The sequence below is a fragment of the Sinohyriopsis cumingii genome, chromosome 14 (assembly GCF_028554795.1).
Source record: "Sinohyriopsis cumingii isolate HCF-2022 chromosome 14, ASM2855479v2, whole genome shotgun sequence".
NCBI lineage: Eukaryota > Metazoa > Mollusca > Bivalvia > Unionida > Unionidae > Sinohyriopsis > Sinohyriopsis cumingii.
In genome coordinates this window covers 47543321-47615409 of record NC_142974.1, presented here as the reverse complement: position 1 = coordinate 47615409, position 72089 = coordinate 47543321, and the positions used below count along the sequence as shown (strand labels likewise).

General features: G+C 34.7%; 1 protein-coding gene and 1 long non-coding RNA gene across 7 annotated transcripts; both read right to left on the bottom strand.

The window, feature by feature from the left end:
* Positions 1-29622: 29622 nt before the first annotated feature.
* Positions 29623-54617, bottom strand: LOC149783715 (uncharacterized). Of its 6 annotated transcripts, XM_089931964.1 has the most exons (7): positions 54462-54617; positions 48911-49119; positions 38781-38837; positions 37582-37641; positions 36967-36990; positions 32269-32325; positions 29623-31084 (listed from the first exon to the last, which is right to left on the bottom strand). In XM_089931964.1, exons 1-7 carry the CDS (start codon positions 54515-54517, stop codon positions 30792-30794), a joined length of 756 nt encoding a protein of 251 aa, XP_089788090.1. In that variant the 5' UTR covers positions 54518-54617; the 3' UTR covers positions 29623-30791. The 6 variants fall into 6 exon arrangements, with proteins under 6 accessions (XP_089788090.1, XP_089788085.1, XP_089788088.1 ...); XM_089931959.1 differs by lacking the exon at positions 54462-54617 and having other exon boundaries at positions 48911-49617; XM_089931962.1 differs by lacking the exons at positions 38781-38837; positions 54462-54617 and having other exon boundaries at positions 48911-49618.
* A 5016-nt stretch (positions 54618-59633) lies between these two features.
* LOC149783714 (uncharacterized) lies at positions 59634-71259 on the bottom strand. Its single transcript, XR_016414055.1, has 3 exons — positions 70697-71259; positions 64782-64838; positions 59634-60427 (listed from the first exon to the last, which is right to left on the bottom strand). It is a non-coding gene; the product is annotated as an uncharacterized LOC149783714 (long non-coding RNA).
* Between the last annotated feature and the right edge of the window lie 830 nt (positions 71260-72089).

Genomic DNA, 72089 nt, shown 5'->3' with positions numbered 1-72089 from the left:
TAGATCGCGTCAAGGCGTGAAGATTATAGATTTTGGAACAAATACTAGTCATTTTGAGACACCTATACTTGAAATCAATGTAGAAAAGGCACCCAGTGATAAAACACACCGGGACAGCATTCAGTTATTGTTGGTGTAGGCGAGGCATGCATGTTCTTCTTATGATACGTTTAGCTGGCTAAAATTGTCTCAGTCGCAATTCGCAGGTGTAATGTTTTGGTTCTGTAATGAGAGAGGAAAAGACCCGTTTCTAAAAACCCATGTTTATTCCATAGCATACAAACTATAACTGACTTGATTGTCAGACCTACAAATAGCACCCTATTTGTCAACCTTATCTCAGATCTCTGAGATGCTGATTCAGCAGTGGGAAAATCTATATTACCGTATATCACTCCTTCTAGTAAACTACATCCCTCCTTTTCTTTCAGATTAAACTTTTATGTTTTTAAATTGAGATTCAGTTCAGCATATTTCGAACGACTCATAATGATAATAATAACAACACATTTCATAACAACATAAATTCACATAATAGAAATTCATGAGTGCAATACAATTTACTTATTGGTTTATTTTTTTTTATTTTTTTTTTATAATGTACAAAATGGTAAACTTAGAACTGGGTAAAGTAGGTTTACAGTTCTCCTGGTTATGTCCTAATACTGTTCTGGGTTTTATTGATGGTAGAGTTCAAATTCACTACGATAAACTAAATTGCCATTTGATGAGACACACATGTTATTGTTAATTACCTATATCTACAGAACAGTTTACAGTTTTAACAAACTACACTATAAGAAAAAAGATCGTACAACACAAGGTATGTGGTAAAGCCTCTAAAAGGTTTTATATTATTTTGTATTCACATAATCCTTTAGGTAATATGGTGTTTTTCTGATTCGGGATGACCTTCTTAATGCTAGGTCGGATTTTGGATATTTGTCACATCTCTGTCTTTCTTTAGATTTATTGTGCCATATGTCTGATCATCGGATGGTGGAATATGGGGTTAATTCTTTACGGTCTTAAAAAATGACGAATTTTTAGTTATCTGCTGGTCTTCTCTTCTCGCTGTTATCATTGATCTTTTTTGACAACTTCATTTGGTTTGGGGTCGAATGTAGTTGAGAACTTGTCTCGCTTTTCTTGGTTAACTGAGAACACTGTCTCCAACTTTGAAATTTGACCTTTTAGCTTTTCTAGTTTGATCTGTATAGCTCTACATCTTTTCCTTTTTCTCAGTATCTGTTTTCCAAGGTCTTTTGTCGTTTGATTTGATTTGTTTACTTGGGGGTTTTGTTCTCATTTTTCGTCCACATAGCATTTCGGCAGGAGATTTGTTGAGGTGTGGCTCTGTAATTGCGTAAAATGTTGTACATTTCTTGTTTTCAGCTATTATGTTCTCCATTAACTGTTTTGACTGTTTTTCCAATTGTCCTCATAAACTTTTCTGCTTCGCCATTAGCTTGAGCTCATAAAGGTGTGATTTTCCTTCACTTGAATCCAATGTATTCTGCAAACTTTGTAAACACTTGTCCATTGAATTGAGGTCCATTATCAGTTTATACAACTTCTGCTATTCCGAACATTGAAAATATTTTGTCAATTTGTGGAATGGCTGTTCTTGCCGATGTTGAGTTAATAATTTCAACTACTGGATACCTTGAGTAGTCATCAACAAATACCATTAAGAAGACTTCTGACGGAAGAGGACCACTGAAGTCCATGCTAATTTGACTGGTAGAACTGTCATTTTTAGCGGCTCAGTTGTTTGCTTTGGCGTTGATGCAAGGCATGGTATACAACTTTGACAGAAATCCTCTTCTTGTTTGTCAATACCAGGAAACCATACTTTCTCATGAAGAAGTTTTTTGTCTTGACAATGCCTTGGTGGCCTTCTTGTGCTAGCTCTATCACTCTGTTTTGTAGCCCTTTTGGTATTACTAGTTTCCTGTCGCACAGTATGACAAAACCATTTGTAGCTGGAACGATCATGAGTTCATGTACGAGTCTTGAAAATGTTTCCAAGGTTTTGTTTTGTTTGTAAAAATGTTTCCAATTTCCAGGTTATATTGTTTTGATAGCATGTTCATGGTCATGGTACACTTAAGTACCATCCGAAATTCTTCAACGGTCATGGTTTTGGGTACAACATTGACGAATATGAATTGAACATAAGCTTCTGCAACTTCATAATGTTTACAGCATTCAGTTCCTGTCTTGGGATGTCGTGAAATATAATCTGCTGCATTTGTTTTACCTAGCTTGTATACTACTTTGAAATTGTATGGTCGTAATCTCAATCCCCATCTCTCTTTTCTTGCAGGCGGTCGTGATTTTGGATTCTTGAAAAGGACTTCCAGGGGATTGTGGTCACTAATTAGCTTAATGGTATGACCAAACAGGTAATAGGGAAGTCCTCAAAACTCCATACTATTACTAGTGCTTCACGTTCCGACTGTGAATATCGTTTTTCCACATCTGAAAGTGTTCTACTACCGTAGGCAATAACCTTTCCATTCTAAGTTAACAACAAGCCTAAACCGACAGGACTTGCACCTACAATTAATTGTGTTTCTTTATCAGGATCGAAATACGCTATTATTATGTCACTAGCTAGGTCTTCGTTGACATTTTCAGACGCCTTTTGTGTATTCAAACCATTCCCATGGTTTAATTTGCTTGGTTAAGGATCGAAGAGGCTCATTGATTTTTGCGTAATTTGGGATAATTCGTCCCACGTAGTTTGTCATTCCTAGAACACTGCGTGCTTGAGATGTGTTTAATGGAATACTGGCACTTTTGATTGCTTCCACTTTCTTTGGATCTGGACTTTGCTGTAAATGTATCCAACGAACTCAATTTTGTCTTTGTTGAATTCACACTCGTGTTTATTTAATGTCAAACCCTTTTTCTTTAAGCGAATGAATGTATACTCTGGATTTTTGTCATGTTCTTCCTGAGTGAGACCAAATACTAGAATGTCATCGCTGATATTCATTGTGCCATTTCAGTTCATCCAGTGCTGTAAAGAATGTGTTTTAAAATACTTCCGCCGCGGATGATGTACTGAAAATGAGACGTATATACCCTTCATAGTCTTATATGAGTTGAGAATGTTGTAATATTTCTTGATTATTAGTCCAATTCCAGTTGATGGTAGCCCAAATTTAGGTCAAGCTTGGAGACCATGGTTGCACCGTTCCGATCTACTATAAGGTCATCTTGTGTTGGTGTAATGTGTCTCTCGCGAAGTACTGCTACAATGGGCAAACGCATATCAACGCAGATCCTGATTTCGTCGGGGTTTGGGTTTTTTAGAGCAACCACAATTGGAGATACCCACGGAGTTGGTCCGTCTACCTTTTCGATAATGTCTGATCCTACAAGTCTTGTCAATCTTTTTCAACTTTTATCTGAATATGAGATGGAATACGCCGATGGGGTTGAGTTACGGGGATTACAGTATCATCAGTGTGAAGGTGTATCTGTATTTCTTTTAGTTTTCCAATTCCGTTGAAGGTATATGGGTACTTTTTACACAGCTCTTCAGACATACTCTTTACTGTAACACAGATTCTTGGAATTATTTGCAACTGTATGCTTGTTTCATAACTCAGTAGGTTTCCAAAATTTGCACTGGTTTCATTTGTGCTCGTTTTATGCAATTTAGACTTAGGTTTCAGCTTTGCAAGCGTGTGTTCGTTCCTAACATTATTGCTTGATTTTTTATCAATCAGCACCTATATTTTTGTTCCATCCACTTACACATATGTGTGAGGTTGTTTTGGTTTTAGAGTATCGACTTTATCTCGAGTTCGCCAGCGAAAGGTGCATTCTTCAACTGAGGTCTCAGATGTACTACCTATATCTTGCTGGCTTTCTACTTAATTAACTTTGCTTTCTGCCTTGAGTTTTGATCTACAAATTTTAGCCGAAATTGCATTGTGTCCCATTGTGTCCCTTTTGCAGGACACTGTCTTTATGTAGATATTGGCCACCACAATATCTGCACGTTTGGTTTCTGTATTGCTGTTTGTTGCTTGATTTGGCTTTCTCCGTGAAATGCATCTTGTTTCTGCGACGACCCGGTGTCCTTCGTTTTTTATGGCATTAGCACTCTCTCTTTCGGATTCTTCTATTTCTATTGATTGTCATTCAGAGAGTTCAAAAGCACGAGTAAGTGTAAGAAGATGTGTTAAGTCCATCTCTTCACGAAGTGCACCACGTCTAAGACGTGTTGTCAAACATACTTGAATTATTTGTGAATTTACTTCTTTGTCATTGAAATCGCACGTTGCTGAAAGCGACCTTAGCTTGGTGTGGAAATCATCACTCCATTGTCCATTTTGTTGCTTTTCCTGCCGAACTTTGCAGATTTCAAATCCGTGGTTCTTCTCTGGTGCGAAATAGTTTGTCAACTTTTCTAAAGCAGGTTAGATAATCTTCTCCTGTCTCTTGGAGGGTTTCAAAAATGTCGTTTACTCCCTCTTGCATCGTGTAAAAGCAATGCACGTCGACGTTTTGTACCTCTGATGTCCATTCCAAACAGAAGTTATCAATTCGTTTCGTCCACTTCTCATTCGAAAATCAGGTGCGTTTTCATGGACTTACAATGGTGGAAAATATTGCAAACTTGTTGCAATTATGAGAGATATAGATTTTCACTACAAGTGAACAACAGGTTTGTAATAATTATCTTAGTAGAATGACACAACTGTCTTTATTCTTCCCTTGTTATCCTCAGCTTTTTCAGTATATCCTCATCGCCATTGTAATGTTTGGGTTTTGATAGGAGAGAGGAAACGACCTGTTTCTACAAACATATGTTTATTCCAGAACAAACAATCAATAACGAACTTGCTTGTCAGACCTACATCTAGTACCCTATCTGTCAGCCTTATCTCAGATCTCTGAGATGCTGATTCAGCAGTAGGAAAGTCTATATTAATGGACAGCACTGCTTCTAGAACAATACAGGTGGAAATTTTAATTGTTACGTGAGTATTTTAGTACACAGCAGTAAGGATGATATGCTGGCGAGGGTATTAAAAAATATATTTTGTCACTCATTAATGAGGGCTATAGGAAGCATAATAATTTACCAAAGGCCCAAGCATTTTCAAAGAAATTGACTACATGGAAAAGGTTTAATTATAGAGGAAATCTATTTTGTACAATGATATTTGATGATATAGGAATTCCCTAAGTCCTTAAAAGGCCAATTACTTTCAATATCACAACACATACAAGACTCCACGTTAACGTTATTTCACGCCTGCTGAACATGACAATAACATTCCTGTATAACTAACCTTCTTAACATTGAGATGAAAGTATGGACTAGATTTGCAATTGATTTTTAGCTTGTAATGGTCAACTTCACTTGCTTGTAAGCATGCGTGAATTTTAATTAGAATACGCTCGGACCACTGTGAGACAGATATATTCATGCAAGGTCAAGCAGCAAACGACGAGTTGAGACAAGCCAGAGAGAAATTTTGGGAAATCTACGACCATTTGCAATAGGTGTCATAAAATGATATTTTCCAGAATAGTTATTAATAAAGGCAAGAGAAATAATCTGATTTCGATGGGAATGTTAAAATTGTGGCGGTTAGAGAATGTTAAACCTGATTGGCTAATCTAAACAATAGAGTGTTCCATACGAGATTTAATATTTTAAGTAAACTCCCTTTCGAAATTAGCCAGTCCAAATTGTTATGCCGAATCTTCTTTTGTTTGCAAAAAGTAACGTTTTGTCATAAGTCCTTGTAAATGCAAAATGTTGGCCATCGACTGAGAATGTATTATATGAGTCCACCTGTACATATATATTTAGCTTGTTTTGTTTATTTTCGAAATGCCTTATCATGTAACTGTTTTTGGACGAATATGCAAATTAAATTAGTATAATTATTTAATATTCAATTAGAACGTCATTGTGGGTTGTTGTTTTATTTTCCCCATTGCCCCGTGATATATACCACTTCAACGTTACTTATATTGCTTTGATTTGTCAGATATTGCATTGGATGCTGTACTTCATTATCACCTTTGTTCCAAGATTGGTCATATTTAGAAAAAACTTATATAAATTCCTCATTTATATCCATACATGTAATTTATGTATTATGTCATATAAATCAATATAGTTTAGTAAATTGTAAGTATGAAATATACGACAGATATATGAACATACTGCATATCAATCACATAATTTATTTCACCCAAAATAAATATTCATGTGAGGAATGCATTGTAAAAACAAATACAATCTCGACTGTATAATGTCAAGCTAATCACTATAAAGTACAGAAATTTCTCATTATAAGGTTACTTAGATGACAAGATACTCAAATGTTTGACCAATTATTTTGAGTTATAACAATCAAGAACTGATATGATTCACTTCCAGGAGGAAAATGTACACTGTACTGTCAATAGATTGTTTGTAATTAATCGTTTCGATGCCTTGCAAAACATGCCATATATGAAACGTATCGAAAACCGATTCAATTAATATACATGTTTAGTTTTTCAGTCACTTATCTCGCGTGATGGTTTTTCTGTTTGGTTTGAAAGATTCAGAGGATTATGTGATCTTCTCCACTACTGCATGACTACCAGGGAACGGAATATGCCATTTGAATTATTCAATTCACGAGGATAAACAGAACACGTAAATTATTCTTTTCAGGAATCTTATTATCTATATATCCTAAAATGTTTTGTTACATACACTGTTTAAAGATATGTTATTGTTAGCATGAAAGCTTGTTATTTGTAAATGGCGCTTTTATTCAGCATTTCCCTTGTTAGGAACGTCTACTTTGCAGCCTATCTAAGACACATCAAATGACAACATTATCAAATCAAGGGAGACCACCGCAGATAATAATCAACCTTATTTATTCTAATAGTTGAAATATTTCAATTAGAAATTGTCTACGTATTGGTCTTCAATTTAGTAGCCTTAAGCATTTTAGTCTCACATCATATCTCCTATACCCCATATCTCGATGGCGCATTATGTACAAAAAATATATAATGTTTTACAATAGTTCTTCTTATGCTGGCATTAATATCATTGTAAAATTTATATTAAACATCATTTTCATCTGATTACCTGCATGAAATTTGGTCATAAATCTTCAATTTTAGTACTAGTGGTATTCATGGACCTGCATCTCCTCGTTCATAACTGAAAATCTTCTAATGATATTTTTCAGGGAAACATATTAAAGCTTACAGGCATCTTGTTTAAACGTGTGTCAGTGTAGGCTGCAAGTCATTTAGCTATGCATGCCAAATGGTTAGAATTCAGTTAGTGAATACACTTTGATTTTAATCATGTATTTAACACTGATGTACCCTCCGCTGCTAAACATATATAGGCGTTTGAAATATTGCCGGCTTTACAATGACTGTTCGGAAAAATGATATTATCTAGATACAATTTTGTTCAACCAACCAACAAAGATAATTGATTTAGTCGAGGAGATTAGCTTTTAAATAATAATGAATAAAAAATGCCCTGTTAATCCGCTGATGAAACCATTAAACATGTTTGTATGGATTGCACAGTGTATAAGATATTGTTTTGAAAGAGCACTTAAATATGTACCAATCTAGCTATACATATTTACCTAATTAAAATATATAATCTGCATTCAATTAACTTGACGTAAATCAACTGTTCTTAATGCATAAAATTAAATAGATATATGTACATTTTCCGACAATAAATTAACCTCATTTTCAACAAGTTCACGTTTAACAATGTAAACGTGGTTTACCTTTTTACTAGATTCCAAACAGGCTCAATAGAAAGGTAATCTCTTGCGTATGCATTTGTAATTTACATATGACGGCTGAGTGGGAGTAATTCATTTTCAGTAGAAAATTGACTCTACAAATGATTCCATTTGGATTGAAATCGAAACAGATGTAACAAACAATGACATATCAGTGCTTCTCACCTAACTGATTTTACACACTTGGTCATACAACATCCATTTGAACAACACCAAAGTCGCCATCTATTCATGAGCATTTAGCCTAACTCTCAGTCTGTCGTCCAAGGTTTTGTTGTAATACTATATCAGTCTGTCTAATTATACATAACGTGGGTTTCATCTTGCGGCGGGGTGGGTGGGTGGGTGCATGGTTTCGCGCTGCAAAACTCATAATAATCCTTTATTGCTGTTTCATGACATTTTCTCTTTAATCGCATTAGAGAAAATAGATTTGATTTTGTTTCACACGTCTAATTACAGCTGTCATACAGTGTTTTAATTGTATAATTGCATGCCACTGTATTTCTTCCTGTGGTTTGGTGGTTCTTACCAGGGGTTCTCCCAGTTTCTTCTTTCACATGTAATACTGGACACCATATATAGACAATCATGAAAATAACAACTATTCAGGTGACTGCAATTGCACCATTTTTAAACGTTCTGCATACTTTACTAGTCAGACATGAGCTAGGAGAAACGCATAATAAAATATATCGATAATGCCAAAGGGACATATCCTTAATCATAACATTATGTTTTAATTTTATACAGCTTCTATTGCATCCTAGGTATTCTTGGATGGGTTTTTTAATAAAAGTGAAAAGTTGGGTCAGGCTGTACATTTTTAATGGCATAATTATAGACTGGTCTTTCAATTTCCAACATATTCTAATCTTTGGATTTATACCACCAAGATTTAAAAGGATTAATTGGAGGTAACATCAGGTAACTTATTTAATAAATGGTTAATTCAAAATATTAATAGTTCATTGTAAGATGATGATTGGAACCTGTAATAATTATGTTTATGATAGGAAGATCTAGTTTCTGACAAGTCCCAATCGTATTTGATTATTTGGCATGAAACTTTGTAACTATTACAGCCTTTGCATGAAACTGCAAATTTTGAGCAATTACTTTGCTTTTGAATATTTAGTTTACCTGGAAGTAATGCTTAGTAATCTTATACCATGTCTGTCGTCTGTCCATAATTTTACTTCACTATTTACTTGTTACTACTCTGTATGCCATGTTTGCTTTTTACTCTAAGCCATGTTTTTGTCCGATTTTGGATCTCATCAGCGGTTTCCCAGAAAATTTTTAATATGGCAGGTATCAATAAAGTCAGGTGAGATTTTGGGATGGCAGGTGTCTGCCATCCGTCCATAATTCGCCTTTTATTACTTGTTAGCAATCTGAAGGCCCCGTTTTGGATCACACTTGGGATATAGGATTGTATCTGTATCTTGGACACGTTTTAATATGACAAAGATTTTAATGAAGTGACCTTCTTGTGATTGGGTGAGTTCGTAAGCACTCTGGTGGCTACATTTTTAATCTGATTTGATTTGACTAGGACTAATTTCAAACGCTTTTCATTCCTCGAGGCTTGGGTTTATGATCGTTGCCTTAAGATAAACATTTTAACAAACTGCTTTACTCTGGAAGGTTTGGCTCATCTGCCAAATGGTCTTATATCATGGAACTGTGTCCATCGTCTATCTATAATTTGTACTTCAATATTATTTTATGCCACTCTGGAGGTCATGATTTTGTATTCAATTTAGCACATGTAATCTTGTAGACACATTATCACATGAGTGAGATATATGCATCTTCATGAGGTGATCTTTCATCTATTATTAGAGCTTCTTAGCTCTTTGGACGCCATATCTCCTATCTGACTTTGATCAAGCAAAGATTATAACATTTAGTATCAAGTTTTCTCTGATTCATTTGAATTGGAATATAAATTTATATTACAAGTGTCTCAAAAGAGTTCAAATTTGAGTGAGATTTATGCATATTAAGGACTCATTGATTTAGTGTCTTAACACCCTTTGGGCCATATTTCTGATTGGACGTTTCATGCATACTAGAATATGTACTTCAACCAAGATCAGTGCATAGTGATATTAAATGAGATCACTGAGATGAATGGAAATCCCAGTGAAATTGGGACCGACATTTTAGTGAATCTCATAGTAATGTTGCGATGTTACATCTAAATGTATAAATTTGTGGAATGTATTTTGATCCAACTCTGAGTAAACACAGTAAACTGATTCAAATCATCAAGATTTTAGATGAGGTGGATCAATGCATATTGACGAGGTGATGTTAAATCTGATTGGCTAATCCTGTCGACACTTTGGTGATTATTATCTACCAAACTGAGTAAATCGGTTAATCACCAACATCACCAATTAGTCATATTACGAATACAATAAGCACATATTATAATTGTTGTCATTATAGCTATACTTATTCTGGTAATTATGTTTTGCTTTGTTTTCTCTGTTGTATAGCTGATTCTTGCTAATGAAATTAAAGGATGCAACTTATACTGAGAGTTTGATTCTTGACAGATTTCTTTCCCTTTTAGACAAATTTTTTTCCCTTGTATTAAACACAAACTATGTATAAAATAATATGAATACTAGTTTAATATATTTGAACAAAATAATTTATGAAAGATAACAAAAATTGAACTTTGGTATTAAAATAACTCATTTGAATTTAGAAATATACACAATATGGCATGTGCCACTATCAGATGATAACATATCTGACTATAAACCTATTTAAGTTTGTATAACCACAGAATCGTTACATTCATAAAATGTCATTTTCATGATCTTTTGTAAGTGATTATAGAGACAATAACTGATGACGTTGCTCTGAAAAATGAAATGTATAGAGCATGTATAGAGTATGGTACCGGGTTCGATTTTCATGCCAGACTGGATGAGCTGCGATGATATGTCCTTATGCAAAATATTTTATTTTATTTACCCATCAAAGCTAACCTAAAACTTTACCAAGGCCATAACGCAAAACGCATTAAAGAGGGCTCAGTCTATATGTACGAACATATTCAGTACCCTGGCTCAAAAATTGTTTGAAATTAACATCGTAGTTGTAGCTTTTAATTTAGAAAAGAAACTGACCATGTCTATTTCCCTGAAGCTTCCAAATTTATTTACTAAGAATATAGAAAGCTTTGTACCTTTAAGCAGGAAAATAAACTGTTAATTATGATTTCAGTTTGTGTGAAACTCCTGCTATTCTTTAGATCCCAAATTTAATTATGATATTTACACTTAACTTTAAAAGATCTTGGATAACTATCGTTATGAGCAAAGGATAAGGCACATGTATGCTATCTTTTGGATATATTTTATCAGTCTATAGTACAATCGGCAAATTCCTGATATAATCATTTGGCGGTAGTTACTCAGACCTTCTTCACCTATGTAGCACTAAGCCAAATGCCAAAAGCTAAGAACCAGATGTTTCAGCACATAACTGTGCTGGCAGATCACTAACTGCTTGTTCTGTTTACATATCAAACAAATAGCGTATTTATGTTGGTTACATATCTAATCGGGACACCACATGGCTTTTACCGATCACTATCGTCTCACCTCTCTCTGCCTGGTTCAGGTTTCAGTCTTGGCCAAAGAGAGTATGTGAGAAAATTGTCAGTAGCTTCTTTTGGGTCGGTGATATATACCAGGGTTTTCCTTGGTTATTCCTTCACCAGTTATACTGGCCTTTATGCATACCCAATCAGACGCTGATAAATGGCGTTAAATAACAACTTGTCTAGTGTAGCACAGTGTTGTTCCAAAATTGTATTTATCCATAAAGCACGAATCAAAGCAGAAACAGCATAGACCCAGATGTGCCATCACATAGTTGTTGTTAGAGATCAGGACCTATGCTATCTTGGCTTACATTCCTAATGTGGATGAAATGATGCTCAGTTGGGTCAGGGACTGTGCTGTTTGTATAAAATCATAGGTACAACAAAGATCACATACCCAGATTTAATAATGCATGGCTGGCATATATATGTTGACATTGTTTACATATTCGCTGCTTAAATACAACAAACTATACGATTTTGTTTTGTTGTTACTCCTTTGTCAGTCTTTTTGCAGCAGTTAGAAGTATACAAAGTTGATGCCTTAGGTATCATCGTATCTATATGGGATTGTCTTCAGATCTGGCAAGCGAAATGGTGCGTAAACAATGCTGGTGTTTATTAGGACAAGTAACATAAAGTAAGTAGCTGTAGTATTGAAGGATAATTCACTATGTGTGGAGTGTTATCCCACGGCATGATATTAATAGGATCATAAAATGTTATCATTGTTCATCCATCTATCTATCAGTTACCATTTGGTTACGATTTGCGTCTAGTTTACGTTTCAGGCAGTATGAAGGCTTTGAATGCAGCCGGACATTTTTTCCGAAAGAGCAATCATCGTCAGAGTTTTAAAAAAAGATTTTGATTGCTCTGTTATTTTTTTAGATAGATAAACTGTAGTTCTAATTCTGTATATTTTCTGTGCAGATAAATACCTTGTAGGGCTACCTATGCAAATGTTGTGTTCAGATAAATAAATTGTAGTGTTACACACTAATACGATGAGGTCATATAAAAAAACCGTGTGCCATCCTATCAGATTTATGTAAGTATGAGCATTTTCCTACACTTTATATCCAGTTATATTTTAACTGCGGTTGCAATCACACCTTCATAACAAGACTCATATATCCGATTAGTGCCTTAATGGGTGGCGCTGAACTGTTGCAGTGTTCATATTCAGTAAACATGGTTTGTAGTTGACCTCAAAAACTTTATTTTCAAAAAAGTTCATTTTGACCTTAGGTACCTAAAAAGTATTAAAATCTTTGGTAGAGCCTTAAATAATATATATATATATATATATATATATATATATATATATATATATATATATATATATATATATATATATATATATATATATATATATATATATCAGAAGAAATGATGAACAACTTCAATCCGACCCCACAACAAATACTTTTTTTACACATCGTTTTACAATGGTCGAGTACACGTGTGAATTTTGTTGCACTCACAAGAGTTATTTTTTATTATTTATGAATTTTGACTTTGTTTCTTTTTTGCAAACAATCTTGAAGTATACTTTATCAAATGTAAATACTATTCTTACCATGGAGATACATTTGTAGCTGCTTTGTGTCTTGAACCCTGAAAAAGAATTTAAAGCCTTGATATAAACCTTGAAAATACGTCAAGTTTTAAAATTTAATTTGGCTTCTAATCATTGGTACCGGAATTTAGATGGGACAGTGAGTCTAAAATGATTTAGATTCTAATAGTTAATAACGTCTAGACATTAAAGTGAATAACATACACTATAATGGAATGTTGATTCCCTTCAACCCTGATATTTGAATTTCCATCTTTATATAAACACAATCATCCCTAGTTCTTTCCATAATTTTAACCGCCTCAGATAAGGTCACCACGAGCATGGCTGCAAGAGACAACGTGTCCGCCCATGATGTGGGCAGTAGGGCTATTATGGATTGATGCAGTCCTAAGTAGAAAACTAACAAATAAACACAGCTGGTAAATATGACCCTAACTTTCATGAGGATGTTGAGGCCAGAAAGTGAAAAACATCAGTCCACCTAGAGCCGCTGACAAATTATATGCAAATATGGCTAAAGTAGAGGATAAACCTTGGGCGATAAACCTTTTCACATTACTCAAACACAGAAAGAAACTATATTTACAGTCTGGATGCCTTCCAAACCCATGCAGGCAGGCAGCCAAACAGAAAGTGGAGGAGAAAATGCAAGTAATGTGTGACTGTGTGACACGGAGGAAAGGCCTTAGATATGTCGTACATAAAGCCAAGCAAACAGCTTATACCCATTTGCCAAGGACAGATGATACAATGGAATTTAGACGTTCAAATTAAATATTGATGATATTAGCAGTCTACTAAACGTGCAATACCAAACAGATGACTGACAGCAAGAGACAAGAATAATTAATATATAAAACAAAAGAATATAAGAAGAATAAAATCATTCCTAAAACAACTTTTCAAGAAATATTGATAGCATTATCGTATCGAGTCTAATAAAGCAGTGATTGTCGTCCAGCGCAAGCTAGGAGGGTTAGATAAACGGCAGTTTCAAGTGAGCACGTACTAGTCAAAGTACAAAAGATGTCAAGACGTGACCATGAATGTGACCGAGTGTGTCAGAGCTCATGTTGATGAGTTAGATTAACAACCCCGGTTTTCCCAAATGCGGGGTATCATGCCTCCAGATTCATCCCACCTAAAACATACATATTAAAGTGTTTGACGTACTCTGCAATAACGAGTATATTAACAACTGGTCAAAGGACAAGCGGCCGTTTGCGAGTCTTACAGGGCAGACAAAGACCTCTGTCTGATGGTATTATGATCGTTATCCAGGGTATTCAAAAACCCATTACCTTTCTTGTTTGTTTGCTAGACGCCATGTGGTCTCCAAAAGCCTCTTTCAGAACTGTTCTAAATGCGGTCCTAACATCTTCTAACAAATACCGGAATGTCTGCAAAAAATGGATATATTTCACATTGTTTTGGTGGATTTTCTCATTTGTCCAACCTAGTCTTAAATAGTTTTCATGTTCCCTAGGTGTTTTCTCCATAATAAGCAGCATAAATTGTGCGTGTGCTTCACTAGGACCATTCGGAGAAAGTTTCAATGAGACACTGCAATCGTTTCGTATTGATCTTTGTTTTGCAAGGTTATGGGTTCATGTCAACCTTAGGCTCGTCAATAACTCTCATTCTGCAACCTGTGCATTGCAACAACAGAAACTAATCGAAGAGAATCACTGTGACATAACCGAATTTGGCGACAAAGGGGGTACTAGCCAGATAAGTAACACGGGCATTAAAGTAAATGCGGACAACAGAATGAACAGCTTCCAGCTTCCAGCGTTTCAATGAAAAGTAATAAATCGGGTACATCGAAAGAACATTGTGGTGATAAATCTGCAGACCAATGTCAATACTTTTATGCCGGTGCACGTACGACCTGAACTAATGATATACACGTGCGACTTGATTGTATGTGAAGTTAAGCGAAATTTCTAAGTTGTTTCATGGGTACCGTTTAACCGCAGAGAAACTTCAGACACCCCTAACGTATATAATATCGTCGTACTACTAAAACGCCACAAACACGTGTTTTGGTGCTGTAGTTATTTACCATGTAAACTGTCCTTGAAAAGTAAGGTGTGCATTCGAATTTGTAGTGACCGCGCGAAGCGACACAGTTAAAGTGGTTCCTGACCAAATAAACGGTCATAGCGTCGGTGGTCAGTGAAGGGATTAATAAAGGCGTGGGTGATGTTAATGCTGACAACACAGTTTCACCAGAAGTGATGCCAACGCCATGCTAGATTGCACTGTTAGTGATACCTGTGCGTGTTAACATGACTGACCTTATCTCCGAAAATGACTATGCGTATATCTCAGTCAAATCTGAATATGACTTATGGGACTCGCACACTGAAGCAAGAACTGAGCTCCACGAAGTTGTATCGAAAGCCAAGGATTAAATTCGCCCTTGTACTTTGCATAGTGGCACTGTCAGCACCATCTCTGACACGCATAAGCAACGGTTGCATTTCCAGAAATGCGTCCTTGCGCAATTGGTGCTGGATATACGGAATCTGATCTATAGGTTCGTTTGAGTCCTTATAAAGCATCATTGACGGCACAGTCTACCTCCCAAAATTGTATATGTATCTTGCGAGTCCAGTAACCGAGCAGCAGAGGAGGCGAACAGACCTTTTGCTGAAACGTAACTTTGAAAACTAAAAACCTCATACGAAACAATTAACAAAATAAATTCACTGACGCTAAACCAAAGCCTCTAACTTTACCAAGAGTTTCTCTAATTGGGTTACTTTATTTTGTTCGATATTTGTATGTATTTTTGTTTACCCGCCTGACGTCTCATTAAGGTCGCTCCTCCTCTGCTGCTATAATTAGATCATTATTTATATATCAGTAACGACACGAGGTACGGAATCTTATAAGCTTGAGAAAGACTACAAGCAATCAAAAAGTGCTTGCCTGTTCGTAATTCTCTTAGAGAAAACTCCAAGAACGTCAAGAATCACAAGCAGAATATGCAGAAGGTGCAGAAAATTATTAAAACCTATTAAAAAGGTTTCTGAAAGAGTTGCAGAAGGTCTTCGCCCAACGTTAGAGCAGACTGCTACAGATAGTAGAAAAATAGCAGAAAGAACTGAGAAATAAAATAAAAATTAAAAACACTTTCAGCTGATATAGCTGCTGTTCACCCAACACCACCCCCACCCCCCGAAGATGAAGAAATACTTGAAGGTATTAGTGAAATAAAAAAAGTTCTTACACCAAAGCCAAAACTAAAAGAAGAAGAAGAACCAGAAGAATAACAAGTTAAGATGCCTGGAAAATTTAATGATATGGCTATTAAGGCAATATAAAAACAGGACATACACCTAAACTTGCTGCGTTTGCGGTTTCAAGATTTAGTTATAAAGATAGATATTGAAGCCTGTGCATAATAAACCTGTAAGTAGAGAAACCTGGTATAAATGGATATATCGCATAAAATCAAAGAAGATCGAATCTCAAGTGATGATGTTGTATATCAAGCGTATTGATATATAAACATATTTTAGGTTTTCAATTTCTTTTACGACAACCCTCCCTACCTCAACCTAAACCACAACCTGCCCAGCAAGAACCTTCGTTTCGACTTCCTCCACCGCAGCAACAAATATAACGACAACAAAAACAACCACAATCTCCTAGGTCACGAACTTCTCGGTCACAACAAAAACCACAATTTCCTAAACAAAATCAGTCAGAAATAATTGATATTACAAATAAATTTACAACTAAAGTTTTTAATGATATCAGTAATTCAAAATACGATGAATTAGTAAAAGTTGCCGCACGGGGGTACAATCAAACGAAAAAATATGCAAAACCTAGATATATTGTTGTTGTTGTTGTTGTTGTTGTTCTAGGGTGTAACGCCATTTTTCAGCACAAGATAGGCTATACATGGCGGCCAGTATAACTGGTGGAGGAAGAACCCTGGAAAACACAGGGAAGAACCACCGACCCACGAGAAGCTACTGGCAGGCTTTCCCACATACCCACGCTAGCCGAGCCTTGGACTCGAACCCATGCAGACAGAGGTGCGATGGCAGTGATCCGGAACGGTGAGCGCTCTAAACCACTCCGCTACTCGGGGCCCCCTAGATATACTGATTCTTGTAAAAGTGAAGAGTATTGGATTAAAGATGTATATACCACATCTGCTGATAAACCTGTCAAAGATGATGACTCGCTTTTTCTTGATTTTAAGCGTGAAGTTCGACAACAAAAAGAAAATGATGCATTTATATCACTACAACCAGCTGAAATACCTGATGAAGAAGACTAATTTTATGATGCAGAAGATCCTCCCGGTGCTACAGGAAGTAATTTTTCTACTCAAGAAAGCGGTCGCATTGCTTGCCCTAACATTGTTCTTTCTGACGTAGATAGATTAGAAGTTCTGATATAAACAAAACGTGCTGGATGTATTTGATATTTGTCGAAGATTATTTACTAGTGGTATTATGGTTCGCAATTTTTACCGTTCTCTCATTGATGAAATTGCTAATGATTATCACAGCGACTAAAAAATCAACTAATTTAACATGTAATTTAAAAATGTATCAGAGTTGGCTGGTGAAGCAGACAAAATACAGCTTCAAGTTTGATAGCAGGAAGTGATCTTCGTGTTCGACGATAACAATTATAATAAAATGTTCAAACTTTTTCCGATCCAGCGTTCGATATAGACGCACCGGTTCTTAAAGATGAATCTACACGCGATTATCACTTTTATTATTAAGACGCACGACTACCAAATCAGCGTGGGCGAGTTGAATTACAAGTTCAAGATACAAGCATATATTTCTTACCATCTGAAGCATTTATTGAGTCAGAAGGACGATGACGTTGCCACGACGATAATTGGTCTAGCAAGATATTCAGATGATTATAAAAGATCAGCCGGCCTGACAATGATGTTCGCCAAGGACGGTACTGACAGCCCTGACCACAGACCGATAATATAAGACGACCAAGAAAAGATACCGACACTAATGATGCTGCGGTGTGGCCGGTGTCTCATGCTGCTAATAGAGATTACAACTTAGGATTTTCGTCACCACGATCAATGCTGAAAGATGTTCGTAGAAGATTTTCATATCGCAATTCCACTGTCACATATTTTGGATTTTGCAGAAATGTTAGAAAAACTATCTTTGGATCTAGACATACAGTTGCACTTGTAAGAAATGCTACTGATGGTGATGTTATTTGGCGGCCTGCCGGTGATGCTGGTAAAGTAATACTAACAAAACTTTCGTTGTGGATGCCAGTAATGTCTCCAACGATTACCGAACCACAAAAATTACTTTATTTTATGGATCAGGGCGGTAAATCATTGTTGTCATGGTTTACAGTGTTCAAACTACTGTTAATGGCTTATTTACATGGCATATAGCATCACGGCAGGGTGTTTCTGCAACACGACATATAATTGTTGCTTTTCAAGATTTCACGCGAGTAAATTCACAAACACGTAGTCACATGATATTTAATAAATTTGGCGTCTCTGAAGTTTCCTTAAGGATAAACGGATATCAAAAAAACCAGCTGAGAATATATTACTAAATTTTGATCAAAATCATGTAGTGCGTGTATATCATCGATTAATGACGTTTATGGGACGTGATCAAAATGTAGATACTGGTTTACAAATATCACAATTCTATTTTAAGACGCTCTATCCCATTTATTACATTTCGCTGGAGCATCTTGATTTATCTAGACAATCTGTCGTTAATATTCACTTTCGAGCTCAAGTAACACAACCTCGTGTGGCTGTAGTTGGTCCAACAATTATTAATTGTGCTTACAGAGCAATTGCAGTTATTCTTTCAGATAAAGCAATGTTACTTGAAGGTGCTAGTGGACGAATGCGAGCTATTGACGCACCAGTAGAAAACATGTGATTAAATCACTTATCATATTATAAAAATGTTGAATAGTCACGTTAAAGTCACTCTGACTTCCGATCAGGTGAAACAATTACAATCAAAACTTGCAAGTAAATGTGGAATAAAAATTTCAATAACAAAAGATCAAATTTCTAGTGGTGGACCAAACTAATTATGTTAACCAAGACACGACTTAAACATTTTAAGAAGGCTTTAGAATCAAACCTGGAGTTCAACTTCCGTCTTTCTCCGAGCGCTTGAAGCTATACCAGCGTTAATAGTACCTGCACTTGGTGCTGTTGGAACGATTCTGGAATGGCATTAAAGATAGGAACATGACAGGGGTATAAAAAGGGAAGAGGTCTAAGATTACCGGGAAGCCCTTATCGGTACGCAAACGGTTTGAGTCTTCCAGGAACACTTCGCTAATTCTTCCAATGTCTAACTTTGATTTACTTGATGCCGCTAAAATACTTAAATATAAAAAAATTCATAGGCGTTTTTATGCGTGACCAATTCCCAAAAAAAAAATTTGAAACAGGTATTATTAATCTTGATGATAAATCAGGGCCTGGTATTCATTGGGTGGTATACGCAATTAATCCACGTGGAATTGTTTATTTCGATTCGTATGGTTGATTCCACCAACTGAATTTTTAAAATATATAAACACAATAAAAACTCCAGTCCGGTATTCAACATTACCAACACAAACACTAACTGATCCACCGATATGTGGTCGTGAAGTAATTAATGTACTTGATGCTATATCAAAAACTTTCAATGCACCTCATAAAGTCATGCATGATTATACAAGTAACCGCTTCGTTTTAAACAGATCTTAAAGTATCATGGTTGATATTTACGGAAGATATTCTCTTAGTGATACAGCTAATGGCAAGGAAAAAAAAGATGATATTGACTTGCCAAATTACGCCAGTAAGGATGAACTCGCTGATATTATGAACCTCTCTGGAGTTAACAGAGGTGAAGTTGTTATTTTTCAGGATAAATACGGTGTTTTAAAGACGAGTAATATCAAATGGAATGACATATTTCGTAGAGTTCTCGGTGCTACTACGGATAATATTCCAATATTTACCAATGACCGTAAAATCAGAGACTCGATTATATCAATCGCAACTATTAGAAATGAAATTACAAAAAGTGTTGCTAATCGTTGGCGGAATACTGGCGATACAATGAAATGCAAACTCAGGATGAACGGAAATAAGATAATGTAGATACCGTAGATGCTAAATTATCCATGTTGCTGGCCGAGTATGACGTTCACGTAAATATGTTTTTCAAAACTCATAGACATTTTCAAAATCTCAATAAAATCGCAGATGATTTCTTTGCCACCCCGTTGACTGTTAACGTGAAACTCGTTGATGTTAACACAAAACTCGGCGATATTGATACAGCTATATCAGATATTGAAACGATTAGAAAAAAACAACTAGAAAGATGTTATAAGTGGAATTCCTGATATCGTAAAAAAAATTTATTAAAAGTCCCCACAAGCATATTAGCAACATGGTATATACAGTAGCGTCGGACCAAGCATTATGGTCACTAGTCAATAAAACCATTAAACATCGCGCTGAGGTTACTGGCATATACAGGCTCTCAGTAATCTGTGTTGTAACATTTACAATATCTACCACGATTTCACGGCGTTATTCGCCAGGTGGATCCATGTTCGTGATGTTAGATCAAAACGACGAGGTAACATTCATGTGGAACCTGAGGAAAAAAACTAGGCTTGATCTATTAGTTGTGTCTTTAATTAGTAGCTAAATTCCCTCCTAATTAAAATATAATGAGTATTCAAAGTGATGTTGCAGCGCAACATTATAGATATTATCAAGCACGTGAATGACAAACACAATTGAAAAATATCATTGACGAGAATGTAGTGAAAATATAAAAAAATATCGCAGACGTGTAGACATTGTTGATATAATAGTAAATTCAGCGTCTGCTGTTATTTCTGGAACCGGCATCTTATTATCGACGATAACAATGATGGCATCCGTAGATGTATCAATTTGTGTTTCAACTGCAACAACGATTGCCGGTATTCACAACATCGTTGCAAAAACAATATGTACGTGTACAAATGCAAAATTACATGATAATATAATAAAATTACATACAGCAATTCAAGCATACTCTAAATTATCCTCGTTATTATCAACGAGCCTTAGTGATGGGAAAATATCTGATTCTGAGTTCACGGAGATGACCGAAATCTACAAAGAAGCAATGACAGTGATTGATTTAGAAAATCAGGATTGAAATAACAATTTAAACTCCATTGACATCGCCAAGCGAGCTACTACAACAAATCGTAACGAATACGACTCCGTCAAAAACAACAATGATATCGGTATGCCAACTAATTCAGATTTGAGTATTAACTTTCCAACTGCAATTTCAGTAAAAGAAATCTCACTAGCTCAATTACGAGTATTTTACATTTGGCCAAATATCAAACCAAAATCATTTGGTGGATTACAGGCGAATAGCTGGCTTGTATTTGCAAAGAGAAATAAAGATGATGGAACACCTGATTGGAATGTTGTTTCTATTCCAACAGGAACTTATCAAATCGAAAAAAATCAATGATGAATTTCAACGCATACTAAAAGCTATAGCCAGAAGAGAAGCAAAAATAGCTATTTCAGTTCACGAACCAACATTATCGGCTACGATAAATATAAAATATCCAGATTACGTTGTAGATATTTATCAATCTCAGTCAGAACTGTTTTAGGTTGGCCTGAAAATCCATCAGAGTATGAAACACTGACAGAAACTCAACGGGACGATTTCTTTATTAACGAAAAATAATTTATGAATGGGCCACAATATCGAGATGGATATCCATGGCGTCGTTATGAAGATGATCGTATTAAATTACCTGATGGTAGATTATTTCCTTAAACACCGTTTTCAATAACTTATTTTGATAGGAAAACTTGTGTATGAAAAGATTTCAGATCATTGGCTGATGAAATTAAAACCGAACATACAACTACATTCACGACATTAGTACAATTATTTAAAACTCATATTCTGGAGTATCCTAATAACGATCTAAGAAAGAAAATTAATGGAACGATATAACCTTTAAATCAAATGATCTCAGATATTGACTTTGCTAATCAAGTTATTATTGAAATAATAAATGCCAGTAGTTATGATCTAGGAGGTAACAAAATAACAAATATCAGACAACTATATATTAATCACTATAGAATAACTGAAGCAGATTTACTAAAATTTATACTTCCCGGACTTGACACTGATAAACTAAAAAGATCACATAAAGATCTTATTAAGGAAAACTTTCCTAAAATCGTCGAGTCATGGAAAAACATATCGCCATCCGCATCTCTTCTCAAACACATTAATAATCCGTATGGTGAACGTTGTCATGTTTCACCAGAAATCGTTAATATAACTTCAACGATTGCAGTTAATCTTGTAAGTGACGTAATTGATGCAGCTATCAAATAGATCTTGAAAAATCAAATCAGGCTCAACAAGGATATATTCTGTATAATTTTGCTCCGCAAGTACCTCCTGGATATTTGATTGTACAAGAACCTATTAATCCTGTTTATCTGCGATGTCATAATCAGTTATTATCAAGAATAAATTTCAATCTTACTGACCAGAGAAGACACTTAATTGATTTAAGAAATGAAAATCTGAATTTAAATTTATACGTAAGATCTTAACGAGATACTTTTGCAGAGTGTTTTACAATTAATCAAGAAGTATATTACATAATGTACCAATATATCAGAGTTTTCATACACGACAAAAGGACACTGCTGCATTAAATTTGATCAGCTTAAATAAATATTGTCTAATTCTGAATAAAAAATCATTTCATTCTTCTAAAAAATAAAAAAATAAAAAATATATTATAACAGAATAATTTTTACTGATTCTCGGTAATCGCTCTCACTACTGGCGGTGTTACTACAATCACTTTCATAAGTGAGAGTGACTTCGCTTTCACGATCTTATATTATCTTTTTCAGTTGCCTTACGAGTGTGTTGATGAATTTTTTGTTTCATATTCGTTAGATAATTTTGATGTAGTGTTCTCAATTGCGATCGAAAGAAGGACGAACTTTTCTACTTCTATATCTTTTACTGTTGACAAATCTTGTAACATAATTTGCTGGATGGTCTTGATCAGTCGATATTCTGATGATAGTGTGTATCCACCTTCAATTTTACGATTTTGCAGTGACTCAAAATCAGAAATAATTTTCTCTGGATCAAGTTGAATTTGCATGCCATCTTTTTTAATTTTTTATATTGCAGAAATAATATCATTGATATTTTAAAAATTCATTTTATTATATATATTATAAAATATATTTAAAATAAAATATATTAGGTCATCACTGACCGTTTTTGACGACGACACAACATGTAATTTTTGCTTTGAGGGCGGCACAAATACATATAGAAGCATATTTAAAGCATTATATATAAGCATATATCTCTAGCATTGTGTATATTTACAGGGAATATATACTTAATTCTAAAGACGTCAAAGTGAAGTTTTCTCGTGAGAATAGCCAAATTGATATTTTTCTAATTTCTCAAATTGATATTTGTCTAGTGAGAATAACCAAATTGATGTTTCTACTAGTAAAAATAGTCAAATTGATATTTTTTTAATTTGTCAAATTGATATTTTTCTAGTGAGAATAGCCAACTTAAGATTTGGCTATTTAAGAATAGCCAACGTGAGGTTTGTCTAATGAGATTAGTCAAAGTGACTTTTGTCTAGTGAGAATAGCCAAATTGAGATTAATCTAGTAAGCAATTTAGATATATACAATCTTAATTCTAAGGACGGCACAAATACAAATAATATTTGTTTTAAGGACAGCACAACATATACGGGAGCCTTCTCTACGTTCAACATAGTTTTGCACACACACACACCATAATCAACCCCAGGAGAGTGCAAAAGAACACCCACCACGTGGTGATATGGGGGTGTATGTTTTTTTTCTGTTGAAGTTCGAGGCGGGGCTAAGTCCCCAATTTAATATAGAAAAATCGGGAAATCATCGACAGTTGTCAGTCATAGTATTCGATCGCAAGACTTCGAGTATTAGAGTTCGATGCTTTATCAATGAGCTACGGAGACAGCTGACAGATACATTTTTCAAAATTTTTTATAAAGTTACCAATGCTACAATACTGAGTAAAATTACAGCGTGAAATTTTTTTTCTGTTAAGAAAATTGCTGTATAAAATAATTATGTATATATTTCTGCCTTGACAAAGTCAGATTTATTAGTTTTATTTCTACTTAACATATCTATTATATTGTGCATGTTCTGCCTTGATTTTGTTTGTAACTTAGAAACCCTAAATTATCCTTCTAATAATTTGAACGATTATACAGTCATGCTACTTCACATGATATTAATTATGACAGAGATGGTTAATTAATATTTTCTCGAGGTAGGCACAATAATAAAGATATATTTTATGTCACTCAACCATACACACAAATACCAAAAGTAATTAGAGATAACTGTAATATTTTACTTGTTTTTAATGGAGTTGATACGCATACTCTGAGAAATATTCATCAGACTTGGTGCAGCAGAGATATGGATATAATTAAATTTAGAAATTTCTTCTCAAAAGCACAAGCTACCCCACACGGATTTATAACAATACAATTACACTCTCCCAGAACAAGATATCGTGTAGGTCTTGATAAATATTTGGTTCATAATTATAGCAGCAGAGGAGGCGAGACCTCAATGCGACGTCAGGCGGGTAAAGGACAACATACATACTTTTTAAAAAACACAAACGACAAAAATAAAGTAATAAAAAACTAACCCCCAAGGGAGGCTCTGGGAGAGGGATTCTTGGAGAGAAACTCTAATTAAGTTAGAGGTTTCTGTTTAGAGTCAGTGACCTTATTTTTTTATTTTTTTCGTATGAGGATTTTAGTTATCAAAGTTACGTGTCAGCAAATGGTCTGTTCGACTCCTCTGCTGCTAACCGTCCTGGCAATGTCAGCATTGTCCAGAATTACTTCGATTTCCTTTCCATTGATTTAATAACGAGCGCCGCCAAAAATTTCATGTCGTCGTTATTAACAAATCTAAGCTTAATATTGGCGGGAAAAGAGGTTTTAACGGCCTCAATATTTTTCCTTGATTTCCACAAAGGCATCGCATGGAAGGAAATACCAAGACGATTTCTACAACTGTTTTTTTCCAATGGCCTCATGTCCAAGCCAGATATGAATAATACATAAAATATTTGGTGTTGCGAACTATCTTCACAGTCGCATGTATATCTCAAATGGTATCCTTGAATTTTGCAAAAAAAATTCCGTTACGCATTATTGGCTTTCTCTCATATTTATTACAAGACAACCACAATCCATTACCGAGATTTTTAATCGTTAAGTTAGCTGTACGTTGTTCACCGGCTTCATTAATAACGGTATCAACCAAAGCTTGCATTGTAGCTGCCGATGAAAGTGTAATATTCTCTGGTGGTGCTCCAGTCACTAATCTTCGTGGTCGATCTCGAATCGATTGAACTTCTAACATTCCTAGATTTTTACTAATACGCAACGATATATTTGATGCTGTCAACGACTTGCATTGCACGTTTTTTAGCAGTTACTGCAGCGGACTAGGTCGGAGCTGCTAGCACTTTTGGTTCGTCTGTAAACAATCCCCGGACAAAATGACCAATGCCATTTCCCTAGTTTGTCATTTAATCGGGCTTTCTCCCGTTCACGATTATTGCAAATCCACATACGACTGGCATTGTAATTAAATATCAAGTCGATCTCTAAGGTGCAGTTCTACTGTCAAGTTTCGCTGAGCAGATCCGGAATATTCCAGTACTGGTCCACGAATATGCCAACATAAATATGCCATAAAAGAGACACCTGCGACACAGATCAACGGTAGATCACCCGGCTGCTACGCTGAAGAGAACCCAGGCAGTATGCAACCCTGTACCAGCTCTACTTTCGTAACTGCCGCTTATCTCTGATGTTAACCCTGACAATGTATGGCGCCATATGGTATCCAGACCTTCCAGATCCTACACGCTGAATTTGTTGGTTAGTGGACATATCCGAAACATATTCGGGCCGATCAGGAATAGTTCTTCAGTTCTGAATGTATGATGTAAGCCGCCTATAGATTTCAGATGGCAGAGTTGTATGTAGGCTTTTGTATGATAATTATTGAGTCTTTGCCAGTTATTAATGAAATACTTCATTGGATTTCATCGTTGACTGATGCCATATCGTAAGCGCCAGAGAAGGTCAACATCTTGCCAGGTTGCACTTTCATTTACCGAAGGCAACAACTAGTTATTGGCGGGAACCGCAGAACAGTTGTGATCATATATTAAGCCATTTGTAAGACACTATAAAGGAACACCCCATGGCACCACAAATAATCTCATGACGTCATGAAAAGGAACACTGACTGGCGTTATCGAATGGTTTCCAAAATCATTTTTCATACACTTTTTACGGTTTTCTCGAATACAACTACCTTAGTAGTGCTATACACAGATTCAAACAGTATTTCTGATTTAAATGTACGTTTGTGAATCTTGCCAGAGGTCCCAAAAGTTTGACTTTTCTAGACTTGCTTAATAAATATAATTTTAAACGACACTCATTTAAGATCTCTATAAAAGAAAATAATTTTATATAAAGGAGACACTCTACTGATAAGTATGTCGATTTGAAGATCTGAATATATGGTACCCGTACCATCGACGTTTTACAGTAACACTTAGCAATGTTAGATACCAATATCATTGATCTAGGAAAATGTATTAGACTCATGTGAGAAATAGAATATCAAACGAGTGTGTAATTAGTATAAGACCATGGCCAAATTTTGTACGAGGGTTGTTAATAATGATAACTAAAATAACCAAACTTAGTAATTAGAAAGAAAAGGCAGGTATGATACCTGTCCACACCCGTGCTGAGGGAGAGACAGACAGGCAGACATAGAGAAAGCGAGAGACACAGAGAGAGATAGAGACAGAGAATATCAAATTCTAGGAAGGGAAGATAGTTTATCTTTCATCGCTAATTTCATGTCTATCATATTATGTTCTTATTTTAGTCATCTTTCCCAGCAAAGTCAAATAACTAACTGGAAACAAAGTATAAAATTAAAAATAAATGGTATTAAAATATCGTAAGTTTCTACATAGCTCATAATTCGTCATTTGTCAATAACAATCAAAACTGTAAATAAATACCAAAAATCAAGCTCGCATTGAAAAAGAAAAAAGAACCTTTTTTTCGTCCTATAATGCAAATGTATTTTTCTTCCGTCACGAACCTATACGCATATTCAATCGATTCCTGTTAAATAGTGTTCCTGCAAACGAATTTGTTTTTGTTGTTTGTCAGCCACAAAACAATTAGGATACATTTCATCATAAGTACTAAAACGTTTTATCGGAAATTAATAAAACACGAAGTGGTCAATGGGAATTTATGGTCGTTGGAAATTTTAGACTTCTCAATCAGCAACAACAGCATGTCACTATAAATGTTATTATTATCTTGACATGGTCATATTCGTCCTTCCTTAGCGATTATTAGCACGATGACATCAAATCCACCTGACGAAGATCGTAATTACTTTTGAGTTTATTTTTAGTATTTTTGACCATGGACCTAATATATTATGAAATCATTTTGGCCCAATAAGTAGAAGAAAACGACTCAGAATGTAAGTTTATGTGCATGGTTTATCATTTTGCCATTTAAAGAACATTTGCAAGTACTATCGCATTTGATTAATCGTAAACCTTTATATTTTTGTCTGCAGTGAAGCATATATGTTTTAGAAATATGGATATAGTTATGTTTTCCTGATAAACATGTGAACTGATCCTTGTAGGCTGAAGATGTAATTTGATGTTTGTATACATTTGTTAATATATTATTAGAAGCCTTAAATCTGTTAACTTTGAACTTTTTCTTTTCTCTTCTTTCAAGTAGTTTTTTTTTTATATAAAACAATTTGTGTACATGCATTCCTTCTTTATCCAATCCCTCTTACTTTGCCTTCGACTAAGCATTTATAATACATCTATATGAAAGCACGATCTCTATTGACTTCCTCAGAATTTTGAGCATACCGCATAATTGGCACAGCAGTATAATTGGTCCTGTAACGATCAGAAAAACTGCCATATCCAGGTATTTGCAGTTTTAATTTAAAAAAAAATAATTAAGAAGTTATTAATTTATGTTTGTAATTACAGATTGTGAATTTGTTGATATTTCTTGTTGATTATGGACATGTTGAATAATTCTGCCAAGAGCGTTAGTTAATCATTGTTAATAAAATCATAATATTATGCAATCCAAGAAAATGGATTAACTCTAATCTTTGATTTGATACCAGTGATTATGCGATATGGAAATCTCATTTCCTTTGATCATTTGTTATTTTCAGAGATGACACATAAAGTTTATTGCAAACTTATGCCCCATGTAGAAGTCACTTACTATGTTGAAAATATGTAGCTTTTACTGTAGCGAAAATTTGGAATAGATTCAATTTGTTTCATTATATTATTGATTGTTACTTTTGGCTCATGCCTTGGGAACAATAGGGTCAATTAGACCATCAATTGGAGACAGCCCCGGTGGCCTAGAGGCTAGTGCGTTCGTCCCAAATGCTGAATTTAAAAGGATTCGAACCCCGGCCGAGACATAACTAAGACTTATACAAATGGTACTTAGAGCTGATAAGCTAGGCGCTCAGCGTTAAAAGTTTAGTGTTATGACTGTTCGGCCTGGTGTCAGGAGAAAGTGTTTTGGTGGGATATGACGCTATGTGTCAATTTACCACAGGTCTGAATATCATAGACTAGCAACATGCCATGTTTCTTCGATGTTTCATGAGCTGCAAATGGTTGGTATGCTGCAAATCTATAAATTCTCCTCTAAATTAAATGTCCAAAACAACATGTTTTAGTCATATTCTATCTACATATCTATAAATGTTCTCTGTGTCCCCAAGACTCATTGAATAAATTAAAGTACGTTCATAATGTCAAACAACTTTTATTTGACTTCCATGATGGCATGTCTTGGGGACGTCCCACTATTGTGTTAAACCAGTGACCCAGTTAGCCTCCTCTCAAGCCCCAGTGGCAATGAGGAACACAGTGAACAATAATCCACATGCATGGTATATCTTAAATCAGTAAAGACCTGTACCAAAATTAAAATGGAAAGCAAACACAACCAATGCAAAATAGTATTTATTTTTGTCACGAACACGGCGCCCTTGCATCGAAGGGAAATTCTGAAACCTTACAGCAGATGTACAGTCTATAGAAAAATCTCTAGTCGAATTTGACTGCTGCATCAAAATAAACTAAAACAAAAGTTTTGCGTACAAATGAAACGTCAAGAACGGACTCATGTACGTGCGGTCGATCATATTGCTAGAAGTCAATATGCACTTTTGACACTGATTTATAGATTAGGTAGAATAAGCATCGTATTAATAAACATAACGCTTTGTCTAAGTGAATATAAAATATAATATATACAAATAGTTAAATACGCAAATAAAAAGGCACTATAAATAAGGATAAAAAATTGTTTATTTACACAGATAAGTGAACATTAACATCCTTTTGCCACAGATAGGACAAATCTTAAATATACTAAACAACACAAATTACCAATAGGCGTGTAAAGTAAATTATTATGTCTGGGCACTGCGCGGGCAAAATACAGTGAATTACACGTTATTGTGAATTTCATTCCGATGGCGAGTCAAACTATAATTGCAAGTATTTCTCCTATTGGTTTTGCAGTTCCTAAATTGACCAGTGAGGAATGTACTCCGCCCTTCGAGTTAAGAAGAATGGCGATCTGGCAGAAGGATTATAAACGTCTTAATCTCTGGGCGGTTTATAAATTTAGCTCCGTTTATATAGTTTATTAATTGTATTTGAATTCAAAATATGTTTTCCGAATAAGCATATTTCTCAAGCACACAACATACTATTACCAGAGTGTTTGTTTATTCTTTCTGCAAAGAACCCAAGCTCTTCAGAATTCGAACTAATAATTTCCTGTATTCCCCATGGGGAACCTCATTTTTACAAGAACATGTTTTACCTTTATTACTGACCACTAACGAATACAATCTGGATATATTAGGTCAGGTGGTGAGTCATCCATAATAGGCAACACAATTTGATTGGTTGGTTTTACATAGGGATATGCTCGTCCTCCAAAGAACAACTAAAGCATCCAGTACAATTAAGAATGTCCGAGATGTAAGAGGAAAATCGGAAGTCAAAGGACTGTAGCTCCAAGAAATTTTGAAGTTACAAGGCCAGTTTTATAAATTGGAGTTTAATTTAATGTTAATAAATGCGCCAAAACCTTAAAACTGTGTGATCATATAAAACTGAAATGATAATTGCACCAAATCTTGTTTCCTGGTTCGAAACCACGATATTTGGGTGTTTCAATCACATTCTATTGCGCTCAATTTGCAAATATTACTCAAAATCAAGACGAGTTTAATTATTTTGATACAGATACATAAATACATTATACTATTTCATATTGGGATCATGATTTAGAATGAATTATACGGTTAAGCTATCTAAAGAAAGTCACAACATGCAAAACCTGTGAAATTGTTACATTCGTTGGATTATCAGCTGCTTTGTTTCTATATAAGTAAAGGTGAACAGTTATCGCAGTATTCAAAACGCTATGTTTTCAACTTAAGACGCTATTGTTTAATGCACTTCTGTCCTGATCTTTTAATCGGTCCCTTCCTAGGCTGATGATACCCGTTTGTCTGTTTAACGATATTCGCAGGTGGTCTCAGTTCATGCTTTTGCCTTGGACACTTTCTAGCCTGCCTCATGATGTTTCTATATGGCTGGAAATTACGTTTTGGCATGCTACTTTTGTTAGTATTTTGCATTTTCATCTCCAGTTCCCGGTCTTGTAAAGTGATTCTCCTTTCCATTAGATTCGTATTGTGATCGGTGAAGCTTGTCGGGAAAGAGGTTGCAAACGCTGGAATTAAATTAAACCTATAAATCCCTGAGGGAAAACCGAAAATAATAATAATAATAATAATAATAATCATGATACATAAACAACAGAAACCATTGCAATAAACTGGATCTCTACAGCTCTGCGATGCTATGAGCAATGTTACAAATACTATTGACAATATGAGGTATGGTGAAAATATTTTAAAGATCTCAAACGAATTTGTACATAGTCGTATTTACTGTCAACACAATGTAGTATGGCTTTTCTATTGTACATATGTATTGTGTGTATGCTGAGTCGCTGAATATAGCGGGTCACTTAATCAAAGCAGGATGCTGAATCATGTTGTTATTTGTAATATTTGTTTTGAGAGAATTGTTCTTGCTGTAAAATAAATATACATCAATCTTTGACGTAGGGCTAGAGCCAGTGTCCAGCCAAACTACGTTTGTCACAATCATGCCAATAGATAATAACCATCAATTTTTTCTAGCGAATATCCATGTGTCTGTTCGAGGTTATTTGTGCGTGTGATTTTTTTCTATTACACAGTAATGTTTTAATCTTGATGGTAAACAACTTAAGAAAAGATGTGGAAATATGAAAATGTTACTCCTATTATGTATCAATAGAACTTAGAAAATGTATTTTTATGGAATGCCAACTAAGACGGATTCCAGTGCAACTAAATAACTCTTGTTAAAATCAATACATGCATCAGGGACTGAACAAATATAATATTATTTTTGGGCATTTAAAAACAAAGCAAATACTGTTATAATTGTATGGTTTACAATGTACATTGTATCAATACTGACATACATTGTCAGGACAAAATTGTAACAGTCAACTCTTTCAAATGTATTACTTATATTAAATTATATGGACCACTTTATAAAATAATATCGAATGTATTGAAACAATTCAAGACACACTGTAGAAAACTTATGTTATCTGAATTTTTGTTTAGCGGTCCGTTTAACCAAAATTTCAAGTGACTGTTTGTGACCTATTTTGCTATCAACTATTTTGTGTTTCATCAATTCAGGTACGATGGTTATACCACATGTGAAAAATGTCTTTTTTTTCTTTATATGTATTGCATAGGAATGTTTGTATATCTTACTTCCGACTATCACATAAGTTACATAACAATCAGGACCAATCACTATTAATATACTTAGAACTTTTAATGTACCTACCTGAAATTCGATGATGGACATGGTGATCGATAATCGGTCTGACAGAACCAATCCATACTGAATGAAAGGATAATGGGAATATACATATATATATATATATATATATATATATATATATATATATATATATATATATATATATATATATATATATAAAACACGTTTGTAATTTGTGTGCGTGATTTGGATTTTTAACGTAGCTTTAACAATTTTTCAGTCATATCGCTACGATGTCTGCAGTGTGACAGTTTATAGTGATGTCTAGCACTGGGGCATCATGCCGCAGACATGTAGCATGATGTCCCACCCAGTCACATTATCCTGACACCAGGCCGACCAGTCATAACACTAACCTCTTAATACTGAGCGCCAAGCGAGGCAGCTGTTAGTACCATTTTTGTAAGTCTTTGGTATGACTCGACCGGGGATCGATCCCACGACCTCCCGCATCCGAGGCGGACGCTATAACCACTAGGCCACCGAAGCGGTAGTTTGTAATTTACTACTACTACTAATATTTATGCTAAAAAATAAATGTCTCATGAGAGTAACTGCTAAGTCACGTTTGCAGAGTTTCAATATAGGCCATTTTTTTAATTATTATTACATCTTCCAGTTTCTGACAATACGGCATAAACGTACCACAACTTTCCAAATGTTATCTACCAGTTCAACTGTTTTGACGAATGGTATGTGGGGGTGGGAGACTTGTAGAAGAGGCATGATTGTTGATGTGGTATTTTGTCACTGTTGTTGTTGTTGTTGTTCCTCGTTGAACTTCTAAAGTAATTCGGATCTGCATTGGGTTTAACGAGGAAGTGATTGTACAACCTTATAGCATTTTAAAACTTTCCTTGTGGAAATCTGACTATTACATTTTTATTTAAACTATAATGTTGTATACCAAAGTTAAGTAGTTGTAAAAATTTATTGTGCTACATTTTCATTTATAATATTATATGGCATAATAAAAATACATCATCTCGAAAACCTTATTTCTACTTTTTTCATAACATAACTTAATAAAGATAACTCATTGCGAAACTCTTACTGTTTTTTTTTCATTTATAACATAATATGGTATGATAACTTATACCGTTACTTTTAGTACCTAAACACATAGGTACATACGATTCAAAACAAGAAATCTCCTCTTATTTTAGTCATCGAGAAAGTATAATGAAGACCCTGAATAGGATGGGTGAACTAAAGATACGACGAATACTTGTAAGGCTTATGATTTATCTAAATATCGTTTTATTAATTGGTTCGAGATATTTATATTGTTTGCAATGAAACACAAAGACTATATAGTTACAACTGAAGAATTAAATCGTCGTTGCTGCTTTATGAAAATAATTATTATTGAAAAGCATTATGAAACGTTATCACCTCTATAAACGCTATCTATGCAATTTATTATCTTTCTTGTGGAGAACTATGCTCAACAAAGTCTACCATTACAATTCAAATGGCAGATGTTGAGATAAGAAATAAAAACAATGTATATCGACTAAAATGAAATAAAAGCAACTTTTGTTGAATCTATTAAATATTTAAATTAAATTCAAAGATACAACGCATACCTAAACATACAAAATGTGAGAAGCATACCCTTATTGCATTCATCTTGATTTCAGTATCATAAGTCTAGTTTTTATCAATTGTATTTGTAAGAATAACATGATAGATGGATAGTCGCCTGAAATGCGATTACAATCTTATGGTTGTTTTAAAGTCGGGACTATATATGTGCACATTCAAGTACGTAGGATGTATCCATTTTTAAAAGAAAATCACTAAGAGAGATATCCCTCAAAAAGTAAGGAATTAAGTTTAGAATTCCAATAGGTTGTTCTTTATTGTTTGCAATCGAAACGTCTCTTTCATATAATACTGTCGTTAAGAAGAGGTCGTATTGACAAGTTACTGCATTTATATGGGAAAATATGAACGAGTTACTTTGAGCAATACTACACTACGTTAAGAGCGTAGTATAGGTAAAAACAAATGAGTTCATATTTTCCTATGCAAATATAGTAACGGTTTAGTATTTACTCATTTTGTTTTTCTACATTAAGGTGAATAATAACAGAACAATACATGAAACAAAATAACTCAATTTCTCCTTGATTCCAACATAAGTACACCAGCGTAGTTAACCAAATAAATAATAACAGTATATATGCGAACATAGTATCGTCTGGCTACCTTTGAACAAGGTAACCTATCGCTCTCCCAGTCATTTGTTTGAGAGAGGAAATCTCTTTTTGATCTACTTAAACGTCAAATTTAGAGTCGTATTGGGAATGACTACGCATGGAACCAACTTGTCCATTTGGTCTGGAATAGGAGATAGTTTTTCGGTCGATCCTACAAACGTTTGCATTTCTTGCTGTGATGGACTGATGCTATTATGTGAGTCAATTCTGTACGATTAACGTGTGAATGGACGAATTGTTCTTGATACATGCATATACATGCATGTGTTTCTGCACTGTCATTGATAAGTTTGAACCTTAAGGTGGACCAAAACATGGAATCAACACAATCTTAATTAGCAGAAATAACTATAAAAAGAACATTTTGAGTAAATTGTGAAAAAGGAAGTATATTTATTTCCATTGTTATTAGTTTATGCCCTATCACGTGCATGATCTTTGTTGCAGGGACCAAAGCAATTTACCTGACCTGTATGGCTTTTGCCACCACCAAACATCAACTGAGATCATTAATTTCACCACTAACAATCCAAACGTTTTCTCAAACGCGTAAAACTGGGAAAATTGCAAAGCAGTTGGGATGTGACAGCCCAGTGCGCCAATGTAAATAAGGCTTCTTCGAGATCATGGCTTATTGAATTTCAGAATCTTGGTATTCTGCTAACACTGACTATTTTCGGTTGTATTTTGTTTCCATTTGAGTATTTGGACTCACTTGTAAAATGGGACGTCTCTCGGGGAGAGGCGATAGACCGTGGCCTTAAAATGCCTTTCTATGCTATTTTTTAAAGACCCAAGTGAGCAGGGGTAATAGACTGAACAATTCGTTTTGCGAACTGTTATGACCATTTCTTCTAAATAGGTATTTAAATGATCATGGTGGTATTTTCAATACCGTGTGTCTCAAGATTGTTGTGGACATTGTGGATATTACGTTCGGTCGTTTGTTTGGTATAACGTTTCTTTTGTGACTCAGTGAATTCATCCACAACGACAACTTTACTATCTCTTCCTCAAACTTGATCAAAAAGCCAGTTTAATTTAATCACAGACATATCTAACAAATAAAGAATTCCACCATCGCCGTACCTTGTTTGCAATTAAAAAATTTCCTAACACATGATACTATTTTAGACACACTTGTCATGCAATATGAAGCAGTGCAGTTTGAATAAATACTGCACGACTTTGACAATACAAAGAAAATGGAGAAGAAAATGAGAAGAAAATGAGTATACAGTAATACGATGTATTTGGTATCAATGTTCCTGCTTTACGACACCATTTTTAAAGATGATGCAACACTCCAGACAACATAATATTCGTGGCTCACAACCACATCTTCGTACATCGCCATACGTTACAATACAATACAACTATGGCCTAGTTCGTACTCAAGAGACAAACGAATCAATATTTCTTATGTAAATAAATAAACCAATAAACGTTCGCTTAATTAATCCAGCCTTAATAGTCATGCATATCTGTGTCAAATGTGGTTTTGTGTGTATGTTTTGGATATGGATGTTAAGAAGGCTATATATCTGTATTGTATATTGATGTTAAGAAGTGTGCATCGAGTCCCTTTCTATTTCTTATATACATTAGCTTCAAGTTTATAATGATTAGACTATTTGCATCTTTTTCCTATTTTCAATGAGTATCACTTGATCCATTTTTCAATCAAAGCTTACCAACGATGCTGTTAAAATTATTGTATTGGGCAATTCTTTCTTTACTTTCATAATTTGTATCCATTCAAAACAAATTGCGTCATCTTCGCTAACGGAGAGTTAGAATACATACTACACCATAATATTTTGGATGCAACTATTCATTTTGTAAGATCATATAGACATCTGGGAATTAGTTTATCACCCAATGGCTTTAAAGCAACCTTATCGAATCTATACTTAATTTTGTATCCATACGAAATGGACAACTGGGTAAGTTTAAATGAGTATTATCAAAGAATAACCTTCATAAAATCAATTTAACGTGCATTCGGACAATTCTGGAATATGTATAAGAAATATGATCTTATTCTAAGGCAGATTCTGATAAACGTGAAAATTTACAGCTTGAATCAGCCAGAATAACTCTTGTACTACCAAAGGTTGCTAGCAAAGAAGCCACATTATTATAAAACGCGCTGGACTACCCGAGCAGGTAGGAGAACGATAAAATACATTGCAGGTGTTATCAAAATAATCACCAAACATGCTCCGGATTATATAACCGATTTAATCTCTGTTTGTTCAGGATATCGAGTGCCCTATAATTTGAGAAGCTCGTTTAATACCATTCATGATCAATTTAGAACGGCGTTGTTTAAAAGGTCGCATATTCCAACACTTGCTGACTGATGGAACCGCGTGCAAAATATTTGTTATTTAGCATTATTCAAGAGGCAAGCTTCTGTTCTAATAACCCTGTTAAGACACACATTCAGATTACTGAATAAAAATTTACTTACATGAAATCTTATTGCCAGTCCTTCCTGTTCCAGCGTGAGTTCCCAATTGAAAACGACTATTATTTTCCTTTTTTATACAGATTATTTAATAATGCAATAAATAAGATTGAAGCACAAATTATCTTAATGAATATTAATATTGATATTGACACATTTTTATTTCTCAATAAAGTTTAAAACAAAAATGTTCTACAAAAGTAAATGCAGACATGCATTTTTAAGCACATACACATACTAAAGCATTCGACAACGGCTTGTCCAGTTACGACTTCAAGTAAATTTCTATGTACTGGATAACATGAAACATTCCCCATCTCGTTTATCCTTCTTTCATCCCTCTCATTTCGTTACACGTAGTATGTACCTCTCTTGACCACGTCAATATATCTTGCTTGTGTGCTTGTTAATTAATCATTTTTATTTATAATGGAAAGGAACTTATAAGTTGAAACGAATGTTTTCAATCCTTATGCCCTGTATCTATATATATGAGCTTCTGAGCAACACAAGATGTTGACACTAATCGTATTAATTATAATATAACGTACATAACACTCATGACAAAGTGTGTATTTATAACTCTACTTTGATAGTTGAAACGTTTAATATACATACCTATATCTTCTAAACGGGAATGAAAGCACGTCCTTAGACAACCGAGATGAAGAGGATGAACTGTGGAATACCAGATAAGAGAATATATATATATATATATATATATATATATATATATATATATATATATATATATATATATATATATATATATATATATATATATATATATATGCAATATCTTGACAATGCACAATGCAAACCTAGTATCTAACTAGCCTAAGCTCTGTTGACTCTTAATGAGTCTTTTTCAAGTGCAAATCTAAAACATAGACAAGACAAACTAATAAAAACAAAACCCGTTGTGTTTTCTGCAGAAACAGCCATGTAAAGTTTGCGAACACAACGGTTTTTGATGTTGTTGAATTGTATATATGTTACAAATGTATACAATATTGCAAGAAAATCATTAAAACAAATATAAATAGTTATATGTTGACTTCATAGATTTTACTCATGGAACCGAGCGCAAAATATCTGCTTCAAGTTATTTAGCATTATTCAACAGGCAAGCTTCTGTTCTAATAATCCATTTAAGACCCAAATTCAGTTTATTGAGTTATAAATTGCTTACGTGACATTTTATTGCAGATCCTTCCTGTTCCAGTGGGGTTCCGTTTGAAAAACGATTCTTACTTTCCTTTTTAGTATGGAGTATTTAATAACGCCATAAATAAGCTTAATTATCTTAATGAATATTAATATTTATATTGACACCTTTTTATTTCTCAACAAACTATAAAGATCTGAAACAAAAGTGTTCCTAGGAGAGGAATGCAGATATGCATTATTTAGCACATACAGGTGCATAAGCATGTGACAACGGATTGTCCCATTATGACTATAGTTACAACTGTATGCACTGGAACACATGAAGCACTCCCCTCCGTGTATCCTTCTTTCATCTCTCTCATTTCGCGTTATGTTATATGCACATCTCTTGACCTTCTCCAGAACTCTTGCATGTGTGCTTGTTAAATAATAATTTATATTCATAATGGAAAGGAACTTGTAAGTTGAAACGAATGTTTCCAATCCCTATGCCCTGTATCTATACATATGAACTTCTGGACATCATAGTATGTTGAAACATATCTCACTATATTAATTATCATCTAACGTCCATAACACTCATGACAAATTGTGTATTTATAACTATATCTTGATAGCTGAAACGTTGAAACGTTTAATGTACATACCTATATCCCTTAAAGGGAAATAATTGTAGGTCATTAGACGATCAAGACGAGAATGAACTGTGGAATAAAAGAGTAGAGAATATATTGATATTTTAATGCATCGATATTTGTTTCCATATCGATACCTATATCGATGAAGAGGTGAAGAATCGAGGCATAACGTTACATACCCTAAACAACATATTTTAATATTCAACAGCAGTGAATTCTCGTTGGCAATTTGAGATTTTATTCTTCAAATTGAGAATACATCTGAGATAGCAGTAGCAGGCATATGCACTAACTTCTGCCAACAAAAATGAAAAGTTATTGATGACACGCACTCGCCCTCTACACATTAACACAATTCAACTAACGTACGGGGTTCATTGTCTGCCCAGTTCCCTGCATTTGCATGCTAGTTATTTTATTCCGGTATAATATTCATCTACTGATAACATATATCAAAGTAAAGACGATATTACAGATTTGTTCTCCATACACTATCTAAGCACTTTACTGATCAGTTAATAACAACTTTCGCTCAAAGTTTTTCTGTTGTTTCGTATCTTGTCTACTTGGATAAAATGTGAAGGCTACACTTGCGATATGTCTTACACACCGGGTGCATTGGCATCAAAACTCAATCCAAACAGAAACAAATAAAACACAGAATTTTCTCACAGAAAAGTTCATTAATGATCTTTAAATCACTTTAATTGTGCAAGGGGAATAAGTGTGGATTGTCTCATTTTACAATGAAATATATAATCAGTGACTGAACTTGAGGACGATATAAAGAAAGCAAATCGGCACAGAATTGCCAAAGGGATATTGTCCTAACTGCACGAAATACGAGTTATTGCCACGTTGTAAATTTGTAGACGGGATGTGGACGTTATTAGTAATTTCCTTTCTCACTGATAGAAACTAGTGCTTGTTCCCGCGACAGTTTTATTGCTTCTTCAAGAAATACAACGTGCTGGTTTTCGTTGTCAGTTATCTCCGCTCCCACATTCGTGCCCGTTCAACATAAGAAGTCCCGTGCACTATTTCTTCTGTTTCGGAAATAACACAGTAATACACTCCATCTTCAAGTGCAGACATGCAATTGGTAATAAAATGATTGCAAAACCTCATGCTGTGCAAAACAAATGTAGTGATCAAGATAAAAACCTGCGTCTGATCAAATGAACCAACCTAACGTAGCCCTAAGGTTGAATTTTTAAGTCACCGACAACTATTGGGCATCAGTTTGTTTGGAGTAACCAATATGTCAACACATTTTAAATGATACCACCCTACCACTAACAGACGTTTTAAAGATGAAAGAACATTAAGTTAATATATGTATCGATATTGTATCATTCTTAGGTAGTTCGTTGTGAAGCGTATAGATACGCGGACAGGAAGAGGAGTATTTAGGGATGGGGTATGATTGTTGTTATGTTGGTATGTTGTAAATTATGCTGGTTTTGTGTTTGAGGTTAGGATTTATCTCAATATCCATCTTTTAATTGTCTCGATGTAATTATAACCTTTTTAACGACAAAAAGTGACAACTGAAGAATCAAATTGACACTGCTCTTTATGTTAACGATTATTAATCAAAAACAGCAACAAACTTTACTGTGACTATAGTATTTACACCATGAAATTCATTAGCTTTGTTGGGAAGCTATCTGCTTAATATAGTCTACCATGAAAATGGAAACGATTGGGATAGGGCGAAAGGAACAATAACAAAATATATGCACTAAAATTAAATAAATGCGACTCTTGCAGAATCTACAAACATTAAATTAAAGCATCGAGACAAAACATAAACCAAAAACAATAAACAGACATACACTGCAATACACTTTATTTCAGTGTACTAAGTATAGTTAATGTCAAGTTTGTTGCAAAGAGCGAACGATAAACGAAAAGCTTGGATCGCAAAGAAAATCCAATTGAAAGATTTAGACTAAAGTGTACGCTTTCAATTCTGTAGAATTAAACTATCTTTAAAATAAAAGGACTAAGATGGATTGCCCGTATCAAAATCACGTAATTAGGCATATATGCCCAATGGTTAGTTCTCATTGTTCATTGCAAAATAATTCATAGTTGTTAGTGACGACCCTGCCTTACGAAAACATGGGATAGGATACAACACTCCAGACGAAAAACTCTTGTGACTCACCACCAACACCAGCAGCATCGTGACTAAAGCAACAGTTATGTAAGGAGAGTGCATGCTACAAGGATTTATTGAAATTTTCAATTGCACAACTTGACCTGCAATCGATCATTTATTTCTCGCTTTAAATCATATTAATGTCTTTATGAACTATTATCATACATTACAGTACAATACAATTTTGTCATGCTCTGCAGGCACGTGTGTCTTTATAACTTTATGCAAATAAATTAGCCACTTCCTACGTTTAAATAGATTGGAAGTCAATCAAGTTTTTTTTTTCTAATGACACAACTGACGCTTTCATGGTCCAATGAAGGCATCAAATACAGATAAGTCTGACGCTTTCGAAAGTCCATTTTTTAATAAATAGTACAACAATGTTCTTATGTCACGTATTTAGGCTCAAATAACAGTAACACAAGAAAGAGTGAAAACAACAAGCTTTAAAAAAATACAATCATTTATTTTTCCAGGAAAACTTCTGCAAAAATGAAAAAATATGAACTTTTGATTTTATATAATCAAATCCAAAAATAATCCAAAAATAATCCAAGAATAAAATTTTAGCAGTCCTAATAATAAAATATTCTACTGACTTCACGTTCGAATCTCGACGAAGAATCCAAGATGGAAGACGATGACGTATGCTGCAATATGTAGTGTTGAAGTCTACAGTTCCTTGTAGAAACAAGAAATATCACTCCGGTTTGTGATGGCTGAATATATTTTTATGTAAAAAACTGTCCTTGTTCAACAGTTTTACATGAGCACACGTACTTTCCAGAAATATAACAGAATTAATCCCTTTGAATCCACGTAAATTGAAATAACTCCAAACAGCACAACATACAACCTCAAATGTAAGAAAAGGATCTGCTACAACTGAGAATAATTTTCCAAAATAGAGATTATATTTTATCCTAAAACGGAAACAAGGGGTCACGTGATCATCATCTAGAGGATTATTGAACCATGTACCTACTGAAGGTCACGTACACCCAGTGTGACACTAACGAAAACCAATCATTTTACTCTAAAAAATCAAAATCTAAAACAAATTGTTTACATCTTAAAGACGAAGTCCTATAATAACCTCGACAACAACCAATCATTTAAAAATAAATAGAACTTGTTTACGATGGTTGCTACAAATTTTGAAGCAAGGTGTTTATAAACTAACAGTCAATGTCAAAATATTTTCTGAAAAAGTGTCATCTCTAGTGAATAAATTTACATTGCAAGATCATGTAATGAAAAATAAAAATATTTAAACTGACAGACAATTAAATTCAGATAAATATATTTTAAATCAGATACAAGTAAATCAAATATATATAACACTTCCCCCATAAAGATAAAGAAGGATTTATATATAAAGCTTTCTTTTCACCAGTCTAAATATACATGAGTTTAAAAAAATAATTTATACCTTGCACAGTGTACCTGAAATAATAGATTGTTATACACGGGAAAGTACGTCTGCTATTAAATTATATTTTACCTTGATGTGCCTGATGGCAAGCTTATATTCCTGTAATAACAAACTCTATCTTAATAGTCTTCGATTTTTATGTTTCATCTTGCCGATGAAAGTAAGGGGGATATGGTCACTAAATACAATAATCAAAAACGGAGCTGAACTACTGGATGATCAATACCATTTTCATCTTCTTGAATCCAACCCCAACATCACTTGCAAGAACAGCTTGTTTAAAAGATTTGCTGAAATTTGGAGCTGTACGAAATGGCGCGCTTTTAAGTGTGGCTTTCAACTTTTCAAAAGTCTCTAAAGATGTTCCAGTCCAAAGGAACTTGTTTTTCTTACTCAATAAATATGTCAGGGGTTCAGCAATCACAGAAAAATTGAACCAAATGTTCGATAGTAGCCGTACATATCCAAAAATCGCATCAGTTGCTTTTTGTTAACAGGTACGGGAAATTCAGAGATAGCCTTGACCTTAGCATCTATAGTTTTAACTTGTCAATGTCCCAGGATGTATCCTAAAAAAGTTACACTTACGCGGCAGAACTCACTTTTAGATAAATTGTCAAACATGCATCTGTGACTCTGTCAAAGAATTTCCGAATTGTTGCTAAATGTTCTTTCCAGCTGTCGTTGTAGATGATGATATCATCGATGTAAGCATCACAATTGTCTAGACCAGAGGTAATCATATTCCTGAGACGCTGAAATGTACTTGGCGGCATTACTTTTATTGGCAAAGTCCATCCGGAGTCACAAATGCTGAAATTTCCTTTGCTCTTTCCGTTAGCTGAATCTGCCAAGATCCTTTCAGAAGGTCACATTTGGTGACATACTTGGCATTCCCGATCAGATCAATACAGTCATCGATTCTTGGCAATGGGAATGAATCTGATTTTGTCACACTATTCACCTTCCTATAATCATTACACATACGAAACGTTTTATCTGCTTTTGGAACAAGTATGCATGGTCAACTCCAGTCACTTTTACTGGGCTCTTTAAAATCATTCTCCAGCAAATATTGAATTTCTTTTTTTCAATTATTCCTGTTTGAGAGGGTTCATCCTGTACGGGTGTTGTTTCACAGGTTTGGAATTTACAATTTCAACGTCATGTAAAATTGTGTTGTTCTTGTAGGAACATTTGGAAATAAGAGCTCATATTCATATGATAACTGTTTAAGTTCATTTCTTTCTTGCTCTTGCAAATGTGAAAGTTTCTGGTCCAGATCTTTCATAATTTCTCAATTCCGAAGATTTGTCACTCCAATATCAGTAGAATCCGATGATATTCCTTCACTTAAATCTTCACTGAGTGGGACAGATACAACTAAATTAATTACATGTTTAACCTGCCTATCTCTTTCAATATACTCTTTTAGCATGTTCATGTGACAGAGTTGTTTTTGTTTACACCTCCCAGGAGTATTTATGATGTAATCTAAATCATTTATTTTCCTGTCAACTGTGTAGGGACCATAATACTTGGCCTGAAGATGATTTTGTGGCATTAGCAAAAGAGCCACGACTATATCATCAGGCTAAAAAACTCCTTTCCTTCTAGTTTTTATCATATCTTGACTTCAAATTTGGTTTGAGTAGAGTGCAGATTTGCTCTTGCGACCTCACAAGCCTTTGACAACTTATATTTAAAATTAAAAACATAATCCAGAAGATTAATTTCAAATTCTTCATTAGGAAGAGATTTCTCTTTCAATAACTTAAATGGTCCTCGCACAGTGTGTCCTAAAACCAATTCAAAGGGACTGAAACATAAAGATTCTTGAACTGATTCCCTAACAGCAAATAATAGTAAATGAATGCCTTCACCTCAATTATTACCCGTATCAAAACAATATGATCGAATCATATTTTTCAAAGTCTGATGGAATCTTTCTAATGCCCCTTGGCTCTCAGGGTGATAGGCAGAATATTTGAATTGTTGAATGCCTATTTTTTACAAAACTTGCTGGAAACTTCCAGACATGAAATTTGAGACTTGATCAGACTGTACGGACTTGGGAAGGCCAAATTGAGTAAAATAACTTTATCAAACCTTTTACTATTGTTTTAGATTGCATATTCTTCAAGGGAATTGTCTCTAGAAACCTTGTTCATGCACACGTAATAATCAACAGATATTGGTTACCTGACTTGGTCTTAGGTAAAGGACCAACACAATCTACCATAATTCTACTAAATGGTTCGTCAAAGGCAGGAATAGGTTGTAGATTAGCCTTGGGAATTTTCTGATTTGGTTTTCCTACCATTTAACAAGTTTGACAAGATCTGTAGTATTTACCAACATCATTTTTTTATTTTTGGCTAATAAAAGTGTGTTAAGATCTTGTGGTACGTTTTAATGATCCCTAAATAACCAGCCAATGGAGTTTCATGGGCCAGACTAAGTATTTCCTGTCTGTAAGGTTTTGGAACTACAATTTGATAGTTCACTGACCATTCGTCATCAGCATGTACATCGGGAGGTCTCCATTTTCTCATAAGAACTCCATTTGTAATAAAATAACAGACAGTTTCACTAATGGGCCTTTGAAACAAACTGGCGATATCTGGATCTTTTTCCTGTTCAACGACAAGAGATTGTCGTTTATCACCCTGATTAGAATAAAGAGAATGAGTCGTTAAGAGAGGATCTTCTGATTGATCCAAAAAAGGAGTGAAAGTGACCTCATCAAAATCCTGACCAATACATGTGTCACCTGAAGGAATACTTTCCTTATCTACATCATTCTCAAGCGCTTTCTTTACCATAGCTCTGGTAACTGTACAAGCTGGAAATACATCAGGGAATTCTTTTCAATTGGATCGACTTTCTGATCCATGCAAGGCTTGTCAGTTACAAGTGGATTAACCACAACCTTGTCTCCAGCTAGGTCGTTGCCTAGTAAAAAATGAATGCCCTCAACGGGTAAAACAGAGAATGTTCCGACTGTCACGGGTCCTGAGACAAAGTCTGATGACAAATTTCCACAATGGAGAGGAACATTAACAAAGCCGCACTCTACTCCCTGAATAAGAACACATTCATTAGAAGACTTCTCAGAAAAAGGCAAAGCACCTGACAATAAAAGACTCTGAGAAGATCCTGTGTGTCCCTTAAAATTTTAATAGGGATATGATTGGCCGAATCACTCAAGAGTGATATATAACCCTTCGATATGAAAGGCTCATAATTCTCCATAATCGAATCAGACTGGGATTTATTAGACCCAACAAATGTTTTGCTTTTAATACATGACCGTGACCTTGACCTCTTAGAAATAAGAGCATTTGGAATAGGTCTGTCTTGATTCTGATGCCTATTTTTTCAATTTGAAGCAATCAGAAATAACGTGTCCTTTTTTCTTGCAATGGGTACGTATAGGAAGAGACAAGGATCTTGAATCAAACTTCTCTGAAGTTTGATTTTTAGAAGTTGTGCCAGTTTGAGTTTTAGAAGGGCTTGTATTAGCCTAAAATACGTTTCTGCCAGAAGACTTTTGAGTAGAAGTCTTTTTTACAAAAGGAACTTTATGATTTAAAGAATACTCATCAGCAGCACGAGCAGCATTTTCCAAGGTTTCAATCTAATGCTCGTCTAGATAAGACTTAATGTGACTATGGACACAGTTTTTGAAATCTTCAAGTAATACAAGTTGTTTGAGACTTTCATAATCTCATTCCACTTTCTGGCTAAGCATCATCTATCAAATATCAGGGGTTTTTTCTCTAGCAAATTCGACATGAGTTTGTCCAGCTTCTTTTCTATAGCTTCTGAATTTTTGCCGATAAGCTTCAGGGACTAACTTGTAACCCATTAGGATGCATTCTTTAACCACATCACAGTCACCACTTTGGTGAACTGACATTGTATTGTAAATATCACTATCCTTACAAGTGAGTACACATTGTAATAACTGAGTCCAATGCTCCCTTGGCATTTCAAATTTTCTGCAACTTTTTCAAAACGAGTAAAGTATTTGTCTACTTCTTTTTCTGTGACAGGGGGCACTAATCTAATATTCTTTGCAGGATCAAAACTTAAATTTTGATTTGAAGTATGAATGTGCTTTTCACTTGCCAGTTCCATTTCTTTTATTCTAAAATGATATTCCCTCTCTTTATATCGTTCGTCCTTATCTAATTGCATTTGCATTCGTTCTTATTGTAATTGCATTTCTTTTTCTTTTTCTCTTTCTTCCGCTTGTAAATGCATTTGATCTTTTTGCAACTGTATCTGTCATTCTTTCTCTATTTCTTCCTTATCTAACTGCGTTTGCATCTGTTTTTCTTTCTCTCTCTCCTCTTTCTCATATTGTAGATGCATTTGTTTTTCTTTTAACAGCATTTGCATCTCTCTCTCTCTTTCTTCTTTCTGAAGTTCCAGCTTCCTTAACTACAATTCCATCTTGTATTTTGATTCAAATTCCTTTTCTTTTGTGTCAGAGTCTGATACAAATTTAATGATCGAAACCAAAGCACTTTTATCCAAAACATTCGTTTCTACTAAGTACTGAACCAAGCTTTTTCTTACCTCCTGTTTAGTTAAGGAAGCCTTTACCTCAGAAAAATCGTATTTTCTAGCAAGTTGAATCAATTCATCTTTTGTCAAAAGATCTAATTGTTCTAAAATATTCTATCCAAAATTCAAAATTAACCTTAGGACGAGCTCCCAATTCTTATGTCACGTGTTTAGGCTCGAATAAACAGTAAAACAAAAAAGAGTGAAAACAACAAGCTTTAAAAAAATACAATCATTTATTTTGCTGGAAAAAATTCTGCAAAATGAAAAAATATGAACTTACGGTTTTATAGAATCAAATCCAACAATAATCCAAGAATGATCCAAGAATAAAATTTTAGTAGGCCTAATAATAAAATATTCTACTGATTTCACGTTCGAATCACGACGAAGAATCCAAGATGGAAGACGATGACGTATGTTGCAATATGTAGTGTTAAAGTCGACAGTTCCTTGTAGAAACAAGAATTATCACTCCGGTTTCTGATAGCTGAATAAAATTTTATACAAAAAAACTGTCCTTGTTCAACAATTTTACTTGAGCACACATATTTTCCAAACAATAACAGAATTAATCCTTTAGAATCCACGTAATTTGAAATAACTCCAAACAGACCAAACATACAACTTCTAGTGTAAGAAAAGGCCCAGCTACAATTGAGAAAACATTTCCAAAAAAAGTGATCATATCTTATCCTAAAACGTAAACAAGAGGTCAAGTGACCATCTTCTCGAAGATTATAGAAACCATGTAGCTCCTAAAGGTCACGTACACCCAGTGTGACCATTGACGAAAACTAATCATTTGCTGTAAGAAATAAAAAATGAAAACATTGTTTACATATTAAAGACGAAGTCCCATTATGACCTCGACAACAACCAATCATCTTAAAATAAAATAGAACTTGTTTACGATGGTTGCTACAAATTTTGAAATAAGGTCAGGATTTTGATCAACACCTGGTGTTTATAAACTAACAGTCAAGGTCAAATTATTTTTTGAAAAAAGTATCATCTCAAGTGAATAAATTTACATTACAATATCATATAATGAAAAATAAAAGAAATTTTAAAACTGACAAACAATTAAATTGAAATAAATTGAGATAAATATATTTCAAATCCGAGACAATTAAATGCATACTCAAATTTTGTTATCCTCCGTTTGTAACGTTTACTATTGTCACAGACACTATTCTTCTCCGTCGAACTGTGCGGCGAAATATTATATTCTAATCGGATTGCTGATAAGGACTGTATTATTTTAGTACTGGGTTAACATTAACCTTCAATGACAGTAATTAATCCAAATATAGCTTTTTACAAGTGTGCAATGAAAAGCATTATCACATTAAACCTGTACTAACACTGACAATGATTGTGTATTATATATTCCTTGGTCACAATAGCTACTTATATTTTCCAGAACGTAAGGATTATATCGTTTATTGTAAAATAAAATTATTCACAGTTGTTTTACGACTTGAATATTACGCTTCATTATTGTCATCTCTTTTATTATGCTAATATTATTTTCATTTTTCTTACAAATCACGATTAAGTTATATTCTATGGTTTATTCAAAATGAGGGAACTACTTGTGTATCCTGAGGCTATTGCAATAACACAGTCCGAAAGAAAATTTACTCGTGGCAACATTGATATGATTAGATAACTGTTTTATTCATAAAATTAAACATTAATTTTAACCATTATTTGCTGTGTATCACCGATAAAATAAAACTTTCTATGAGGGATTATTTCCAGTTGGAAATGTAACATCTTGTTACTACTGTATTTAGATCAATTTTTGTATTAATTTATGAAGTCCAGTTTACCTCACATACGTAAGACGCTGACGATGCAAACGTGGACTATTGTAACTATTGCACATAGCACAAATTGCGCCCAAGATTAAAGATTATTTAATTTGTAAAAAACAGATGCATTTTCACGTACCTGTACAGCAATCAAACTTTATTTTCAGCGATGAATTTGCTTCCTGAACATCATCGGTACTGAGACTTCTCCAGCAAAGCCGACACAGTTGCAGTACCCTTAGACATTGACATTTGCGAAGAAGGAGGATTAAAAGTCTTTCCTCGTGCGCTGAAAAACGTTCTTTTTGAGTAAGTTGAGGCAAGTGAAGATCGATAATCCTGAAATTGCTGAAAGATAATAGTTTCAATAAATCTCGCGGCTTCAGCTTCTGTTGCTTAGTTAGGTCTACAGTCATCCAGAGTTCTCGATCCCTGGCCACATGGTACCATGACTTGCATACCAGTCCAGCCCTAAGTAAAAGGTCGTAAACAGATAAGTATTTAAATATTAAGAGCAGCATAGGCCCAGATAGGTACTCTGTTGTTTTCGCAGAATATCTGGGCTTTGCGTCCTGTAATATTGAGCTTTCATCGCTTGAAACAGCGGTTTCGTTTCTCTCCGCCATGCTACACTTCTCTTTCAGTTGCGAGACAATTCTGGTTTCGTTTGTGTGGTCACTTTGAATGCAGTAGTGTACGAAAACCTCCACGCGTCACCTGCTATTAGTAGCAAGATCCTTAGATTTTTAATAGTTGGATAGCTTCGTTAGAAACTAATAGATACTCGAGCGTATTTTGAACGTATCCAATTTATGTATAACTACGTGGCGTTATTTTAAGGTACTGGGTTTTTCTTAATATGGGAATCCCGTACCTTCTTGTCATGCCCGTACATGCACATAATAACTGTGAGCGAGACAGTCAAGCTAATAGAGTCGGTGTCAGTGGATTTTTTTACCACTCTGATTTGGCCCTCGCTAAAATTGTATACATGATATTTAGCCTTATGTGGATACTCTCTTATATAATTATCTACTTCCACTATGGAAAATGTGCACCAACCCACTCACTCAAGCAAACCGCAGTGATAATAATGAATATGATGTCGATGAAGATAGTATGACTATTAAGGTGGGTAATTATTGATTTTCTCTCAATTAAATTGCATTCACTTACATATGTAATTATCTTAATAATGCATATATTTTAATAATCGTCATAACATTTTTGATGATGACTCTAAAACTCTTTACAGCCTTTATTATGCATTATATTATGCTCAACCAATCTGAAAATATCTTTAGCGGGTTGATGTTAGTGTGTGCGTCTGTGTGCTGTTTACTAGGACTGAATTGCAATACGATTTGATTCAAGTCATTTTATTGGAAAAGGACACTCCAATATAATATACATTTTAGTGATTTTCTTGCAATATTGTATATATTTCTAACATATGAATTCTATATATATGTTAGAAATATATACAATAATGCAAGAAAATCACTAAAACAGATATAAATAAAGGTATGTTGACTGGATAAATTGCACTCCATGTTAACATTTAAAAACGAGGGAGTTTAATAAAACTATTGAGACATACATGTTGATATCTGTAATGTTACAGTCCTCTTCCATTCTCTTTGTTTATACTAAAACAACAGTTTTGCATTAAGTCTAAGGGGAAAGAGACTGTGCACCTTTTACACCATATTTAAATTATCCTTGCTAGAACGTTACTATTACATTATTTTTCTCAACACAATGTGGAAAAATAAAGCTACAACATTTCAAAAATAGTACTGTTAATTTATTTTGCACAACATAAGATGGTATAATAAAGTTATAACATTTCAAAAATGTTATTGTTAAATTAGTATGCACAACAAAATATGGTATAATAAAGTTATAACATTTCAAAAATTATAATAAAATTATTAAAATAATAATATTGAAGAAAGCGATTGGATAGCTTCGTTTCGTTAAAGATACTTATCATCCAGTAAACTGATTTCGGCATTCACAGCTCCGTATCATTTACATGCATTTTAGTTTGTGTTTGACAGGCAAGATTACAAAAACTTGTCTTTTGTACCCTCTAGAGCCATATAAAAGTTGATTTTAGAGCAATTAAAGTTCACGATAGGTATTATGGTACCGAATGCCAAATGTAAAAATGGGCCTAGCTAGCATTGCATTGGATAATAAACAACACAACTTGATGAAGCTTCTATCATTATTAGAAGAAGGCTGAGTCTTTTTGGCTACATAAGAAATTTAGATGTTTCTCATTCTGTATAGTGTTTTTACTTTTTTTAGCTGATTCATAACAGTGAAAATGTTCTGTGACAAAACGTTTCTTATCCTTGACCAGTATCGGCAGAGTTATCTCCCTTATATGTTGTAGAGGACTTGTACATGTCCTTACAAGATTGTCAGTCTGCGATTGCTCTCTTTGACGGTGCGTGATATGAAAGCTACTGAAGGACAGTAGGTATGTTTATTTCACCAAGCATTAAAATGGAGGTCTATTATGATACAATAAGGATGATTTCTACTAAAGAAAAGCCATCTTAAAAATGTTATCACTCCACGAACGTTACTATTTTTAATTATAAAGAAATGCGTACCATCCTGAATGACGTCATCACTCCAAGCACATGGATAACTTTGGTTCTGAGCCAATAGAAGGGGACAGCCAATGCGAGGGATTTTTAACTGACATTTGTTATTATTATTTTAATAAAAGTTTTTCTATTTTACGCTTAAGCGACAGATTCTATCATTACATTTTAGATAGACAATATTATATAATATATGCATCAGAGAACATTGTGTTTTCATACAAGCGAATTAGTTGGTACCGCAATTTCAAAACTCTAACCAATAGTTATATTTCATTATAAAGCAGCTAATATTTGAATGATTATGTGTGGCTGGTTGTTTGTCTGTCTGGGTTTTTTAAGCTCATAACTGGGTTATTTCGGCTTTAATAAAAAAATCAATTTGCCAGTATATGTTTAATACCATTTATACAATTGCTTAAAGCTTAGTGTTTACCTGTTACAAAGGGTTACAAAGAAAGCTAACAGACAGATTCTCTCTTTGCACGTGATAAATGCTCCACTATTTTAAAGAGAGTTGAAATAACATTACCACCGTTTTGTTTGAAACGACTAACTTCCTGTCCATTGTCGCTTAACCTTACTATCTGTTGACATCATACCTGCATGCTTGCTTGTGTCGTCTGCTGGAAGAGAAAGAGAGAGAGAGAGAGAGAGAGAGACATACAGACAGACAGACAGACAGAGACAGAGACAGAGTAGAAGAGGTAGCATTTTGGAACTAGTGACAGTAAATTGAATCGAAATCCACCTAATAAAGAACACTCGTTTTGTTGAACTTTCACATTAACACACCGCCACAGCATTACGTTCGTATCACGTGGGTGTATGGGGAGTGTGAGGGTCCATAATTGGCTACGACTATTTGAATTGTTGTGTCTAAGTGTTATCTGCCTATTTTTGTACACAACAATTGCCTATTGTGTACACAACAATAAAGCTTATATGCTGACCTTATATTATGACACCATTTTATGTTACTCCACGCTGCTCTCTGAAATTAAAAAGATTTAAAGATCACGATTCCTGATACGGATGAATTGACATAATCTGCTTCTCCAAGGTAATAAAAGTATGTTTCAAACAAAATGCATCTAATGTTCAGTAGCCCTAAGTAACCAGTAGAGGTCTCACAAGACAATTGATATTAATTAGATGTTATCATACATACAATTTATATATATATATATATATATATATATATATATATATATATATATATATATATATATATATAATGCTTTCATCTAAACTATCGTTTTCTAAGAAAACGATACTAGCAAAAATAAAAGTACATATATATCGTGTAGTTCTTAAGTGACATGTAGATTATTGAAATCTTCAAAATGCTGATCAGCCTGGTCATGGATGTGCCTTTTTATACGTCACTCTGAGATCATAAACCATACGTTTAATAGGCTGTAATACGCCAGTGTAACAATAAAGTGGAAACGTATTAGTAGTAATCGATAATAATACAAGAAACATTATATGGTTTGTCATCATTCTACACTAAGTTGCACCCGGTTACAAATTACTTAATATAATATGCCTTGCATGATATGAGAGCCGCTAGGAAGCTGTATTGCCTAATTTGCGTCATACCCAAAGCGCAAGCATGGGAGAGGAGTTAGGTAACATGGAGGTTGGTAAAAGTTTTATTTTGGAAGAAATCGATTATGTACACTAATGTCAAAAGATATTGCGATTTCCTTATTCAAAAACTACAATTCCGCTAAATAATTACAGACGTAACAACTATTCTACCAGAAAATTATATAACGTCAGTCCAATGCCAACAGTACATTTCTGCTTCAGATGTATTTCCCGATCTATGTATTCTTCTGCGTGCCACTATTGCTTTAAATGTCTCGATTTCCAAACCAAACATGGTACTGAATATAGAGGAGCCCTTAATTATTTGCAATACTAACTCTAAACCGAAAAATCACCTCCACTAAAACTATGTTGATACCGATGCTCAATGTGTGAGTATTTTCAAACCTGTTCGTTAAAATGTACAATATTGTTGCACACAAATCATCCAGGAACACAACCGCGTACAGTGTAAATATTTACCGTTATTTCGTGACAACCGTGTGTAGTCACCAAACTCAGCATGGTCACAGGACATAGGGTAATCTAATTTAACGTTATTATTCAAGTCAACATACAAAGAGTTTGTTCCGGAAAAAATTCTTGGTATATTGCCAAAACGACCTTTCAACAAGCACCAGCTCAAGGGACTCGTGAAAACCCATTAATTATCTAAACCGTATACTTGTATATTGCAAACAATTCCTCAATGTTAGCATATCAAACCCACAACTAGTACACCAGAACCAAAACAAATGGGGGGGGGGGTAATTTGTCGCACTATAAGAATACGTGTATCTTGTATTAACAGTTTTATGTTCACACACTTTCACGTTACAGCTGAGTATCGATGACTCTTCAGACAATATTTAAATGGAGTTATGCTACCAATTGAAAACCTTATTAAATAGGAAATGCAAGCTTTTATTTGATCAAGATTTTAATAATGCATGACACTTTCATCGTATATCGTTCGAATGGTAATTTAAAATCGGATAAATGATCGGCCTATATGAGCATACGAGTTTTGTTGCACGGAAATACACTTAGGTCACACTGCGCTATCGACAATAATACATGTGCATATGAGTGACCAATACAACATACAGTTACAAAGGTAGTCTGAATTAACAATAGTTAGGAATTTCAAGTTACATTGAAAGATAATTATTTTAAACCGACTTTCTTTGCATGAAAAGCCGTGTCTATGGGTTTACAGGAAGATGCACTGGTTGTTAAATGTTATTATATAATACAGTTTATATTCATGCTTCTGTGTCTTCAGAACACCGTTTTCACCTGTATGCATACAACTGAATTCTTAGAGATATTTCTATAAATAAAAATCCACCTATAATGAATATTTGTAACAATTTTGCAAAGATAATCTCCATTTGAACGTTTTTTCTTGAGGGCCAATAAAAACACGACTAATCAAAACAGTTTGAACAGCAAAATTCCTGAAATATTTACCACGTGTAGAAGCATATGAGTGTTTTCAGTGCAGTTCCAGTAAGTATACGAGTCATAATCTCAAGATGTAGACGAGAGCATTTGTGATTAAGATGAAGCACCTTGTGTCTGTCTTGAACGTATTTTCCTTTTCATCCCTGAAACAGCAACAATCGACGGAGAGAAAAATACATATCAAATGAAAAAGATTAGACAACTTTGAGATATGACGTTTTGTCAGCTGTATATCACTCTCCAATTTATTTTCAGATTTTCAAAGTAGGTTGATAAAAGTACTAAAAACATCGATTTTATTTTATTCATCTGAGTCTCTCTCTCTCTCTCTCACACACACAAACACGTAACCAGTTGAGTCCAGAACTAAGTCTGACATGACAGACGGTCCGATTTCAGTAGATCCATAAGTTCTGTCATACGGGTCAAAAGACTGATTGTGGAAGGTTAAAGCCTTTAGTGTTCCCTGATACTATCTACACCATTGTTTGAACCTTCTTATCCCGGAAGGTCTTTACAGATTTGAAATATTTTTAATGTGGTTAAAGCAACGTTGTATACCTGTAATGAAACAAAGTTCTCCAAGTATAAGAAAGTATCCAATAATTAATGGATAATTACTAGTGTGTTTTATTAAACTTTATATTAGTTTTCTCGATACAATTACCGCCCGGTTTGCTCCTTTATAAAGTGAATGGAAGTGATCATACACGGATACTTGTTGATAATGGCATCATTTAGAAGATTGTCTTAAAGATATGATTTACATTTTGTCTTCCCTTCCGCGTATGTGTTCTTCGGAGCCTATTAGGATGAATGCATTCGACTGATATTTCAATATTTTACTTTATGCTCTTCAACAACATCACTTAAACATTACAGTGCTTACAAATCGATTAAGAAAAGGCAAACTTGACAGGTTATATTGTCTTTAAATATAAACCGTCAAATAAGTAAATCTAAATAAGTTCAATCCATACGTTTTGACTTATCAAACCTTAAAGTTACAGTTGTTCCATATTTTAAGCCAACTTTGTATGATATAGTCGGATAAATGTTCCGCTATTTTACCTCATTTGTGTAGCACTTAAAAAGCCCTCATTCTTGCTATTGTTTTGTTGTGAAGAGATAAACAAGTGCTATATGAGATTGATTGACAAGATACAACTTTTAGTATTACATTGCATGCAACATTTGTATTAATTCTTATCCATATTGCTTAAGACTGAGGTTGGACACAGGAAGCAGGTAATCCGAGAAGACCCTTTACTCCTTCATACATGTACTATTTCTGCCATGCCATCAAGGACATTTGTTCGTCAAGCGAGATTTTTCCTGGGAATAATCATTATTCAGTGTTTGCGTTTTCCGTGTTTCTCACCTCTTTGACCATTAGATCCCCTGAGAACAAAATGAGGTTCAAGAGGACCCCATATTTCTCACGTGGCATATTGCCGCCATAATCTTAAGACGCAAGGAGGTAACTTCAAAACATGTAAAGCAATTCAAGTAGTGAATTAACACCATTGTCTTTTTATTATCAATTGTTAATGTCCACATTCTAACTAATACTGGACAGTATAATTTTGTACCGTATAATCTAAAGCCTTTTATTCAACAATACACATACGATGAACAATACGACCAAATGCCGCTTCCCTCGGGACTATGACCCAGGTGTAGCGTCAGAAATAATTTTTGTTATGTGTTCTGTATTTACTGTCCACATTGTAAAACGTGATGAGAAAAAGAATCTTACATCGAATTATACTTTGCTCTATACGTAATTTGTTATATCTTTAATTTAATTCTTTTACCAAATCCTTCTACCAAATCCTTCCACCAAGCTTCGTGGGAAATTTTAACTACTCACAGTTTGTTTCTCTGTTGAAGGTTCGATTTATAACATTTATGAAAATGGCATTGTACTATATAGTTTAGTACATTAAATCTTTTCAGCTGGGAATGAAGAACCAAATTATACCTCGCTTGCAAATATGTTCTCCCTAAAATATAATGGTAATCATTCATACTAATTATATCACCCTTACTTATGTGTTCGGCAAAGAAATATAATGCTAATTTTAATGTTAATGAAGTTGAGAAGGGTTTGATTTTATAAAGACCGGTGGACCTTATCACATAACTGCCATCTGTTTTTTCTCAATATAACAATTGTCACAATTGTGTTTTGTTTTTGCCAACTCATGTTACAATTAAGTTATCTAACTAGTTTAAAAATATATCAGTAAAATGCGCAGAACCATTCATGAAAGACAATCCAAAAAAATAACAAATGAATAAAATTATGTAAAATGGATATATACAAAACATTGAGGTGGCACATGTAAAGTGCTTGAAACATGCCTAAAATTTGTTTTCTAACTCACCTTACTTCCAGCGTCGAAGGTGTTCTCAAGTGATCTCTCTTGGTGAACATTTTTCAACTAATATCACAATGCGTGTGTCTCACATGGTAGAAATCAGCACATTAGACAAGAAGGTGATCAAATGTCAGTGGACACTTGCAGGATACATATCTTTGCTCTCATTCATCCTTTAGAAAGCATGCATCAGTCAGGTATTCACGTCTGATACTCAATTAACACAATATCAACACATTTTTCCTAGCGGTCATATGTAAAGAATGCCTCTCCCCAAAAGTGGGTTCGCTGCTCTTAATTTTGTGAATATGACAAAAATGCTGATGCATACAATATTGGAAGTCAGCATATGGAATCTTGCATTTCGATTCTGGTGGATGCATGACATATTTGGCTTCTTTATATCTCCCTTACATTTGTCTTTATGCTAGTCTTACATGCTAACCAATAGTACATACTACTTTTTCCAGATTGTATGAGAGCGTCATGTTTCTGTAATGTATGAGATGTAAACGGGTTGTCAGATTTAATATTATGCAAGGCTTTACTTTGGAATGGGTAACCGAAATAGACGATGAAATTTGGATTTTGAGCGGCTTGAATCTTATTAAACGCTTAGAATATGGATGTAACTGATATAGTCCAAAAAGAGTCTTTAAACGGTGACTTGCTCTAAATTGTGTCAGTGGGTGTTGCAAGGAATCATCTGTATACAGGGAAATTTGCAGACGATTTTGATAGCATTCCATTTACTCTAGAGACGAAGAAGTGTCGTTCATGATGTTTCGATTTCTCAATCGTCAGATACTATTTTGGAAGGTTGTATTAACCATTGCGGAGATAGCGAGAGATAGAATTTGTCAACATTTCCAACAATAATGTTTGCTGTGTTGTAAGTAAAGTGTTATGTCAATCGGTGACTGTGATTTGGTTTCTAAATGAATTTGTTCGCAAACACTGCATCATATGCGAGGTTAGATGGATCAGAAGATATTGTTGTGGCATACTGAGGGGCTATGTTTATCGCCGAACATAAAATGATGATTCATGTACGTCAATATGTAGCTCTCTAATGGGGAATTTCAAAATGCACCCAGACAGAGTCAAGGTCCCAAACTGTGTATCATATCAAGTATACCAAGGTGATTCATATGTATACGATCGACCTGTATATTTGGAGTAAGAACTTCCAATCTGTCCCTAATATGTGTTTACCTCGGCTGGTATTAAATATAGTATTTGTTTTATTTATTGTTCATGAGGTATATATTATATGGAATAAACGTTAGTTTATGGTCGAAATTAACTCCTTGATATTTAACAGTAACTAGATTACCGTGAAGATAAAGTTTTTGATTATGATGTAATTGGTCAGACATGCATACATTTACTTTCAAATTTTGAACATTATGAACCTCTTCCTTATACCCTATTCTAAGCTCTCCCATCTGCACTTGATATTAAATAGTATGCCTACTCTATTATCAATGTATAAGGATTGGTCAGTTTCATGGTTATGATATTTCTCTGTTAATTGTTGTATTTAATAAAGTGACAGAAAACATACTGCATCGAGTTAAATCCATCTCCGTAAGACGGATTTCAGACAAGGTACAGCCCACCTTAACTCTCATGTCTATATCTCGCAAATTATTGGACATAAGGTTAGCTAGCAGTCCGTTAGACCGTATAAAAATAGGTAGTTTATATCGCCATACTTCCATATTGTGCCAAAGATATCAACAACACTGCTTTGTGCAGGCTTTCCTAAGCAATACTTAATGTCTGAAACCACATTTATCAGAGTGTAGTTTGCTGAATTTAAAACACCAGAGCAGCTATCACATATCATGGGCTAGCAAATACATTGTCATGATATTGGACGATAGATGGAATGGTTTTATATAGACTTTCGATATTTCAGCATTGGTATTGTGGATGCTTCACGACTGAGGAAGTAGTCGGTTTCCAATATTGTATTTAAAATGTTGAACAGACCCATTAAGGCCGCGCATTATTAGACGGTTCCTGCTGTAAGGCGGTTATGACAATGGATCTAGACTAGTAAATGTACAATGCACTTCATTATAAAGCATTTGAAAGATTAGTGTATTTATTGCTAAGTCGTGTACAATATTTTAACGTTTATCGTAGCCGCCCTCTGTTCCAGTGTCAGAGACTCGATCAGGAGAGTTTTATAATTATGTTCAAGTATTAGGTTTATTGCAGTCTTCAGCATTAGCAAATTTTAAATTTAGAGTAACGTTCTCTTTGAAGATTTTATACAGCAGAAACTTTCATAATATTTGCCTAGTGTGAATGGTGCCGTCAATGTGTGTGAGATTTCTGGTATGGTTGTAACTATTTCATCAGATATTTTAACTGTTTGATACAGTTACTTTCATTTTTGACAATGACTTTTGTAAAAATATTCCATACCGACCTAATAAGGGATTGAAAGTTCAATCTAGAGACATATGATCGCCATGTTATTTCTCTTGCTTTCTATATCGGTACGATTGCACTACGATACCCTTATGAAGGTAAAACCTTATAACAGTTTGGTCTCTCGATGTAGATGCAAATAAGCACCCAGGTAGATTGAATCATGAGGTTTTCTTCTCAGGTGGCACGAATATCACTTCCTCCCATACATGTTCAGGTTGGGTTTCTCGATTGCATGGATTGATGCAGTGGAAGCAGTCTATTTTTAAGTAATATACATTGATCAAGAATTAAATTTCTTGGGAAATAAAAAATAATTAAAGCATTTTATTGTACGTTTTCCTTTATTTCTAAATAATATGGCATGGTGTTTTCAGGATTCAAGAATAAAAACGGGTCAAATGAATAGTGAAACATGCCAAGAAAAAAATACAATATAAATACGGACAAAATTACCATATACAGATAGAACTTAAAATCAATATATATTTATGCCGCTGTTCTGAAAAACCTGCAAGACACCAAAGCAAAACACAAATAACATGTAGGAATGTTAAACAAATTATTCTGTGCGGACACAGCACCGACAAAACAATGCAAAACTTAAATTAGTGTGAATTTACGTCACCGTGAGAAGATGAATACTATCACACGTATTTTCCTGGGGTTGTACCTTGCCTGCATTGCCCATTGAGAAATGTATTCACTGCCACTAGAGTACATGTGCAAGGCGATATAACCAAAAGTATTAAAGGAGATGGCCTAATAGTACTAGTAGCGGCCTCGCTTGGCCCTCAGCATTAAGAGGTTAGTGATATAACTGGCCCGGATATTGTGACTGAATGGGATATAATATTACATGTCTGTGGCATGATGTTCCAGTGCTATACATCGCTATAAACTGTTACACTGCAGACATCGTAGAGATATTGCTGAAAACTTGTTAAAGCTACGTTAAAAATAAATACACGCACTCACACACACACACACAGTCATTAGGCAACTAAACCCTCATTGACCGCTTCCGGATATTTGCAGGTGGGCTCAATTCATGAATTTACTGTGGATACATTCTGGCTTTCTTCAAGATGATGTTATACTGCAGGTAACTGCGCTTGTTATTTCTATTTTAGTCTCCTTGACCTGTAAGATAATCCTCATTTCAATTTCATTTTAAAAACGTATTATTCAATGCAAAAGTTTTGCATAGCTAAAAATTATTTGTATAGCTGTCAGTATAAACAATGACGCCGCTAACATAACAGTTTCTTTATTTATTACAAATATACTTTGAATATATAATGTATCTACCTGACGATTGTCCATAACAAAGATGGGAAAGCGTTTGACGATGATATTGTTGATTAACTGCTTAATTGTCATGTTTATCTATCTATCTATCTATATATCTATCTATCTATCTATCTTCTATACATTGAATAGAGAGAGAGAAAGAGAGAAAGGAAGAGCATGAAAGAGACAAACACAGTTATACACCGAACAGAGCGGAATGTACTACCTCTGGATCCTATAGTGTTATGCATGATAAGATAAAGCAAATTTCAAAATATGGATATATAATAATAAGAAGAAGAATATAATAATATAGGTTCGACAATTTTTAATTCGTACTCGATTGAGAGTCAAACCTAGGTCCCATTTTATGTGACCTATCGACTTGCGTTCGCGCACCAACCCTTATACAATTTCGACCCTGCTCACCAATAAAAGATGGTGCCACGTCTCTGAAATAGCCATTAGTGAGTGGCAGAAACTCGTATATCAAACCTGCTTTTAAATTGCACCTTGCTGTACAGTCACTCTGAAATGTTACGACTGAAATCAATGTATAGATACATCAATATAAACACTTAGAATTATACATCTAAGAGAGCGGAAAGTGGTGTCCCTAGATCATGCAGTAGGATGCAGATACGATATGAAATATTGATATATTTCTGTTTTCCTATTGTATGAAACTTATTTGTTTATGACAGGTTAAATCGTTTCGCAACTTGTATGTCTGGAACAGAATTTCAAACAAAAGATCTAATAGTAACAAAGAATGAGTGGAGACGAAACTAATACACATTTTGTTTCAATGCTTTTTTATATTACCAAAGCAAATAAGTGAGAATGGATGGAAAGGGAAATGGATGGAAAGTGAGAATGGATGGAAAGGGAAATGGATGGAAAGTGCGAACGAATCTACCTGAAGATATCACAAGTAATCGGGAAATTCTGTATATAACACTGCAAGAACTTTCAGGCTTCGCAAAGGTTGACAGGTCTGAATTAGTTAGCGATCTAATAAGCATAAACTAACATAGACGATAAAACAGGGAAAACGTCTAATACCAGTCATATGCTATCTGGTCTGAAAGAATGACACCTTACAATAGTCATAAACTAAATGGACCATCAGTAATACACATACATATATTTGATGTTTGGAAAAGGTTTTCAGAAGAGAGCTTATTGGAGCAGACTGACGTTATGGAAACTAACTGCAATCAGGAAACATGATACAGTAAGGAATTCCTTATTATCTAGTTGACTTATCCAGCAGAGTTAATTTTGGTTGTGCATCTTGCCGATAGGTCCATTAGAAAAGAAGCAACGTCATATAACTTTGACGCTGGTATCAGAATATTGAAAACCAATGCTTAAATATGTCAGGAGGATGTTTTTTTTATATCATATTGATCATGCAATACATAATATATTCGAGCACAAAACTACACGAAACGTATAAGAGAAGATGTAGAAAACAATTGGAAACACATGCATGATAAAGAAAACTTAAGCTCGTCTCACATGCGGAAAAACGAGAGCAAGAGGCAATGGAGCTATGCAATTTTAGTGCAGAAACCTACAAGGACACTGAAATAAAGAACTGAATATTCTTCACCACAAATACCTATGAGAAAAGAGTTCCTGGAAAAGCAGCTACTTTTACTGCCTAACAAAACATTAACCCATAGGGATCATGTAAAGAAATAACACACAACATTCAATTAAATTTGTCAGACGAGATACCTATGTAAACAACATTGCGAAAGACCAGAACATGTACACCAAAATATGCATACTACACGTAATTACACAAGTATCAAGGGGCCCATAATTACCCAAGCATCAATGAGCTCTAAATTACACGCGCATCAATGGGCCCATAACAACACACGTATCAATGGATCAATAATTTCACAAGAATGAATGGGCCCATTATTACACAAGCATCAACAGGTCCATAAGTACGCAAGAATGAATGGGCCCATAATTAAACAAACATCAACAGACTCATAATTAAACAAGAATGGGGGCCCCGAGTGGCCAAGTGGTCTAAAGCGCTCTCCGTTAAGGATTACTGTCATCTCACCTCTGTCTGCTTTGGTTCGAGTCTCAGTTTCAGCCAATGTTTTTATGTGAGAAAGCTTGCCAGTAGCTTCTTGTGGTTCGATGGTTCTTTCCATGGATTTCCTGGGTTCTTCCTCCACCATTAATACTGGCCGCCATGCATAGCCTATCGTGTACTGAAAAATGGCGCTAAATCCTACAACAACAACAACACAAGAAAGAATGGCTCATAATTACACAAGCATCAATGGACCCATAATTACACAAGCATCAACGGGTCCGAAATTCCAGAAGCATAAATGGGCCCATAATTACACAAGAATGAATGGGCGAATAATTACACAAGCATCAATGGGTCCGAAATTACACAAGTATCAATGGGCCCATAATTATACAAGTATCAATGGACCCATAATTATGCAATCATAAGCGGGCCTCTTTGCAGAATAAGGTCACTATGACATGGATGAAGAAATGTTCCTATTTTGAATAAGCAGAAAGGAAGCTAATCAGGAAATGGCCAACAATGAGGAGAAGGGAATCCAAAAATAATAAGATAACCCAATATGGAAATGAAATTAGATTTAAAGTAATCACCATTCCTAGCAAAGATATCCACAGAACATACGATAAAATTGCAGCAAAACAGTTTGTATTTTAATAATAAACCTCAGATAATTATATCCGAATTACGGCCATACATAACAGAAATTAGTAAAGTCCTTGACAAAGCACGTACTATCTGAGAGACGTTCATGGGTAGATGGCTTAAAAAATATGGGGCAAAGATTCTTAAGGAGGCAAAATATTAGAAATGCCTAATGACAATGGATTCAGGAGGCGATTAGGCAAGCCTATTCAACAGTGGCGTAGCAACCCCTTAGGCATCCCCCTCAAGTAAGGTGGGTAAGAAGAACCCTATAAAACAAGTTTTTTATGGAGAGAAGTAATTCACTTTTGCGACTGGGGAGACTTATTGTTACCGTACTATATAAAATACAGACAAAAGAACATAAATTAGTCACACAATTACATTAACTGCATGAAGGACAAATATTATTTGCCGAAATTTGAACATTCTACCAGTTTTAAGACTTACTGAAAATGCATAATAATAATAAAATCGGAATAGGTAAAAAATAAACAGACATGAAGATTCAAACTTTCAACATATTGTTTGAGACATTAATAGTTCTCATGAAAGACTCGATTAATTAGTGTTATATTAAAATACCTTTGCAAGTACGTTTCTGAATTGATACGGGATGATATTGATTTTATTTCACTCCTCTACCAGGGAAATAATTATTCGTTGAATTTTACAAAGCCTGTTGGTTCTCACTAAATTTTTTTACTTATGTTTAGACCTTATTGTTGTTATATATATATATATAGAGAGAGAGAGAGAGAGAGAGAGAGACTTCAAGGGCCACTCTGCAAAGATTACCAATGGGCCCTTGCAATGTTAATAGCAAATTTGCTGGTCTAAAACTACGGTATCTGATGGGTGGTATATTGTCTTTCCTAGTTTATTTCTATACTTTAAAATAATTTGTTTGGAACGGCTCGTTAAACCTCCTGTATTCACGGCCCTATGCTTTGCATGATCATGCTCCGTGGTAGCTACGGCACATTCTCTCTGAATACATAAACTATTACTGCGCTGACTTAAAAATATAATGTTGTTATTTATATGTGCTATATTATACACTGTTACAATGCAATAATACATTGCAATTACGTAATCATAACAAGCATGTACTGAGTAACATGTAAATTTAATAATTGCTTTAATTCGTATGGCCTAGTTTATACATTATGTCAAGACAACAATGCTATTCCACTACACACTGTACATTATTTGTGTTAATGGAGTTATGTGGTATGGTCCATTTAACCAAAATTTCAAATAATTGTTTCATGACTGATTGTGGTATCCAAGTTGCTTATTTTATTTTGCTTGCTCTGTTCATATTTTATGTTCATGTCAGTTTGTTTAAAATATGTTTCCTATATATTTATTGTGTATGGATTTAAGAGGTATGTATATCTTGGCTGTCAACTATCACATTATATATGCAATAGCATGCATTTGTGCAATTAGAAAAATACTTTGAATGTATAATAATGTACTGACCTGGAAACTGGTAATGGACAGGCTCATACCAAAGTAATCCTCTAGGATAATAATAACCTATTAAGTGAAAATATGTTATATATATATATATATATATATATATATATATATATATATATATATATATATATATATATATATATATATATATATATATATATATATATATATATATATATATATATATATATATAGATAGATAGATAGATAGATAGATATAAAGAGAGACAAACAGAGAGACAGACAGAGATCATAGTTCATAGTTGATGTCCATGATCATCTTTGACATTCATGCATATAATAACACATGTACAAGGATCAGTGTTTCAAAGCGCATTAAAAATTTCGTATATATATATATATATATATATATATATATATATATATATATATATATATTTGTCATGTTATGGGACCGTATTTTTACACTTTGTGCAATCCAGACTGGCGTGTTTGACTAATATTGCCATGATCTATCAAGAATAATTTGTACTTCGACAGCTGCGATTTGGATTTCCGTCCCTAGTATGTCCTTTTATTCTGCACACCACTGTTGCCGCAATATTTGCGACGAGTTTGTGATAGACATCGGGGCGAAATTCATTTATAATTGATGATAATAAATATTTTTTAAATTGTTTTTCGTCAAATGATTAAATATGAATCTCATATGTTCTGTTGTTGTGTTATAGTGAGGGTTATATTGTTGTTGTGTTATAGTGAGGGTTATATTTTATTCTTTCGCACACATATTTAAGTGAGGTTCACATAGAACTGTGAGCATGTCAGTTGCGAATGTGTGAACCACGCCCGTTTAGTGTAGTTGTCCTTGCATTTTCAAAATGAATTACAGAGAATAAGTTCTGGTTTTAGTGTCTATAATAACAATTGAATCTTGATGTACTTTTTAATGAAACTTCATTATTAAATGCGCGAGTAAAGGGAATTCTTTTTTCTGGTGATCTGACTGTATCATACTTTACCGAATATATTCTAACATAGAGCATCAGAACCGAGAGTACAGAAGTATTAGTTTGGGACCCAAATTCGCACATGGCTTCCCTATAATTAGTGACTGAAGTCATGTTCATTGAAATCACGCACACTAGCCATTTAATAGCTCCTCTGTCTATCAGTCCATTGATGCTTCCATTTGGCAATCTTAATCAGACACATATTCGATAGTAGAGCGTGCCACATTTCATATATACGTGATCGTTCCGGTCCACATTGGAGCCCTTGCCAAAACTACTTTAGTTTTAAGTATCCTGGGGATGGGGAAATCATTGAAATCACTGGATGATGGGCTGATTGATTGGATGAATGGATGGCTGGTTGTTTAACAACACTTTCAACACATTACTGGCTATATCATCCCGAGCAATTTGGACGTGCTGCTTTTTCCAAGCACACATCGCTGCATCTGTTCCAGACTAATCTGGGTATCAAATTCGCGATCCTTGGATTACGAGTCACACTCTATGTTCGAACTGTATTTACCACATTTCATATGTCATTAAAATCGACATATCTTCATTTATTTTTGTTCTTTTTGACCAGCTCGAATATGACCTGTGATATTAGTGAAACACGATATTCTGATCAAATTGCTGATAAGAACTGAATTGTTATAATTTATGATCTACATTTGTTTATCACGTTAGTATGTGTTCACCCTCCATGTAGTTTTTAAGTAGTTGGTATTGTAAAGTATCGTCCTGTTAAACCATTACGAAAGTACGTACTTAATGTATTTCATTCATCTTTTGGTACGAATATCTACTTGTCCAGTACCTTTATTATAATATATTATGTTATTTACTTTAAAACAAAGAAATAAAGATCGTCTTAAGTTTTAATATCTCGCATGTAAAGCTTCATTATTGTTAGATACATATATTTTTTATCCATGTTAATTAATAATTTTATATCTTTACAATTCACAGTCATCACATTTGCTATGCTTATGAAACGTAGGCAACTAATAGAGTATGCAAATCCTTTTGAAATAAGATATTGAGAACCAATATGGCGCGTTGCGACATTGAAATGGTTTAATCTTAATCAATTTTATCTTAATGAGTCAGAAATTAACCGTTTCTGTTAATCATTATGGATGGATCAAGATGGTCGCTATCGCTTAACCGGCTTGAAGCAGCTGTTCCGATTTTTGCGCCGTTTTCACGACATTTGTACTTGTTGTCTGTCTTCGTCTACGTTATTGTGTTCATTATGTATTGGCTGTTCAGTTCTTATGTGTTTCTTCATCTCCTTGTTTTGGAAACGAGAACAATTAAACTTTTTCTCAGCTGTCTTGCTCCACTGCTACAACTTCACTTGTTTTTGAAAAAACTGCCATGGTGATACTCGCCAGTCAACCCGTTTATGCTATGATAGACCCTCATTAATTGCTTTAAATGACCACTCCTTGGCTCTCATTTTGCTCTAGACTAAACGAACTGGGACTTTATTCATCATTACCTATATGTAAATAAAAGCGAAAAAGAAACGTCGTTTCAAAGCTGGCCAGCGTACAAGAAGAAGAAGAATTTCCCTTATGCCCTTTCCGGCTCAAAAATTTAAAAATTCGACCGTTAATTTAGATAGCCTAATTCAAATCCCTATTAATTCTTCAACCTTTGTGTCAACTAGCCAAGAGATACCTCTGCGTATTGCATTATTCATGACCAGTTAGTAGGACCACCGGAAAAGCGCACAGAAATAGCTAATTTTATCAACAATCAGAATATTGACGTCTTTTTCCTGACAGAAACATGGCTAAAAACATCAGGCGATGAGCCCAAGTGTGCGGATCTAACACCCACTGGTTACTCCATCAAGTCGTTCCCCCGTAACTCTCGTGGAGGTGGAATTGCTGTCATCACAAAGAACTCCATGATCAAACGTCTTAACCACACCACAACATTCAATTTCAACCATACTTCTTTGAACTAGTCCAAACCACACTCACACTGGAGCAACGGTCAGTCCGTTTTATTCTGCTAATACCGCCCTCCTCCTAGTAGAAAAAACAAGCTGACTGAATCTCTCTTTTTGGAGCAGTTTCCGAATATCCTGGAGTATGGAAATTTGATAGGTGGCAACCTGATAATTCTTGGAGATTTCATCTTTCACTTTGACTGTCCCGGAAACCCAAACACATACAAACTTCTAGATTCCATCAATGTTTTCAACCTCAAACAGTCAGTTAACCACATTTTAGACTGGATTTTTTAAAGACTTGAAGATAACATTCTACGGCCCTCCCTGGTATCCCATGAACTTGCATCAGATCACCTCTGCATTATATGCCATATTGACGTATCAGTCCCTAACCCTCCACCTTTATCTGCTACTAAGAGAAACCTCCGTATGATAAATAGAACCAAACTAATGCATGCCATCTAAGCAAACCTAACAACTTGCTTACCTCCTACAGCAGAAGAACTCGATAACTGCCTGCGTTCATTGTTCCCTAGCAAGTGCAGAGTATCAATTCAAAGGTGTTCTCCATGGTATAGCAGTGGTAGGGACCAGCTTCGCACTGCTAAAGGAGACCACCGTAAAGCTGAGAGGCTTTGGCTTTCCACCAGACTCACTATTCATAAGCAAATATATGAAGCCTCTAAGAAGAATGTCAAAAATATAGTCCATGCAGCGAAATCAGCCCACTACACTACTAAGATCGTGGAAAGTTTCAGCTGCAAAGAGCTCTTCGAGATCACTAAGAAACTAATGTCAAGGAACAAATCTACGCCACTTCCAACTACCTTCTCTCCAGTTGACCTTCCAGAATGTTTGCCAATTTCTTCCGTGACAAAGTACAATCCATTAGAAATAAGCTTGACACCACAATTTCAATTGACTCGTCGTCACCATGCAGTTGGAAAACAGAATTTGAGCGGCAACCATTAGCAGCATTTGAACCCGTCTCTATGGATTTCGTACGTACAATCCTGATGAAGAGTACACCAAAGTCATGTGAACGTGATCCAATTCCAACATCACTGCTGCTTGAGTGCTTAGATCCAGAATTGCCTTCACGACCTGATGTTATTAATACCTCCTTCTCATCAGGGGAATCCCCATCATTTTTCAAACCTGCTATTGTAAAGACTCTGCTAAAGAAACCAACACTAGACCATAACAATTTAAAGAACGACCGCCCAGTTTCTAATACTCCATTCATATTAAAAATCTTAGAAAAGGTTGTTCTATCCCAGCTTGTATCTCATCTGAATTCAAACAGTCTTTTTAGCAATGTACAATCTGCATATCGTTCTTGCCACAGTACTGAAACTACTCATCTGAAAGTAGTTAATGACATTCATTCTGCTTTAGATAGCGGAAAGATTACAGTCCTCACCCTCCTTGCTTTGTCTGCAGCATTTGACACAATAGACCATGACATATTACTTCATGATGCAGCCTTACTGTGGTTCAAGTCCTAGTTGGTCAACATGACACAAATTGTGTCTGCAAATGGAATACACTCCAGCCCATTTGATCTATGTTGTGGTGTTCCCCAGAGGGGTATGTTCCTGGACCTGTTATCTTCATTCTATACACTCAGCCGCTCTCAAGTGTCATAAATTATCAAACAGTCTCTCACCAATTGTACGATGATGACACTCAAATATACAAATCTAGCCACCCAACTGAAGTTCATGCTGCCATCCAAGGTGAAGAGAGGTGCATTTCTGACGTGAACTCATGGATGACATGTAACAAGCTGCGGATGAATGACGATAAAACTGAGGCTATTCTGGTCACAACACAAAGACTTTCTCATTAACATCCTTGACCTCAAACAATAAATATCAGTAACACCAACATTAAATTCACACAGTCAGTACGAAACCTAGGTGTTACTCTGAACAGTACTATCACATTGCACCTACATGTCATGAACACATGCAAGGCTGCATATATTGAGCTGAGACGCATCAGCTCAATTCGCAAATATCTTTCAGTTGATGCCACTAAAACACTTGTGTGTTCATTAGTACTTTCAAGACTGGACTATTGTACCTCAATTATGTCTGGTTCATCTCAATATCTACTCCAGAAATTTCAAAACGTTCAAAACACAGCTGCTTGGATCATACTTAGGGTATCCCTATCAGAGCACACCTCCCCGCTGTTCTGTACCCTACACTGGCTATCCATTCGATCCAGAATCAAACACAAAAGTTGTTCTTTGTGCTACGTTTCAATGACGGACTCTAATCCAACATACCTATCCGACCTCACCCATATGTACACACCAGCAAGATACTTACGCTCCTCTTCTGACAATCGTATACTCATTATTCCCACTATGAAAACAAAGTCATATGGACAGCGTTCTTCTGCATACCAGGGCCCAGCAACGTGGAATGAATTGCCCACTGAACTTAGACACAAAGACACAGTGATCCCATTCAAGAGTGCTCTCAAAACTCACTTATTTCGACTGCAAGTACAAACTTATAGACCTAATAATGTGTCCTACCTTAAATATTCTCAGCATGTCTTTTATGTTTTTTAATTTCATGGTGTTTGTTTTTATAATCATACCATTATATATGTTTTTTATCTTACAGGTGTTGTCTAATGTTGTAAAGCGTTTAGAGCTTCTAAAGATTAGGATCTATACCAATCCTCATTATTATTATTATTATTATTATTATTATTTGAAGCATTTCACCCTCATATCAAATAGTTCCAAGTCGGTGTGAATGATTAATCCCAGCTGAGAAATAACTTTTTGTTTACTACTGTCTTTAAATTCTATATTGATGTTTGAAGTCTGGTTTAAAATGCTAACGTAAAACTATGTATGCAGCTGGAAATGTGGACTAATGTAACTAATGCACACAGTATAACATGTGTCCGAAATTAGAGATCATAATAAGAGCTACACAATCACTTACCTTTGAAACACAAACAGGAGTCAAACTTTATTTTCAGTGTTGAATTTGCTTCCTGAATAGCATTAGTACTGAGAAATCTCCAGCAATATTGACAAAGATGTAATATTCTAAGACATTGACACGTGCGAATCAAGGGGAGTAGAAGTCTTTCCTCGTCCACAGAAACACAACATTCTTGAATACGGTGAGGCAAGTACAGTTCATGAACCTTGAAGTTGCTAAAAGATAATATTTTCAACAAATCTCGTGGTTTTAGCTTTTTGTGCCCACTAAGGTCTACTGCCATCCAGAGTTCTCGATCCCTCGTCACACGATGCCATGACTTGCACACCAGCCCCGCCCGAAGTAAGAGATCATATATAGACAGGTATTGAAATATTGACAGCAGCATGGGCAAAGGCAGGTCCCCTATACTTTTCACAGAATATCTGGAACTTGGTTCCTCTATTGTTGAACATTCTTCGCTTAAAATTGCGTTTGTCTTTTTCTCCGCCATTACAATTTTTTAATACACTTTGGTTTCAATTATGTAGTCTATCAATAAATAAAAAATATTATAAGCTCAACTTCACACCGTTGCTGCTATAAATAGCACGATAGTTGGACTGATACTGTTGGATAGCCTTGTTACAAATAAAAGTAGTACTCAAGTGTATATGAACGTGTCAAGAATAAAATATATTGATAACAACGTGGCGTTATTTTTATCTGCCAGGTTTCTCCCACGTTGGGAATTCTGCCTTTTCTTGTCATACCCTTATATGCGTCTAATCAATGACCGCGATGAAGTGAATACAGTAAACTCGGTGTCATTTGCAATTTATCCCGATAATTTTTTTTAGATTGAATATTCAACCTTAGGTGAATATGATCATATATAATTATCAATGCCGTTATTGCAAAATGAAGAACCGCCCACTCACTAAAATCAAATGATGACGATAATGTTGCCGACGACAATGCCGATGATGAAGACGGTGATAATGATCATTAAGATGGGTTGATATTGATATTCTCGTGAATACATTTCTCTCACTTTCAATCGTAAATATACAAATATTTATTTATTTATAAATAGTCGTAATTTTTTCTTGCATCTCTAGCAGTTTCGGCCTATATTATTTTTGATATCTTGTATAAACCACTCCACATGTTTAGAATTACACATATGGCATGGAATAAGCTAGTTCACGTGTGTTGTGTTGTATACGAGGAAATAATGTCCAATTTGCTTTAACTCAAGTAATATTTATTACCTAGACCACAAAGAGAACACAGGTCTAATATTAGGATATCCTTGAATTGTGTTCATGTTACATGCGTAAATTAACGCAGCATAACAACTTAAACAAGTCTGAGGGTTCACATCTCAAGTTGAGAAATGTATCGTTTT

What these genes read in the sequence shown, in the direction of transcription:
- LOC149783715 (XM_089931959.1), bottom strand. Translation starts at nt 49,397, where the DNA reads ATGGCGGAGAGAAACGAAACCGCTGTTTCAAGCGATGAAAGCTCAATA. An exon ending in TTTCCCTTTAAGGGATATAG is followed by an intron (nt 37,642 to 38,780) that starts GTATGTACATTA and finishes GGTATTCCACAG; the next exon opens with TTCATCCTCTTCATCTCGGT. An exon ending in GACTGGCAATAAGATTTCAT is followed by an intron (nt 32,326 to 36,966) that starts GTAAGTAAATTT and finishes CCTTTCATTCAG; the next exon opens with TATGGATTGGTTCTGTCAGA.